A 72089-nucleotide genomic window follows, 5' to 3' on the forward strand; every position below is an offset into this window, starting at 1 on the left:
ACTGGGGAAGATCCCGGAGTTCAGGACAATGTTAAAGAGCTTTAATGTGGCTAGTTGGAATTTGGGATCTGTGGATTTGATCGTTTCATTTAGGATGTTGTTGCCACCACAGGCCTTCTTGGTTTCACTGGATTTGAGTTTGTCCTTTGGTTCTTTTAGGGTCATGGGTTCATCTAGTGGGTTCTGGTCAGTTCTTTTCGGGTCATGGCGTCATCTAGTGGGTTCTGGTCAGTTCTTTTAGGGTCAATGGTTCATTTAGTCTAGTGAGTTCTGGTCAGTTCTTTTAGGGTCAATGGTTCATCTAGTCTTGTAAGTTCTGGTCAGTTCTTTCAGGGTCATGGGTTCATCTAGTGGGTTCTGGTCATCTTTGATGTCTGACTCTCAGCTCTGTAGTTTGTTCTCTTTGTTTTCCTCTACTGGACCAAATGACTTGGTGAAGTGGTTTAACCCACACAGCTCCATTTTCCACGGGCAGATCTTCATGTTTTTGTTTATTTTGGCTGTTCCAGTTTTCCTGGAATTTATTTGTTTTTATGGACTCTTCCATAGTGTGTAGCTGGTTTCTGACATGTTGCTCTCGTACTGTGTTTTTATCCTGTTTTAATGTTTTCCTGTAGTGAAGCCGTGTGTTGTGGTTTTCTGATCTCTGTGTTTTTGCTTTGATATCTTTCTTAACGTCTTTCTGAAATTTTCACATTCCTCATCAAACCATCTGTCCTGGTTTTGGTTGTTTTTGGTCTTTTTGTTTGGGGTTTACAGGTTTGCTTGTGATGCTGAAAGGTTAATATATATTCTTGAGGTTTTCTACTGCCTTGTTTCCACCTTCACCGTTATGTTCAGATATTTTTTTTTTTCCAGAAACTGGTCTATAAGCAGTTGGATGTGTTTTGGTTTGTTTCTTTGTTCTTTCCATTTGTAGTGTGTTTTGATGGTGTGTAGTTTGGTTTGTTTCTATGTTCTTTCCATTTGTAGTGTGTTTTGATGGTGTGTAGTTTGGTTTGTTTCTATGTTCTTTCCATTTGTAGTGTGTTTTGATGGTGTGTAGTTTGGTTTGTTTCTATGTTCTTTCCATTTGTAGTGTGTTTTGATGGTGTGTAGTTTGGTTTGGTGATTTGTTGTTGATCTGATGGGGCTGTTTGTGGGCTGACTGTGGACGCTGTGAGAGACACCAGGCTGAACATGAACATGTCTTCATTAAAATAAGGGGGTTCGCTTGGAGGAATGTAGGCGGCACATAGGAGGAGATTTTTCTCAGTTTGTGCAAGTTTCTTATTTATTTCTAACCAAATGTAAAAAGTTCCTTTTTGATTAGCTTAATGTCAGTTCTCATTTGAACAACATTAGCAAACCCCCTGAGTCTCTTCCTCCTTTGATCACTGTTAGTTCTCTATAGTTTACAGAGCAGCCAGATGGACCATCTCCTCTGTGCTGTGTCTCCAGTAGGATAACAATGTCTGTGTTTGCAGTTTCTTTGGTGAAGTCTGTGTTCCTGCTCTTTAGACCAAAAGCAGTCGACCTCAGACTTCGTATGTTCCAGGATGAAATAGTCAGTGATTTATGTTCCATATTTCAATGTGTTGTTTTCCCAGAGGGTTCAGGCCTGGACCAGGGCTGTGTAGAGCTCGCTCAGCATCTGGTGTATGCTCAGGTCAAAGGATGGGGCTCTGTCAGGTGGGGCTTACTCCACTTACAGCCTGCGCATATGTGTGGTGTGGGGTTGGTAGGAGAGGGGTGGGCCGAGCTTGGGGTGCGATGAGATGTCCTCTGACTGCTGCAGGGTGTCCTCTATGTGGGGCAGGACCTCTGGGTGCCGCGGGGTGTCCTCTATGTGGGGCAGGTCCTCTAGTTGTTGGCCTGGGTGGGGAGCTCCTCTGTTGGTTGATTCTGTGGGATGTGTTTAGTCTGTGTTTGAATGCGATGTCCTTCAGGGTCTTTGTAAAGATTTGGACTCCTGCCTTGAGGGTATGAACTTCATCATATACACTGTGCAGGTCTAGGATGGGGTGGGGTGCCATATAAACAATTGCCTTCAATTTATTTTTCTTTATTTATTTTAATTTAACCAGGTTAGTTGCACTGTGATCAAGATCTGTTTTACAAGGCAGACCTGAACAATTATAAAGTTTCCAACTGACTTAACTTGCATGCCTTTAGATGTGGGAGGAAACCGGAGCACCTGGAGGAAACCCATGTAAACACTGGGAGAACATACAAACTCCACACAGAATGGCCACAGGTGGGAATCAAGCCCATGACCTTCTTGCTATGAGGCAACAGTGTTAATCACTAAGCCACCGTGCTGCCCAATGCACACACTCTGGAGATTTGTGAGTTTATCCTTTGGATGTTTGGGAATGTGGAAGTGGCTTTTTCTATCACTCTCTTGATTGATGGCGCCACCTCTTCTCCCTGCCTGCTCAGGTTATTTGTGCCGGTGTGTATAATAATATGGCTGGGGGAACCCAGGTGGTCCATCAGTAGATCCATAGGGTGTCTTGTATTACGGCACTTGAGTTTTTTCAACTCTGTGGTTAGGGAAGGTTTTTCCTTTTCCACATATCTCCCATTTGAGTCCATGAGAAGAACAACTTGTGGGTTTTGTGTTGTGCTTGTTTCTATAGGTGTGATCGCAGTGTTTGTTGGAGGAGGGGTCTCTTGTGTTTGTGCTTCTTGGCTTAGCACCTCAGCTGATTGGCTGATTGTGGTCCGGTTCCTGTTGTTCTTCAGTCTCCTGGGGGGGCTCTTGTGGGTTGTTTTTGTCTCTCCGTTCTCACCTCATTTTGCAGCTTTCACACCTCTTCTTCAAGCTGCATCTCCTGCCTTAAAACCTCCTCGTTATCCCTGAACCTTTTCACCTCGGCCCAGAGCTGGCTCGTCTCCTGCTTTGATATCTCCTGGCTGTCTTGAAGTGTTTCCACCTCAGCCCAGAGAGCAGATAGGTCTCTCTCCCCCTTGTTGTCACCGAGTCTGGGTGGGAGGGTTGCTTTTGTCTTTTGTTGTTGTCTGAACCAATTGAAGCGTGATGAGTTTATGTTCCATCTCCACTTGTCTGATCTCTAACTGAGTGAATGTGTTTCTCAACTCAGTCAGTGAGAGGGCCTCTGTGGTGGGAACTTGGTTTTGTAGTTCTTCTGTCATGTCAGCAGAAGACTGGATGTGTCTTTGGTCACAGTGGGTTTTCTTATCTTGTGCCTTCTTTTTGATTTTGGAGAAGTCTTCTTCAATCAGCATTTGCATGGATCATCACTGTTCCCTTCTTGTAGAAATGGATGTGGCATGTTCATTGTCTGGGTTTACTTTCAGTGTCCACCCTCTACTGAAACCACAATTCTGAACCGGTTTCTGAACAGAGGAGAAGTGATCTTTTGTTGCAGTGTGTCATGGCTGGGGATCATCGCTGTGGAAGATGAGCTTTGAAATGTTTCCATTTTTTGTACAGTCTGAAAATAGAGTCTCGGGGCTGTTCTTCAGAAGGTCTTCCTTCCTTATTATTGTATTTTATTTTCTCTTTCTTTCTCTTTTGTTGTTTTTGCTATATACATTATTTTCTATGAATTTTATTTTGTGCTAAATAAATCAAATCAATTAAAAAAAATCAAATCAAATCTCTCTGTGAGCAGAGTTGACTTTATTTAAAACAATCGTGAGAGAATTTGAGGTGAGTGCAGGAGCTGCCTGCAGCCGCAGGCTGGAACGAGCATTTTTTTTCTTTGAATTGTTCACACGTGCTGCTTGACGGTATAGTTTTACTGCATTGATGTAAAACGTTCAACAATACTGTGCGATTTATAGCTTGGCAACAATGGAGCACAGCAGGATCCAGTCACGTTAAGTACCGTTACATTGCCTCAACTAGTGAGAAAACAACTTCCTTTCTGCGTCCTGTGCTCGACGCAGAAAAAATGAAACATGTTTAATTTTTGGCATTGGTTTCACTTTGCCCTTTGCGTCCCTCACGGTGTTGTGGCGTTGAGCTGCATCAACTTGGCACTAGGTTGCATCAACGTGGCGTTGTCATGACGCCGCAAGCAGGCCCGGTTTGAAAGGGGCTTTAGACTCTGTGTGGGGGTCTGTGGGAGGAAGGTCTGTGCCATTTGCATATGTATACAGAAGGCTGAGGTGCTCTGCATCATTCATTGTTCAGGTTTTCACACCTCCCTTCTTTGCAAATCAGGATTACCAGAGGTCACAGTTGAACTGATAAAACCAACTTCATTTATCCCAAAGGAAATTATTTTGCCAGAGTTCCAAAACAGTGAACAGTGAATGTTTGTTTGTTTGTTTTAAATAAGTACAGCAAATGTATATGAAATGACTAGAAGACATTTTCACAAGATGTTTGATAATGTCTGGATGTGAGTTTTGTCTGGTTTTATTTTCATGTTTTGTTTGGGTTTTTTTGGTTGCTTTCCTGTGTGTCTCTTGTTGGGTTCTCCCTGTTTGGGTCTCTGTGCCTCTTTTGTCTGTCTCTCCTGACTCTTGGTGGTGGGCGTCTCCCTCTCTCTGGTCACTCCCTCATTCTGGTGCACACCTGCTTTCTATCACCTGGGTGTATATATAGCTCTCTAGATTCCTCTGTCCTTCACCAGATTGATGCGCCTAGTACCTGCTCTCCAGCTCTGTTTTTGTTTTCTCGACCTGCCAGCCTCTCATGTGTTTTGACCACCTGCTTGTTTCCTCGATCACGCCTTAGCCTGATGCTCCTTGCTCGTTTTGGACAGCCGTCCTGTGTACCGGACCCCATTTACTATCTCATTAAACAGTTTTTACCTACAGAGCTTTGTGTCTGAGTCGTGCATTTGCATCCTACCACACCCGTCAACCAGACCTGATAGATAATAGTGCACATACGAGGTCTGTCCGAAAAGTAATGGACCTTTTTATTTTTTTCAAAAACTATATGGATTTGAATCACATGTGATTGCATCAGCCAAGCTTGAACCTTCGTGCGCATGCGTGAGTTTTTTCACGCCTGTCGGTTGTGTCATTCGCCTGTGGGCAGGCTTTGAGTGAGCACTGGTCCAGCCCCTTGTCGGATTTTCATTGTCAGGGAAATGGCTGAGAGACTTTGCTCCATGAAAATCTTTTCAGAAACTGTGACAGACAGCCAGGTGGAAACCATTCGGAAAATTCAGATGGCTTTCGGTGAAGATTCTATCGGTGTCACACAGATTAAGGAGCATTACAACCGGATTAAAGACGGCCCACAGCGGCAGAGGGCGCGCCGCGCTCCGAGCAGCCATCGACAGGCTGAAACGACCAGATCATTTCCAAAGTGAAGCCTGTGTTGATCCAGGACATCATCTGACTACCAGAGAAATTGCTGAAGAGTTGGACATCAGCACTTTTGCGGCACATTCCACTGTTACAGGACATTTTGTAATGAAAGACATGCGGAGGAATTTGTGCGTCGGGATGGAGCCGCTCATGGCATGGAACAAACTTCCTCCGTGTTGGAAGTCTCACAGGACATGTTGTGACATGCCCAGCTGTTACTCAATTTCTCGGATACTCACTTGACTGAAAAGCCACCGAAAGCCGTCTGAATCTTCCGAATGGTTTCCAATACGGAGAAGTAACTCTGAGTAACTGAATAACTCTGAATAAATCTGTTCATTAATTATTCATCCTGTGGGGGGGAGTTATAGAGTCTTATTGCCACAGGGAGGAAGGCCCTCCTCTGGTGTTCTGTGTTGCACCTCGGTGGCCTAAGTCTTTTGTTGAAGGCGCTCTGACAGGACCTCTGTTCCATTGATGGTAACTGGGTTCGGACAGGTTTTCTGTCTTCTGAAGTCCAACACCAGCTCCATCTTAGATACATTGATCTGCAGGTGGTTGAGTCTCACAAACCTATCCACCACACTCCTGTACTCAGCCTCCTGGTCCCTTCCATTGCAGCCCAGTTCATCAAAAACGTCTGCAGGTGGCAGGCCTCTGACAAGAACCTGAAGTCTGAGGTGTAGTGTGAACAGGAAGGGAGACAGGACTGTCCCCTGTGGTGCCCCCATGCTGCTTCTGAATCTGTCGGATGTAATGTCCCAAAGCCTCACATACTGTGGGCGGCCTGTGAGGTAGTTGGAATGATTGAAAGTGGAATAAAGAGGGAGTGCCAAGATGGTGCTGTTGTGTCTGGCTGCTCATCTGCTGTTCTCCAGTCTGTTTGTTACTTTATTATTTTTAACTTATGCTGTTTTTGAATTGGAGTCACTGCAGGTGTATGATTGCCAAATGCTGCTGGATCTCCATCCTCTGGTCCAGGGTGCAGTGCGGTTATCAGCGGGTGGACAGAAGTTTCCGCCCCCATTTTTATTGGAGGTTCCGGCTTTTCTGTGCCGTGCTCCTGTGCTACCTTTCATCCGAATGCGCAGTCATGGCAGCGGGAGACAAAGTGGCCGGCTGGTGAAGCTGAAGCTTTGTTTGGCCTGCTGTTTGGCGTCTGGACGAGCTGTGCACAGAATTCTGGTGGGATCTGTGCTGCCCTGGCGCCTTGTGGATCTGGTTAAAGCCTGCATGGTGCCTGGTCGGCTCTGAGGACTGTCGGCCCGGCCATCCACATCTTTGCCGGATTGATTTGCGCCAGTGGCGCTCTCGGAACCTGGGCTTGCTTTGCCGGGTTCTGAACAGTCAGACTGTCATCCCCACCGAGGTCCTTAGTCTGGGTCTCCTGAACATCAGATCACTGTCCTTGAAATCATTGTTGATTAATGATTTAATCATGGATCATCATTTAGATATGATTGGCTTGTGTGAAATCTGGCTCAAACCCACAACCCTCCTTCCTCTGAATGAGGCCTGTCCACCAGCGTACACATTTAGTCACGTGTCTCATGATGTGAAGCAACGCGGGGGTGTTGCTTTTATTTATAAATCTAGGTTTTCTTTATTAGCTGTTGGGGGTCACAAATATAATTTGTTTGAGCATCTGACTCTCCGTTATGCCCGTGATGCTAAGTACTGTCAAAACTGGAGGTCAGCTATGTTATTTTGTCAGTGTTTATAGGCCCCCTGGCCCATATTCTTTCAGTCAGGTTTTAGAATTCATCATAGTACAGAAACAGCATTAGTGAAGGTTACAAATTATCTTCTTATGGCCTCGGACAGTGGACTCATCTCTGTGCTTGTTCTGTTAGACCTCAGTGCTGCTTTTGATACTGTTGACCATAAAATTTTATTACAGAGATTAGAGCATGCCATAGGTATTAAAGGCACTGCGCTGCGGTGGTTTGAATCATATTTATCTAATAGATTACAATTTGTTCATGTAAATGGGGAGTCTTCTTCACAGACTAAGGTTAATTATGGAGTTCCACAAGGTTCTGTGCTAGGACCAATTTTATTCACTTTATACATGCTTCCCTTAGGCGGTATTATTAGAAAGCATTGCTTAAATTTTCATTGTCAATGTCAATTTTATTTATATAGCACATTTACAACAACAGCAGCTGCCCAAAGTGCTTCACAGTAAAAACAATATCAAAAAAACCATACCACCAAAACAGAGCATTAAAATTCCAAAATATACGAAAACACATAAAACCAGACACACACAGCTTAAATTGTATTAAAAGCCAAAGCATAAAAATGAGTCTTAAGAACAGATTTAAAAGACTCTAGAGATGGAGCAGCTCTGATATGCAAAGGCAAACTGTTCCAGAGTTTAGGTGCAGCCACCGAAAAAGCCCGATCACCTCGAGTTTTTAATCAAGATCTGGGCACATTTAATAAAAGCTGGCTTTCTGACCTCACTGATCTGACTGGAACATAAGGAGTCAAAAGCTCAGAGAGGTAATTGGGAGCCAAACCATTTAAACACTTGAACACAAGCAGCAGGATCTTAAAATCAATCCTGAATGTGACTGGGAGCCAATGGAGCGAGGCCAACACAGGGGTGATGTGCTCTCGTTTCCTCATCCCCGTGAGCAGTCGTGCAGCAGCATTCTGAGTTACAATAATCTAAACGAGATGTTATAAACAAATGAATAACTCGCTCAAAATCACACGCTGGGAGGTAAGCCTTCACTTTTCTCAAAATTCTAAGTTGGTAGAAACTGGCCTTTACCACAGAATTAATTTGCTTGTCCATTTTAAAGGAGCTGTCAAAAATGACCCCCAAATTTCTGACAGAATCACACAGGAAGACAAAGGACCAAGCACATCACATGAACCAGATGACCACGCAGGGCCAAAACTAACTATTTCAGTTTTATTCTCATTGAGAATTAGAAAGTTTTGAGCCAACCAAGTTTTCACTTCCTGCAGACAATTTACCAAAATAGTCAGAGAATTTGATGGGAGCTTAAGTGGCAGTTAAATTTGCAGGTCATCAGCATAAAAATGAAAGGCCAAGTTGTATTTTCTGAATATGGTGCCAAGTGGCAGCATATACAGTGAAAAAAGAGCAGGACCCAAAACAGAGCCTTGTGGAACACCATAATTTAAGGGTGCTGAGCTGGACTGGTGTGGCACAAGGTGCACAGAGAAACTACGGTCTCTAAGATAAGATCTAAACCACTCCAGTGCTGTGCCTTTAAAACCTGCATAATACTCCAGATGGGACAGTAAAATACAGTGATCAACCGTGTCAAAGGCTGCAGTCAAATCCAGCAAAACTAAAATCCCAGAGCAACCAGAGTCAACAATTAAAAGGAGATCATTAAAAACCTTCAACAGTGCTGTTTCAGTACTACGAAGTGATTTGAAGCCAGACTGGAATTTTTCAAAAATGCCATTAGAATCCAAATGAGACTGAAACTGATCATAGACAATTTTCTCAAGGATTTTAGCTAAAAATGGCAACTTTGAAACAAGCCTATAATTGGCAAGAATATTAGGATCCAAGGTGGGCTTTTTGAGGACAGGCTGAACTACAGCATGTTTTAGCATTGTTATGCAGATGATACCCAGCTTTATCTATCCATGAAGCCAGAGGACACACACCAATTAGTTAAACTGCAGGATTGTCTTACAGACATAAAGACATGGATGATCTCTAATTTCCTGCTTTTAAACTCAGATAAAACTGAAGTTATTGTACTTGGCCCCACAAATCTTAGAAACATGGTGTCTAACCAGATCCTTACTCTGGATGGCATTACCCTGACCTCTAGTAATACTGTGAGAAATCTTGGAGTCATTTTTGATCAGGATATGTCCTTCAATGCGCATATTAAACAAATATGTAGGACTGCTTTTTTGTATTTGCGCAATATCTCTAAAATCAAATCAAATCAAATCAATTTTATTTATATAGCGCCAAATCACAACAAACAGTTGGCGCTTATATTGTAAGGCAAGGCCATACAATAATTACGTAAAAACCCCAACCGTCAAAACGACCCCCTGTGAGCAAGCACTTGGCGACAGTGGGAAGAAAAAACTTCCTTTTAACAGGAAGAAACCTCCAGCAGAACCAGGCTCAGGGAGGGGCAGTCTTCTGCTGGGACTGGTTGGGGCTGAGGGAGAGAACCAGGAAAAAGACATGCTGTGGAGGGGAGCAGAGATCGATCACTAATGATTAAATGCAGAGTGGTGCATACAGAGCAAAAAGAGAAAGAAACACTCAGTGCATCATGGGAACCCCCCAGCAGTCTAAGACTATAGCAGCATAACTAAGGGATGGTTCAGGGTCACCTGATCCAGCCCTAACTATAAGCTTTAGTAAAAAGGAAAGTTTTAAGCCTAATCGAAAGGTCTTGTCTCAGAGTGATGCTGAAAAACTAATTCATGCATTTATTTCCTCTAGGCTGCACTATTGTAATTCATTATTATCAGGTTGTCCTAAAAGTTCCCTGAAAAGCCTTCAGTTAATTCAAAATGCTGCAGCTAGAGTACTAACGGGGACTAGAAGGAGAGAGCATATCTCACCCATATTGGCCTCTCTTCATTGGCTTCCTGTTAATTCTAGAATAGAATTTAAAATTCTTCTTCTTACTTATAAGGTTTTGAATAATCAGGTCCCATCTTATCTTAGGGACCTCATAGTACCATATCACCCCAATAGAGCACTTCGCTCTCAGACTGCAGGCTTACTTGTAGTTCCTAGGGTTTGTAAGAGTAGAATGGGAGGCAGAGCCTTCAGCTTTCAGGCTCCTCTCCTGTGGAACCAGCTCCCAATTCAGATCAGGGAGACAGACACCCTCTCTACTTTTAAGATTAGGCTTAAAACTTTCCTTTTTGCTAAAGCTTATAGTTAGGGCTGGATCAGGTGACCCTGAACCATCCCTTAGTTATGCTGCTATAGACGTAGACTGCTGGGGGGTTCCCATGATGCACTGTTTCTTTCTCTTTTTGCTCTGTATGCACCACTCTGCTCTGATCTCTGCTCCCCTCCACAGCATGTCTTTTTCCTGGTTCTCTCCCTCAGCCCCAACCAGTCCCAGCAGAAGACTGCCCCTCCCTGAGCCTGGTTCTGCTGGAGGTTTCTTCCTGTTAAAAGGGAGTTTTTCCTTCCCACTTGCTCACAGGGGGTCATTTTGATCGTTGGGGTTTTTCTGTAATTATTGTATGGCCTTGCCTTACAATATAAAGCGCCTTTGGGCAACTGTTTGTTGTGATTTGGCGCTATATAAAAAAAATTGATTTGACTTGATTTGATATTCTGATTTCTTAGATGAATTTGGTGAGTTCATCTCTAGTTTGTCAACTGGTGCAGATAACATCTTGATTACACTATGTAACACAATTTTTGTTCCTGGCTTCTAAGTGTTATATTTCATCTGCTTATGTCTAAAGTCTATGGAAAAATGACTACATTCAGCACAAACTTTGATTTAAATTTTTTTTTTTAACGTTCTAGAAAGTTCTAAAAGTTTCTTGAAATTTCTAGATAATTCTGGAAACTTCTAGAAAATTCTGGACAGTTCTAGCAGTTAAAGATTATTCTAGAGGACTACTCAGTAGTAGTGAAGGCGAATCAAGAATATTCTTGAAAACAAATTTCAAAATATTGTCCTGATCACAGAAGCAAAGTTTCTGTGGAATAACAGCTATTTTCTATTTATTTAAGGCATAACAGGTTAAGAAAACACACTGTGTACCCAGGAACAAAACAAAAATAAAAATTTGTTACATAGTGTTATTGGTGACCACCCGGAAGCGAACATTTGCAAACATCAATCAAACGTTCATAGAATGTATGCTTAATGTTCAGTGTGTTTACGAACATTCACATAATTTTCATGTTGTATGTGTAAAGCTTGCCTCTAAATATACTCAACAAAAATATAAACGCAACACTTTTGGTTTTGCTCCCATTTTGTATGAGATGAACTCAAAGATCTAAAACTTTTTCCACATACACAATATCACCATTTCCCTCAAATATTGTTCACAAACCAGTCTAAATCTGTGATAGTGAGCACTTCTCCTTTGCTGAGATAATCCATCCCACCTCACAGGTGTGCCATACCAAGATGCTGATTAGACACCATGATTAGTGCACAGGTGTGCCTTAGACTGCCCACAATAAAAGGCCACTCTGAAAGGTGCAGTTTTGTTTTATTGAGGGGGGATACCAGTCAGTATCTGGTGTGACCACCATTTGCCTCATGCAGTGCAACACATCTCCTTCGCATCATCCGTGAAGAGAACACCTCTCCAACGTACCAAACGCCAGCGAATGTGAGCATTTGCCCACTCAAGTCGGTTACGATGACAAACTGGAGTCAGGTCGAGACCCCGATGAGGACGACGAGCATGCAGATGAGCTTCCCTGAGATGGTTTCTGACAGTTTGTGCAGAAATTCTTTGGTTATGAAAACCGATTGTTTCAGCAGCTGTCAGAGTGGCTGGTCTCAGACGATCTTGGAGGTGAACATGCTGGATGTGGAGGTCCTGGGCTGGTGTGGTTACACGTGGTCTGCGGTTGTGAGGCTGGTTGGATGTACTGCCAAATTCTCTGAAACGACTTTGGAGACGGCTTATGGTAGAGACATGAACATTCAATACACGAGCAACAGTTCTGGTTGACATTCCTGCTGTCAGCATGCCAATTGCACGCTCCCTCAAATCTTGCGACATCTGTGGCATTGTGCTGTGTGATAAAACTGCACCTTTCAGAGTGGCCTTTTATTGTGGGCAGTCTAAGGCACACCTGTGCACTAATCATGGTGTCTAATCAGCATCTTGATATGGCACACCTGTGAGGTGGGATGGATTATCTCAGCAAAGGAGAAGTGCTCACTATCACAGATTTAGACTGGTTTGTGAACAATATTTGAGGGAAATGGTGATATTGTGTATGTGGAAAAAGTTTTAGATCTTTGAGTTCATCTCATACAAAATGGGAGCAAAACCAAAAGTGTTGCATTTATATTTTTGTTGAGTATATTCAAAAACCTTTTTTTTTCCCCTTTCAAGATGGCGCCGCTGTGTTTGGTTCGCCGTCCTCGTCTGCTGGACTTACTTTTGATTCTGGGTTTTGTTTTGCTTGTCCTACACAATATATCATGTCTGATTGTGTATGATCGCCTGACACTGCTGAAAATACGTGATACCTTGAACTGTTTGCCTGGCTGTACTAAAAACGGACAATCGAAGTTACCTCCACCACCACTCCTAGCTTCTGTACCTCTCTACCTGAGGTGTCCTGCTTGTATGTTGCCTCGCAGGCCTCGCAGCAAGAAGCGTAGACGTAGAAGGAGAGGGGGATTACATGTCAGGATTAAAACCTACCTGGCCTTCTCTGTAGGGAAACATCTTGACTGCCAAACAGTGATGTCCACGGAGCGCGGCGGTTTTGGTCTATGCCGCTCCAGATGCTGCTGGCGATGGCTCCGGATGGTCATTCTCAGCAGTCGTAAATCCTACAGATAAAAATTTAAATAATGCAACCACGTCAACTTGTGAAGACTTTCTTCAATTCTTCGTGGACAAAGTGGCATCTGTCAGACAAAGTATAAAACCAAACCACCATATCCCTACTTTGTCAAGCTCACCTCCCTCTGTTGTCTCCAGTTCCAGTGTCCTCAAAGAGTTTGTGCCAGTGTCTCTCTCTCAGTTCTCAGAGGTTGTTCAGAAGTTGAGACCTACCACCTGTCCCCTGGACATAATTCCACCAAAGATGCTGAAACAAATTTTTGACACAGTAGGACCAAGGCTTCTTTTATTTTTCAACAACTGCCTAAGATCTGGGACGGTTCCGGCTGTTTTCAAACAGGCTGTGGTCAGACCGCTGCTTAAAAAAACCAAACCTTGATCCAGTAGTGTCAAACTTCAGACCAGTGTCCCACTTGGCTTTTCTCTCCAAAATTCTAGAGAAGCTTGTTTTTAATCAGTTGCTGTCTTTTCTGGCGCAGAATCAGATTTTTGATCAATTTCAGTCAGGTTTTCGTACACGCCACAGTACTGAGTCTGCACTGTTGAGAGTCCAAAATGACATCCTGTTGTCCCTGGACTCAAAGAGACCTGTACTGTTGGTAATGCTTGATCTCACTGCAGCATTCGATACAGTGGACCACTCCATCCTCCTGAACGTCTAGCCCAGCAGGTGGGCTTTCAGGGTCCCGTGCTGCAGTGGTTCAAGTCCTATTTAACGGACAGGCACTTCTCTGTTTTCATCAATGGCCACTCCTCTTCTACAGCCCGACTGTCTTCTGGTGTCCCGCAAGGCTCCATTTTGGGCCCAGTTCTGTTCTCTCTTTACATGCTGCCTCTGGGTTCAATCATCTCTAGCCATAATGTGTCTTTTCATATGTACGCCGATGATCTTCAAATCTATCTACCAGTCTCACCAGATGCTCCAGATGCATTTCAGACCATCAACACCTGTATGGGTGACATCAAGCACTGGCTCACACAGAATTTCCTGAGTCTAAATGAATCCAAAACGGAATTCTGTCTATTTGGCACCACAAGCCCACTTGCCGCTGTCTCAAACGGTCACTCACTTCCTCACCATAACACCGTAATCAGAAACTTGGGAGTTCACTTGGACACTGGCCTAAATCTCCATAAACAAATTGACTCTGTTGTTAAGACAAGCTTCTTTCAGCTCCGCATTCTCACAAAAGTGAAACCCTTCCTCAGTTGTTGTGACCTGGAGAAAGCAATCCACACATTGATCAGCTCACGCTTGGACTACTGCAATGCTCTGTACATTGGACTCAGTCAAACATCTTTACACAGATTACAACTGGTACAGAATGCTGCTGCCCGGCTCCTCACAAATTCTCGTAAACATCACCATATCACACCTGTTCTGTGCTCTCTTCACTGGCTGCCAGTGAAATACAGGATCCAATACAAACTTCTCCTGTTTGTTTTCTGCTCCATCCACAGCTTCGCATCTGCGTATCTATGTGAGATTCTGACTCTTCACCAGCCCACCAAGAATTTGTTGATTTATGATTTATTCAGGCCTACTGAATATATAATTTCAAGATTACTGTGATAAACTGACAGAGCTAACTCAGAAACATGTCTTGGGGCAACTTGCATAAAGATGCACTCTGTTAATTGGAATATTAATTTTTGCAAAATAATTTAAGTCACTACAGACTGTGATTGTCAGCTACCAAAATATGTTTTTTATGGAAACAGATTGCAATGGCGTTTTATTATCCAGACGTCCCACAGACCTGAGTTACATACATTTTGCCAAATTTTATAAAAGCATAATATCTTTAACATTTTTGTAAATAGGGGAAAAATACATTAAAGGTATTGAAAACTGACTCACAACATAATGTTTTCAACATGCATGAGCAGGAAGCATTGACATTTAAATAAAACAGCTCACAGACAAATAATATTTTTTACTGGTCACTTCACAACTTGCAGTTCAAACGTTTTTAAACAAACATGTTGAAGATGAGAATATAACAGTCACACACGTTACAGTGGCAGAAATCAACTCGATTTCACATTTCCAGAATGAACATTTGTCCAGGGTTTAGTGTTTCACTCAGGCCTCATTTGAGGATGACTTCATGTCACAGTTGAACAGTGTTTGGTGGGAATTGTTACCATAACAACATATTTCTTGCTTTCTGATTCCTTTCATTTCAGCTGCTTAATTCATGTTTGCAGTGAGGCATGATATTATAATTATCCAGGGTAAAACTGTTTGAACATTTGATTTATCTCTTCTAGATTGGACTACTGCAATGTTCTATTTTCTGGTTTACCGCAGTCCAGCATTAGGGGTCTCCAATTGGTTCAAAATGCTGCTGCCAGACTTTTGACACGAAGCAGAAAGTTTGACCACATTACACCCATTTTGGCGTCTCTTCACTGGCTTCCTGTCTCAGTGAGATCAGATTTTAAGATTCTGCTACTAGTCTATAAAATTGTTCACAGACTGGTACCTCCCTACCCAGCTGACCTAATTAAACCTTACGTACCTTCCCAGGCTCTGCGTTCTCAGGGTGCAGGACTACTTTGTGTCCCTAAGGTGAATAAGAAGTCTGTGGGTCACAGAGCTTTCTCTTATCGTGCCCCTGTTCTGTGGAATGATCTCCCTGCATCAATAAAACAGTCAGATTCTGTGGAGACTTTCAAGTCCAGACTTAAGATGCACTTATTTTCGTTTGGCTCGCATACTGGCATATAGTATAGTTCTGCGCTTTTTACTTTTTAATTCATTTTATTAGTAAACAGAGTGTACCGCGGCCTCAACTTTACCTAAATTCTGGGTCTTTTAGTGAAGCTTAGGGCTAGTGGCCGGCGATCACCTTAGTATTTCCTGTTTTTCTTGTTTAATGCTGACAAATTATACTGTATTTCTTGTCTTTTTGCTGCCTGATTGTTTTTTCTCTGTTTAAGGTGCAGCTCCATCCAGAGATGGGTGTGGTATCTGTTTCTGTAACCCTCCTGTCCTGTGCACCAACAGCATTTCCTGTATATTCATTTTGTGAATTGTTCTGTAATTTATGTCTGTATCATGGCCCAAGCAGAGGGTCACCCCTTTGAGTCTGGTCTGCTTGAGGTTTCTTCCTCAGAGGGAGTTTTTTTTCTTACCACTGTTGCTCTTGGGGTTAGTAAGGTTAGACCTTATTTGTGTGAAGCACCTTGAGGCAACTCTGTTGTGATTTGGTGCTATATAAATGAATATAAATTGAAAAAGTATCCTTTTTTTAACTGTAATACTTCACATACCTGTTTGCTGCCTGCTGAAGACTCCCACCGTGTGTACATGTGCGGGCTTGTTGTTGGGAATAATGTTATCATCACATGCATGATGGACATTAGAACATATGTGCTTGATGTTACATGGAGCTAAATTCTGGTGCAGAATCAGTAAATATTTTATTTATGTTGGCTATCATTTACACAGTTTTGTGAAACAGCGCCCCCACCTGCACAGTGAGGACAGTGTTGGACCTTGTTTGAGCTCCATGCTGCAGTTTATTAGTATCATTATTATTAATATTCTTGCTATTTGATAATAGAGACGTAATGTGAGATGTGAACTCGTGTCGGAGCTTCAGAGCTGAACGCAGTGCCGTTAACGGTGAACATGGAGCAGCTGCAGAAGCACTTGCTGGGTTTTGGGGGAGGAGCTTTAAAAAGTGACTGCAGCACTTTGCTGAAGCTAGATGCTGCAATGGACATAAATAAGCACTGCACCATTCTCTCTCTCTCTCTCTCTCATTCAGGAATGGCACGTTTCAAAATGGATGAGGAAAAGATTCCGGGCTCTTTCTTCATGCAGATTTTGTGCAGTGGGATCCCCAGTTTTAAAGGAGCAGCAGCAGTTGGGCAGCTGCAGGTTGTCTGTTCTTGTCTCAGGACCTCCATCTGGAATGTGCTCATAAAACTCATTTATAAGAACATGAGATGCACAAATATGAAGCAACTAAAAAACATAAAACACACACACACACACTTCAGTGTCAGCGTGCTGTCACCACTGGAATTATGCACCTTGTTCAAAGGCACTTTATTGATTTTCATGATGTCAGGTCAGTATTGAACCTATAACTCTGTGGTTAGGCCACTTTGTTTGGTTCTGATTGTCTGTGATTACAGTCCTGCAGGAATCTAGGAATCCAAACATCAAAATCTCAATTTTACTTTGATGGAGGTTTAGAAAAATTAAGTCCATCCATGATTTCATGTCCTTTAAACAAAGACTGCAAACATTTCAATATTTTGATTAGGGACGTCCCGATCCAATCACGTCATTGGAAATCGGGCGTGATCACGTGGTTTCAGACTTGATCAAAATCGGACGTTGCATCCCGATCAGGAATCCGATATAGATTTTATCCTCATTATTTTGATCAGCGCTATTTCAAGCTTATTATTGCAGATTAATGGGCTTTTTATGCGTCGGAAGCGTCAGAGGTGTCAAGAATCAGTCTAAAAAGTATTATTTTCAAAGAGATGCGTTGCTTTTTTGAGGCGTCAGAAGCGTTGCGTCAAAAGCTGAGCTAAAGCGACGCTTCTGACGGGAGCGCGCATTGCCGCTGGTCGGCAGGCTGACGCGGTCAAAGTTCAACCCAATCTTTTTTTTACTGAACAAAAGAAAAACATAAGTTCAACCCAATCCAACTTTCGACGCTCTGAGCTGTGACATAGCTTTGCGCTGTCCAATAGGAACGACACGTTGGACTAAAACATGGAAGACTAGTGGCAGAAACCACTGATCTGTACAAAACAGATCGGTGCAGAAACCACTGATCTGTACAAAACACAAACTTGTGACAGAACTGCTCATTTATAGAGCAGTTTTCTGAAGAAAAATCCTTGGAAATGTTTTTTTGTTGTTTGTTACCTCAGAATTTCTGATTACTGTTTAAAAACGTTTATAACACTTGTAATTAAATTAGCTAAATCAATAAATGGTTCTTTAGAAACCTTTTATCTGTAAATTAAAACCACCTGTTATTTCAGATTAGATAATTTCTTGTTTAACATAAGGAACCTTGTACATTTATTTTTTGACAAATAACATGGAAATTTTTTTTAAGTCTGGTAGATTATTACTTGATTGTTCAAGCTACCTCAAGGAGAAGTACACTGTTTAAGTGATAAATAATAAAATAAGGTGATTAAAATGAAAACATTATATATTTAGCATTTGTTCATTGTTCATTCAATTTTTTAAAGTATCGGATTGGGACTCGGTATCGGCAGATACTCAAAATCAGATGACTCGGAATCGGATCGGGGTCAAAAAACCTGATTGGGACATCCCTAGTTTCGACTTTAGTAGCAAATAAATTTGCGCTGTCAAGCAAAATAAGGATAGTGTTATATTTTTGAAAAAAGTAACCATACAGATGCAAAGATAATGAAAGTGTTGTGAAAGTGTAGTGACACGGACCCACAACAGGGGGCGCAAATGAACGGTCAATAGATGAGCCAAAAAGTAACAATTTAATGTTGTGAAATGTGCACAACGAAATACAGACAATCTCAGAATATAATTACAGTCAAATCACAAAGGTGACGTGTGGGCAGGCTCGAGGATAGAAGACGTCTGTCCTGAGAAGAGCCGGAACCATACGATTTCCGCCACCACCGAACCTGGTGAATACTGGAGCCGCCAAGTCCCGAATTCCCAGGTGATCACCGTCCCCGACTGTCGGATCTGGTACTGCTGGCGAGAACAAAGACAGTCAAGTGTAGGTGTGTGCACACCCAGTAACAATAACGGTGGGAATGCCACCTCCAACTCTCACTCTATAACTTGCAGAGTACTGTAGTGATTCCTCAGGGGAAAAGAGTGCCTTCCAGCGCTCTCTCAGCTTCCACCGACAGAGGTACCGGTACTCCTGCAAACACTCACAATATACAAATAATATAGTAACACGAACGGCTGAGGATATTACCTCCAATGAAGTATGATATCTCGGCGATGAGGTGTAGATGAAGTCAGGATTTTATGGAGTGAGATGATGAAGAATGAGTGACAGCTGTCAGGAAGTAATGAGTAACAGTTGTCACTCCCGGCTGTGTCCGTGGCGGCAGCGCCCTCTCGTGCCTGAAGCCCGCACTTCAGGCAGGGCGCCCTCTGGTGGTGGGCCAGCAGTACCTCCTCTTCTGGCGGCCCACACAACAGAAAGGAGAATGGGACCAAGAACAGGCCCTTGGTGGACCTCAGAGGAGAGAGAACATCAGTAGGATGTAACCTCAGAAAGAAAAAGTATCTTCAAGTAAAATGTGCTTGAAGCCACTTCAGAGTGGACCCAACACACAATGCTAACAGAAGGGTAAAGTCTAGGACTGTACGTATCTGCTACTCTATGAAATCACCCAGGAGCATGTTTGGCTACCGCCCTGCAGGCCTGCATCCATCGCTTTCTCCGTAAAGTAGCCATCTGTCTGTTGCAAGAACTGATATGTCCATATGTCCTTATACTTTTCTGGTTGCTGGAGTCCTCAGCGCTGAAGACTGGATCAGGCTCAGAGCAGTGCACCACATGGCCATAGCCTACATGCTGGCATTGCTTTACAATGCAAGTAGTGCTTGTCATGCAAGTAGTGTAGTTCACTTGACATAAAGTTATTCCAGCAGTACCCTAGGATTCTCCAAAGTGAACTGATACCAAAGACATCCAGATTAGAGTTCAGGTTTCATTATCATACAGTAAGAACAGAAGCATCATGACCCAAAAAGACTGGAACCATCATTCTCCTGCAAAGATACTGGCATTGCCAAACACCTGCACTCAGCAACCTCATAACTCCACAAGCTCTTCCCAGGCATTTTGTTGTGAAAGTGTAGTGACACGGACCCACAACAGGGGGCGTAAATAAAGGACAATGAATGAGCCGAAAATAGAACACTTTACTGTTGTGAATGTGCATAATGAAATACAGACGGTTACAGAATTTGTATGTAGTCAATCTACAGAGGTGACATGTGGGCAGGCTCAAGGATAGAAGACGTCTGTCCAGAGAAGAACCGGATCCCACACGATTTCCACTGCCACCGAACCCAGAGGATACTGGAGCCGCCAAGTCCCGAGTCCCCAGGTGGCCACCGTCTCCGGCTTCGGATCTGGTACTGCTGGCAGGAAGTAGAAACAGTTAGGTGTGGGTGTGTGTACACCCAGTAACACAGTCAGCAAGCAGGTGGGAATTGCACCTCCACCTCCACAATACTGAACACAGTCAGTCCACTAACCCGACCAGTTACTTGTCTTACAAGTCGTGAAGGGTGAGCTCCGTCACCCTGCCATCAACGACTGGTTCAGCCTCCAGCTGACACAAGCACTTAGGTCCTTCTGAAATGGATAACAAACTGTTACGTGCGATACGGCACAGAAAAATGGCTGAGAGAATTACCTCCAATGGTAGGCGATATCTCGGCAGTGGGGTGGAGATGTCGTCCGGCTTTTATGGAGTGGTTGATGAAGTGGAGATTGGTGACAGCTGTCATAAGTCGATGAGTGACAGCTGTCACTCCCGGCTGTTCCGGTGAGGCGGCAGCGCCCTCTCGTGCCTGATGCCCGCACTTCAGGCAGGGCGCCCTCTGGTGGTGGGCCAGCAGTACCTCCTCTTCTGGCGGCCCACACAACAGGACTCCCCCCTCAACGGGCGCCTCCTGGTGCCCGACCAGGCTTGTCGGGGTGTCTGGTGTAGAAGTCGGCCAGGAGGGCCGGATCCAGGATGAAGGAGCGTTCTTCGGATCCATACCCCTCCCAGTCCACCAAATACTGGAACCCCCGGCCCATACGACGGACGTCCAGGAGCCGGCGTACTGTCCATGCGGGCTCCCCGTCGATGATCCGGGCAGGAGGCGGCGCCGGTCTGGGTGCACAGAGGGGTGAGGTGTGGTGTGGCTTGATCCTGGAAATGTGAAAAACAACTCCCAGCTTCACTGCGGCCGGATTGAGGACTTTGAGGATCGTGAATGGGCCAATGTATCTGTCCTTCAATTTCGGAGAGTCCACCTGGAGGGGGATGTCCTTTGTTGACAGCCACACTCCTGCCCAGGCTGGTATGCAGGGGCCGGGGAATGCCGGCGGTCTGCATGGGCCTTAGCCCTCATGCCTTCAACAAGGCAGAACGGGCGGTGCGCCACACCCGACGGCATCTTCGCAGGTGGGCCTGGACTGAGGGCACACCGACCTCTCCCTCCACCACGGGAAACAATGGGGGCTGGTACCCCAGACACACCTCAAACGGGGAGAGGCCGGTGGCAGAGGACACCTGGCTATTATGTGCGTACTCGATCCAAGCCAGATGGTCACTCCAGGCCGCTGGGTGCACAGAGGTCATGCAGCGGAGGGCCTGCTCAAGTTCCTGGTTGGCCCGCTCTGCCTGTCCATTCATCTGTGGGTGATATCCGGACGAGAGGCTCACGGTGGCCCCCAGTTCTCTGCAGAAAAATGTCAGTTGGTATCCCATGCAGACGCACGACATGGTGGACCAGGAGGTCTGCTGTCTCCTGGGCCGTTGGGAGCTTCGGGAGGGCCACGAAGTGGGCCACTTTGGAGAACCGGTCCACTATCATGAAGATGGTGGTCATGCCCTGGGACGGCGGGAGGCCCCTGACAAAGTCCAGGCCAATGTGGGACCAGGGGCGACAAGGCACCGGGAGGGGTTGCAGAAGTCCTTGTGTCCTTAAGTGGTCTGCCTTGCCCCTGGCACAGGTGGTACAGGCCTGAACATATTCCCGGACGTCGGCTTCCATGGACGCCCACCAGAAGCGCTGCCGGACCACTGCCACAGTCCTTCGCAACCCTGGGTGACAGGAGAGCTTGGAACCGTGACAGAAGTCCAGGACTGCAGCTCTGGCTTCTGGTGGGACGTAGAGGCGGTTCTTCGGGCCCATGCCTGGGTCCGGGCTCCGTGCCAGGGCCTCCCGGATGGTCTTCTCCACGTCCCAGGTGAGGGTGGCCACGATAGTGGACTCAGGTATGATGGATTCCAGCGGATCCGACAGCTCTGTTTTGACTTCATCTTCGTGTACCCGGGACAAGGCATCCGACCTCTGGTTCTTGGTCCCGGGGCGATAGGTGATCCGGAAGTCAAAACGCCCGAAGAACAATGACCAGCGGGCTTGCCTGGGGTTCAGCCGCTTGGCGGTCCTGATATACTCCAGGTTCCGATGGTCTGTAAAAACCGTGAATGGCTCCGAAGCTCCCTCCAACAGGTGTCTCCACTCCTCAAGACCCTCCTTCACCGCAAGAAGTTCCCAATTGCCCACGTCATAGTTCCGCTCTGCCGGAGTCAACCTGCGAGAAAAGTAGGCACAAGGGTGAAGAACCTTGTTGGACTCCCCGCTCTGGGATAACACAGCTCCTATCCCTGAGTCAGAGGCGTCCACTTCAACCACAAACTGGCGGCAAGGATCGGGCTGCACCAGAACGGGTGCAGTCGAAAACCGACGTTTCAACTCCCTAAACGCGGCTTCGCACCGATCCGAACAGGTGAAGGGGACTTTTGGGGAGGTCAGGGCTGTCAGGGGGCTAACTACCTGACTGTAGCCCTTAATGCACCTCCTGTAGAAATTTGCAAAGCCGAGGAACTGTTGCAGCTTCCTACGGCTTGTAGGTTGGGGCCAATCTCTCACCGCCGCAACCTTGGCCGGATCAGGGGCGACAGAGTTGGAGGAAATGATAAACCCCAGGAAGGACAAAGAAGTGCGGTGGAACTCGCACTTCTCGCCCTTCACAAACAGCCGGTTCTCCAACAACCGCTGCAGGACCTGACGTACATGCTGGACATGAGTCTCAGGGTCCGGGGAGAAGATGAGGATATCGTCCAGATATATGAAGACGAATCGGTGCAGGAAGTCCCGCAAGATGTCATTAACCAAAGCTTGGAATGTCGCGGGGGCGTTAGTGAGACCGAACGGCATGACCAGGTACTCAAAGTGACCTAATGGGGTGTTAAATGCCATCTTCCACTCACCTCCTTTCCGGTTCCGAACCAGGTGATACGCATTCCTAAGATCCAGTTTTGTGAAAATTTGGGCTCCATGCAAGGGTGTGAACACTGAATCTAACGGGAAAAGGGTATCGACTGCGAACCGTGATCTCATTCAGCCCTCTGTAGTCAATGCATGGATGGAGTCCGCCATCTTTCTTGCCCACAAAAAAAGAAACCTGCACCCATCGGGGAGGTGGAGTTCCGGATCAGCCCGGCAGCTAATGAGTCCCGGATGTAGGTCTCCATTGATTCGCGCTCAGGAAGTGAGAGGTTGTACAGCCTGCTGGACGGGTACTCAACGCCCGGGATCAAATCAATGGCACAATCGTATGGACGATGCGGGGGAAGGGCGAGTGCCAGATCTTTGCTGAAGACGTCAGTAAGCTTGTGGTACTCAACCGGCACCGCCGTCAGATTGGGGGGGACTTTAGCCTCCTCATTAGCTATTAAACCGGGGGGAACCGAGGATCGTAAACACTCCCGGTGGCAGGTTTCGCTCCACTGAGCCACCACCCCAGACAGCCAATCAATCCGGGGATTGTGTTTTACCATCCACGGGAAGCCCAAAATCACGCGGGAGGTGGAAGGAGTAACAAAAATCTCAATCTCCTCCCGATGATTCCCAGACACCACCAGAACTACTGGGTGTGTCTTGTGTGTGATTAAAGGGAGAAGGATGCCATCTAGTGCCCGTACCTTCAGAGGCGAAGGAAGCACCACCAGAGGGAGCCCTACCTCCCTTGCCCATCTGCTGTCCAGCAGATTCCCTTCTGACCCCGTGTCCACCAGTGCTGGGGTTTGAAGGGTTAAATCCCGCTCAGGATTGTAACTGGGAGACGTGTGGAAATATGGGTATGTCCCACGTGAATGTCTTGGCCCACCCTTAACCCAGTTTCTAAGGGCGGGCATTCATGTTTAACCGCTTGGGGCAGTCTCTCTGCTGATGCTCACTTGAGCCGCAGATAAAGCACTCCCCGCGGGCCAGTCTCCTCTGTCTGTTAGTTGATCTGAATTTGGCCCTGCTCATGTCCATGGCATCGTCAGCAGGGGGAGCTGTTACCACACGGAGCACCGAGGCTGTGGATCGTGGGGAGGACGGAACCTTTTCGGACCCGGAAGGGAGAGGGACGGCGCGTGCCCGGCCACGTCCTTCGCGCGGTTCCTCCTTGGCCACCAGGTGCTCCTTCAGGACCGGTGACAGTCCGTTTATGAAGGCGGCGCGGAGCGCAGTCGTATTCCAGCCAGACCTCGCAGCCATGATGCGGAAGTCGAGTACATATTCAGCTGTGCTCCGACGCCCCTGTCTCATAGACAGCAGCATGGTTGACGCGGTCTCGCCTCTGTTAGGATGATCAAAAACCGTTCTGAACTCCCTCACAAACCCAGTATAAGAGGTAAGGAGCCGTGAATTCTGCTCCCAAAGCGCTGTAGCCGAAGCGCGTGCCTCACCTCGAAGCAAATTAATTACATAATCCACCCTACTGGCGTCTGACGCGTACATCACGGGACGCTGTGCAAAGACAAGCGAACACTGCATTAAAAAGTCAGCGCACGTCTCCACACAACCCCCGTACGGCTCTGGGGGACTTATGTATGCTTCAGGGGATGGTGGGGGGGGGTCGTTGAATGATCATTGGAATGTCTATATTCGGCACCGGGTCAGCAGGAGGAGAAGCTGCAGCAGCGAAAAATCCTTGGAAATGTTTTTTTGTTGTTTGTTACCTCAGAATTTCTGATTACTGTTTAAAAAAGTTTATAACACTTGGAATTAAATTAGCTAAATCAATAAATGGTTCTAATCTGAAATAACAGGTGGTTTTAATTTACAGATGAAAGGTTTCTAGTTTAACATAAGGAACCTCGTACATTTATTTTTAGACAAATAAAATAACATGGAAACTTGTACATTTTTTTTAAGTCTGGTAGATTATTACTTGATTGTTCAAGCTACCTCAAGGAGAAGTGCACTGTTTAAGTGATAAATAATAAAATAAGGTGATTAAAATGAAAAAATTATATATTTAGCATTTGTTCATTGTTCATTCAGTTTTTTAAAGTATGGGCAGATACTCAAAATTAGATGACTCGGAATCGGATCAGGGTCAAAAAACCTGATTGGGACATCCCTAGTTTCGACTTTAGTAGCAAATAAATTTGTGCTGTCAAGCAAAATAAGTGTAGCAGGATGGATGACCTTAATGATGTTCAGCTGGTGGATGTGGAAGGAGGTCCTGCTGCTTTGCTCTGGTGCTCTGCTGAAAGATTTTGTCCCGTGGGACCAGTGGATGTGCCCTGTTTGCTGCGGCGGCTTTGCGCTGAGTGTGGACATTTGGAAAACTCTGCCAGCTGCGTGTGCTGCCGGGCTGCGTGATGCAAGGGCGCCCTCATGTGGTCATAATTGGTGGTGTTTTAAATGAGTTTTTTATAAAATTGTCTTTTTAAGTAGAACTTCAATTGTTAATAAATTATTTGTTTGTATTTGGGAACCACGTCTCTGTCTCAATTACAACGAACCTGTGTCTTAGGTTGAAGTTATTCAATTGTCGAATTCCCTGGGTGAAATTCCCAGGGTGGTGTCAGAAGTCCGACATACCATGTTCGTTCATGATTTCTAATTGCCTTGACAATTGAGGAGTAAATTGTCCACTTTGCCACATTTTGATGTCAAGAAGTGGAATGTAAATTGAGACTAGAGAGGTGTGTTCTGTTTTTTTTTTTGGTGAAGTAAATTTTGTTTGTGTGTGTGTGTGTGTTTAATCTGTTTTTTTTTTTCTTGTTTTCCAGAGCAAAGCAGCAGGTGGCCTTGGTGCAAGTAATTTCCCCTATTTTGGTTGCATCCTCATTGTGGGAAAGTCTCAAGGGGTATGATGGCAGAGGAAACGCAGGAGCTGAGAGAGTTAGTCACTCAGCTTAGGATGGAGAATGAGAGGTTGAAGCAGGAACAGGCTGAGGCAGCACCTGGCCTGAGTATAGAGCCCTCATCTAAAGTGTCCTCTAGTGGTAATGCTCCAGTAATGGAGAAGTTTATTTTTTCACCCCGAGATAGAAAATGTCCCATGTTTAATGGTAAGATAGGTATCGGGTTGGCTGAATGGTTGGAGGAGATGCAGGCTTGTGTGAGAGCCTGTCATGTCTCTAAAGCTGACCAGGTATTTTTTTATTTTGATCATCTGGAGGGGGAAGCACGTGAGGAAATAAAGCATCGTTCCAGTGAAGAGCGTTCAGACCCATTAAAGATCATTGGGGTGTTGCAGGAGCTGTATGGGGATACAGAATCTTATGTGGCACTTCAAGAGGCCTTTTTCTCCCGCAGGCAGCGTGAGGGAGAGACTCTGTTAGGGTTTTCATTGGTATTAATGAGTCTGATGACATCTGTTAAGCAGCGCGCACCTAATGGTGTCCCAAATGCAGAGGTTTTGTTACGTGATCAGTTTGTTGAGTGTGTGTTTGATGGGTCACTTCGGCGCGAGTTGAAGCAGTTTGTGCGCCGGTAGCCTACTGCTACCTTGTTGGAGGTTAGGGGTGAGGCAATTAGATGGGAACGAGAGGGTTCACCTGGAGGTACGAAGGGTAGTGATTTTTCCATCCAGTCTGTTGCGGGCACTCAGTGCGGGGTTCAGGGCAGTGGCCAGGTGGAGGCTGGTTCTTTTCAGGCCTCAGAACTACAGGAAGTAAGGGAGATGCTCCAGCGGCAACAGGAGCAGTTGAATCGGCTGACTCAGAGTATTTCCCATTTGCAGCATTCTGGGCAGTTTCGTCAATCAGTTCCCCGGGGGTCTATAATTTGTAGGTGCTGCCAGAAACCAGGTCACTTTGCCAGGGAGTGTGATGGAGTTTGGGTGGTGGCCCGCAGTCGATCCTTTTTGTCGGCCTCTTCATTGAACAAACCGTCTTCTGCCGCTCAGGGGTCGGGAAACTAGTGCCCGCCAAGCTGTGGAGCCACAGCTCGGGGGGGCAAGTTACTGGCTCAGGTTTGCGTAGGACGTGTGACAAGGTAGTGTCCAAACTTGTGTCGCAGTGTCCTCATTTAATGGTGAGCATGGGGGGAGTTGGGATCCCTTGTTTGATAGATACAGGATCTATGGTGTCAACTATTGCAGAGTCTCTTTTTCATCAGCAGTTTGAGCCAGGGGGTTTGGGGTGGCTGAAATCATGTAATTGGCTACAGCTTAAAGCAGCTAATGGCTTAGCCATCCCTTACCTGGGCTATTTGGAGTTGGATGTGGAGCTTTGTGGTAAACTGATGCCAGGATGTGGCATTTTGGTGGTTAAAGATGTGCCTGGTGTGTCTCCGCAGGCTTCTGGGGTCCTGGGGATGAATGTCATCCGCAGGTGTTATGGGGAACTTTTTGGGCAGTATGGGGTTTCCCTGTTTGATTTGCCCGCAGTGGCGGAGGCTCCGGAGTATGTCACGCAGGCTAGTGGTATTGTGGATCAAGGAGCAGGGAAGGTTAAGGTTCATGGGGGAGAGGCTTGTCAGATTTCGGGCGGTGTAATGAAGTTTGTTAGGGCAACATGCTCGGAGCGGTATTCTGGTGGGGCGGCTCTGTTTGAGCCTGTGGAGTCTGGCTTGCCTGCTGGACTGTTGGCATCTCCTGCATTGGTGCAAGTGGAGCAGGGTATAGCCTACATTCCGGTGATGAATGTGGGATCGGTGGATGTGTGGTTACGTCCCCGGGCTATGATTGGCACGTTAGAGGAAGTTCGGGTTGTGAGTCTGTCTGCGGGGGTTGCTGAGGTGCCCCCGGTGGAGGCAGTAGTGGCCTCGCAGTCCATTTCTCCATCAGTGCAGGATCAGATTGCAGCCCAGGAATTGGGTCACTTGCCTCCTGAAGTACAAGGTAAGGTGAGAGCATTGTTGGGTCAGTTTAGTTCTGTCTTTTCAGCCCAAGATGGGGATCTGGGTTGTACTGACCTAATATCACATGAGATTCCGCTTCTGGATGATATTCCAGTGCGACAGCGGTATCGCAGAATTCCGCCTTCTGAGTATGAGGTTGTCAAAGATCACATCAATCAGCTGCTTGGAACACAGTTATTAGGGAGAGTAGCAGTCCTTATGCCTCTCCTATTGTGCTGGTTAAGAAAAAGGATGGCAGTTTGCGCATGTGTGTTGATTACAGGCTCTTGAATGGAAAAACTAGGAAGGACGCCTTCCCTTTGCCTCGGATTGATGAGTCCTTGGATGCCCTCACTGGGGCTCGTTGGTTTTCTACCATGGATCTGGCGAGTGGGAATAATCAGGCTCCTGTGGCGGAGGCTGATCGTCATAAGACGGCCTTTTGCGCGCCTTTTGGTTTGTTTGAGTGGAACCGGATGCCCTTTGGGCTTTGCAACGCTCCTGGTACTTTTCAGAGATTGATGCAGAGGATTTTAGGTGATCAGCAGTGTCTCTCCTTATTGTTGTATTTGGATGACATTGTGGTTTTTTCCTCTACTGTTGACCAACATCTGGATATGTTGAGGGTGGTGCTGGAGAGTTTGCAGCATGAGGGGTTAAAGGTGAAACTCAAAAAGTGTGCATTTTTTCAGCAGGAAGTGCGTTACCTGGGGCATGTCATCTCTGATAAGGGGGTGGCTACTGACCCTAGCAAGGTGGAGGTGGTTGCTCATTGGCCAGATCCGGTCACACACTCGGAACTGCGCTCTTTTCTGGGCTTTGCCAGCTACTACCGCCGGTTTGTAGGTGGTTTTGCAAGGTTGGCAGCGCCCCTACACAAGTTGGTAGCAGAGTTGGCTGGGGTGAAGCCCAGTCGGGTAGATCAGCCAGTTTCGGGTTATTGGACAGAGGAATGTGGCCGTAGCTTTGAGACTTTAAAAGCTAAGCTTACCTCTGCACCTGTGCTGGCATATGCCGATTTTAGTCTTCCATTTATTTTGGAGGTGGATGCTAGCTATGGGGGGCTGGGAGCAGTGTTGTCTCAGGAACAGGATGGTAAAGTTAGGCCGATTGCTTACACAAGCCGTGGGTTACTCCCTACTGAGTGTAATATGGTGAACTACAGCTCTATGAAGTTGGAATTTTTGGCACTCAAGTGGGCAATGACCGAGAAGTTTAGGGAGTACTTGCTGGGTCATAAGTGCATTGTGTACACAGACAACAATCCTTTGAGTCATTTGTCATCTGCAAAACTTGGTGCTACTGAGCAACGTTGGGCAGCGCAGTTGGCCTCATTTCATTTTGAGATTAAGTATCGTTCGGGTTGTAGTAATAAGAACGTGGATGCCCTTTCTCGGTTGCATTCTCCTGGGATGCAGGACTTCCAGGTAATGGTTAGTGGTGCCCAGCTTCCGGAGCCGCTGCAACAGGTTTGTCAGGGGAGTAGGGTAGATGTAAGGCAGGCTGTGGTTGCAGCCTTGCCCCACTGTCTTCCATCTGACCTGGCTGCACTGCAGCGGGTTGATCCAGTGATTCAAGAGGTTTGGGTGTTTTGGGACCGTAAAAGGGGTCCTGATAAGGAAGAGCGCAATCAGGTGTCGCAGTCAGCCCGGGTGTTGCTTCGGCAGTGGGACCGGTTGGTGGAGAGGGATGGTGTCTGTACCATCAGGTGTTTAAGTCCAATGGAGCTGGGGCTGTGTTGCAGTTGGTGTTGCCTGCAGCTTTAAAAGCTGATGTGTTGACTGAGGTTCATCAAGGGCATGCTCATCAAGGGGTTGAGAGGACCCTAGAGCTTTTACGTCAGCGGTGTTATTGGCCAGGGATGTCTGCGGAAGTGGCAGATTGGTGCCAGGCATGTGAGAGGTGTCAGGTAGCAAAGGTGAACCAACCAGTGGCTCGTGGCCCCATGGGACACCTGTTGGCATCTCGGCCTAATGAGAATCTTGCCATTGATTTTACTGTTCTACAGCCTAGTCATGGTGGAGTGGAAGATGTTTTGGTAATGACTGACATCTTTAGTAAGTACACGTGGGCAGTTACTACCCGTGACCAGCGAGCTCCTACAGTAGCTCAAGTTCTGGTTACGGAGTGGTTTTCGAGGTTTGGGGTTCCAGCTCGGATACATTCTGATCAGGGACGGAGTTTTGAGAGTGTATTGATCCAGCGGTTGTGTGGCTTTTATGGCATAGAGAAATCTCGTACTACACCATACCATCCATCTGGGAATGGGCAGTGTGAGCGTTTTAATAGAACGCTTCATGATCTGTTGTGCACGCTGCCCGTGTCTCGAAAGCATCATTGGGGTTCTTGTCTGGCCCAGGTTTTGTATGCTTATAATACAACACCGCATCAGGCAACTGTTGAGTCTCCTTTTTTGTTGATGTTTGGTCAGGAGCCAAGGCTTCTGGTTGATTTTCTTTTCGGTCGAGTTCGGGAGCCTGTGGGTGGTTTTGTTCATGAGTGGGTCCGGGAGCACCAGACCCGCTTGCAGATGGCTTTTGATGGAGCCCGGGATCGGCTGAAGGCCGCTGCAGAGCGGCGTAAGAAGGAATATGATCAGCGTATCTGTGATGTTCCCCTGAAGGAGGGCCAGTTGGTCTGGTTGCGAGATTTTGGGGTACGGGGCCGTCATAAGATCCAGGACCAGTGGTCCTCTGTGATGTATCATGTCCTGAGGGCACCACAAGGAGAAGGGACTGTTTATACAATTGCCCCTAAGGATGATTTAACCAGAGCCAAGCAGGTTCATCGCTCATTGTTGAAGGTAGTGGTAGGGCTTGGGTCCCCTGATGAGGTTGTGGCCCATTCTCTGCCCCCTGTGGAGTTTTCTCCACCTGTGGTGGAGCAATTACTGGACAGGTGGTGGAGTAATGGCGGGTGGTTGGTGTCAGGATCCGAGGACCCTGCGTCTACTTCAGTTGTGCGGGAAGTGGTGACTCCGCCTGCTCCTCAGGTGGAGGGGGTGGGAGAGGTGACCCAGGTTGCCCCTCAGGTGGAGAGTGCAGAGGTTATGAGTTTACCTGCTTCCCCGCAGTTGAGTCCACCAGTAGATCCAGTGGTTGCTGTGCCACCTCTGCCAGTGGAGTCTAGTATGTCTTCCCTCCGCCCAGTGAAGAGGTTGTACTTCGGCGGATGACTAGGGTTACTGCGGGTCATCATTCTAATATTCATCATCTTCCACGGTCTGCAGTGCAAGTGGGTCCTTCTGGCCCTATGTAATATAGGTGGTATGAATAAGGTTAAGGAATGGGGTCTATTCCATCGTTGGGGCGACGATATAATTTGTGGGGGTGGATTGTAGCAGGATGGATGACCTTAATGATGTTCAGCTGGTGGATTGAGTGCAGCTGGTTGTGGCAGAGGAGTGTTTGCATAAAAGAGGGAGTGTGTGTGCTCTTCTTTGTCTTTCTGGAGACTGACTGCAGGTGTTTGGACGTGTTCACTTCCATGTTCCCGTGAAGACAGAGACCTCTGTGTGGGCTGTCATTGGTGGTGCGCTGCTGAGTTTGTGGTGCTCTTGATGCTCTGGGGTGGTGTCGAGTTACAGCTGATTGCTGTGACGGACGGTTCGGATTTTGGACCAAGCTGTGGAAGGAGGCCCTGCTGCTTTGCTCTGGTGCTCTGCTGAAAGATTTCGTCCCGTGGGACCAGTGGATGTGCCCTGTTTGCTGCGGCGGCTTTGCGCTGAGTGTGGACATTTGGAAAACTCTGCCAGCTGCGTGTGCTGCCGGGCTGCGTGATGCAAGGGCACCCTCATGTGGTCATAATTGGTGGTGTTTTAAATGAGTTTTTTATAAAATTGTCTTTTAACTAGAACTGCAATTGTTAATAAATTATTTGTTTGTATTTGGGAACCACGTCTCTGTCTCAATTACAACGAACCTGTGTGTCTTAGATTGAAGTTATTCAATTGTCGAATTCCCTGGGTGAAATTCCCAGGGTGGTGTCAGAAGTCCGACATACCATGTTCATTCATGATTTCTAATTGCCTTGACGATTGAGGAGTAAATTGTCCGCTTTGCCACATAAGGATAGTGTTATATTTTTGAAAAAAGTAACCATACAGATGCAAAGATAATGAAAGGAGAATGGGACCAAGAACAGGCCCTTGGTGGACCTCAGAGGAGAGAGAACATCAGTAGGATGTAACCTCAGAAAGAAAAAGTATCTTTAAGTAAAATGTGCTTGAAGCCACTTCAGAGTGGACCCAACACACAATGCTAACAGAAGGGTAAAGTCTAGGACTGTACGTATCTGCTACCCTATGGAATCACCCAGGAGCATGTTTGGCTACCGCCCTTCAGGCCTGCGTCCATCGCTTTCTCCTTAAAGTAGCCATCTGTCTGTTGCAAGAACTGATATGTCCGTATGTCCTTATACTTTGTCTGGTTGCTGGAGTCCTCAGCGCTGAAGACTGGATCAGGCTCAGAGCAGTGCACCACATGGCCATAGCCTACAAGCTGGCATTGCCTTACAATGCAAGTAGTGCTTGTCATGCAAGTAGTGTAGTTCACTTGACATAAAGTTATTCCAGCAGTACCCTAGGATTCTCCAAAGTGAACTGATACCAAAGACATCCAGATTAGAGTCCAGGTTTCATTATCATACAGTAAGAACAGAAGCATCATGACCCAAAAAGACTGGAACCATCATTATCCTGCAAAGATACTGGCATTGCCAAACACCTGCACTCAGCAACCTCATAACTCCACAAGCTCTTCCCAGGCATTTTGTTGTGAAAGTGTAGTGACACGGACCCACAACAGGGGGCATAAATGAAGGGACAATGAATGAGCCGAAAATAGAACACTTTACTGTTGTGAATGTGCACAACGAAATACAGACGGTTACAGAATTTGTATGTAGTCAATCTACAGAGGTGACGTGTGGGCAGGCTCGAGGATAGAAGACGTCTGTCCAGAGAAGAACCAGATCCCACACGATTTCCACTGCCAGCGAACCCGGAGGATACTGGAGCCGCCAAGTCCCGAGTCCCCAGGTGGCCACTGTCTCCGGCTGTCGGATCTGGTACTGCTGGCAGGAAGTAGAAACAGTTAGGTGTGGGTGTGTGTACACCCAGTAACACAGTCAGCAAGCAGGTGGGAATTGCACCTCCACCTCCGCAATACTGAACACAGTCAGTCCACTAACCCGACCAGTTACTTGTCTTTTCTTGGCATTAAACATCAAGGTCTTAGAGACATGAATGTCACTGCTGTCATAAGGAAAACTCTGAGTCCAGGAAGTTACTAAATACTTAGATGCCCAGTTTAACAAAGACAAATGGGAACGGTCTTCAAATACTTCAAAATGCTGCTGCTAGAGTTCTAAGCATGATGCAGCATTATGGTGTTCGAATGGTTTAAAGGAAGTCAGCAGGTCACAGTCCTTTTTTCTTATTGCACACCTGTTCTGTGGAACAATCTGATTCCAATGATTCATTCAAATACAGATTAAAGACTCATCTGTTCTCTCTGTTGTGTGACTAATATAGACTTGGTTGTTTTGCGTTACCTTTCCCCTCAACCTTAAATTAATGTTAGTGCTCGTGAGGCTGGTCTCAGTCTTACCATATCTAAACTCTGAGAATGTTTGTGAAAAGTAGGACTATGTTGCTGGCGATTACGTTTGTATCGATCCATCCATCCACCCATTTTCTTCCGCTTTATCCAGAGTCGGGTCGCGGGGGCAGCAGCTCAAGCAAAGCCGCCCAAACCTCCCGAACCACACACACCTCGTCCAGCTCCTCCGGGGGAACCCCAAGGCATTCCCAAGCCAGCCGAGAGACATGGTCCCTCCAGCGTGTTCTGGGTCTTCCCCGGGGCCTCCTCCCGATGGGACATGCCCGGAACACCTCTCCAGCGGTCGAGAACCATGGCCTCGGATTTGGAGGTGCTGATTTTCATCCCAGATGGTTCACACTCGGCTGCAAACCGCCCCAGTGCATGCTGAAGGTCCTGATTTGACAAAGCCAACAGAACTACATCGTCTGCAAACAGCAGAGATGAGATTCTGTGGTTCCCAAACCAGACCCCCTCTACACCCTGGCTGTGCCTAGAAATTCTGTCCATAAAGATAATGAACAGAACCGGTGACAAAAAGCAGCCCTGGCGGAGGCCAAAGTGCACTGGAAACAGGTTTGACTTACTACCGGCAATGCGAACCAAGCTCCTGCTGCGGTCGTACAGGGACCGGATAGCCCTTAGCAAAGGAGCTCGGACCCCATACTCCCGGAGCAACCCCGACAGGGTGCCCCGAAGGACACGGTCAAACACCTTCTCCAGATCCACAAAGCACATGTGGACTGGTTGGGCGAACTCCCATGAACCCTCGAGCACCCGATGGAGCGTGTAGAGCTGGTCCAGTGTGCCGCGACCAGGACGAAAACCACACTGCTCCTCCTGAATCCGAGGTTCGACTATCGGTCGAATTCTCCTCTCCAGTACTCTGGAATAGACCTTACCGGGGAGGCTGAGGAGTGTGATCCCCCTGTAGTTGGAACACACCCTCCAGTCCCCCTTCTTAAACAGAGGGACCGCCACCCCGGTCTGCCAATCCAGAGGCAATGTCCCCAACCGCCACGTGATGTTGCAGAGCCGTGTCAGCCAAGACAGTCCCACAACATCCAGAGATTTAAGGTACTAAGGACGGATTTCATCCACCCCAGAAGCCTTGCCACCGAGAAGCTTTCTAACCACCTCGGTGACTTCGGTCTGGGTAATGGATGAGAATGATGTCTCTGAGTCCCCAGTCTCTGCTTCCTCTTCGGAAGACGTGACGATGGGATTGAGGAGATCCTCAAAGCAGTGGTGGGCACAGATAACCAAAAAATTAACTTTGATAACAGATAATCAGATAACTGAAAAGTTATCTTTGATGAAGATAAACCGATAAACCACCCAAAAATGTATTGGAAGATACAGATAACCGATAAATTCCAGTATTGTTTCTAGTATATTTGCAACTACTAATAAACTGAATTTGAGTTTAAACACTACAATCGCTTCTGGAAACATCAAAGCGACAGCAGATGCAAACAATGAGCCCACACTTCTATGTTTGAACATCCTGCCTCCTGCTGGAAGTTCTTATTTATTACATGGCTTACAGTTCAGAGACAAGCTGAGAGCCGTCACCAAGCCCAACTCTCTACCAATCACAACACTCCGGTCAGGCGGAGGTCTTGGAAAATAAAGTCATACTGACTTATGGTTTGGTGTATAAATAAAATTAATACTGATAGAATAACTCCATTAATGTCAATTCTGTCATTTGTACAAAGTTAAAATATAGCATATATCTTTTAATGTTGAATAATGCACTAATTCTGAGGTTTTCTAACAAACACAGACAGATCACAAAGGATTCTGGGTAAAATGTACCTCTGCTAAACACTGATTGGTTTAGTGATTCACTATGTAAACCAACACGTTAATGTGACGTGTGTCATGTGTTGGTGTTTACAGATAAATGTGCTTTTGTAAAATAGTCCATTTTTTATTTGTAAAAACAGGCATTTTTACGGAGCCCTGGAAGTGTCATCACAACATGTTTTGCATGTGGAGAGAATGTGAGAATGTTCAGATGATTTTTTATTCATGTGAGAATTTTTTAGACCGAGTTTCAGGTTAATCGTGCGTCCTGCATCGTGTGTACATGGAGTAACAAGCTGCGTTTAACATCTTACGACCACCTCCTGATTGCTGATCGTATGGTCGAATGAAAATCAAACCTGTTTGATATTATTCTGGTCGGCCGTCGTGAGGGTTTCCTGCTGCTGAGTGAGGGGCAACAAGCATCCTACCGCTCGCACTGTGCATGTGCAAACACCGCAGACCTGTCTTGTAATGTTTTTTTTTGTTTTTTTTTTTGTCGTTCCATTTTAAACTTTGATGTCTCCAATCGAGAGTTTTTGTAAATTAAGTTTGAAAAAACTTAACTTGTGATTAAAAATATACAGTGTCTGCTCAGCTTCAGGACGAATACTGCCATGAACTGCCATCAATATCAATATCAATTTTTTTTTATATAGCGCCAAATCACAACAAACAGTTGCCCCAAGGCGCTTTATATTGTAAGGCAAAGCCATACAATAATTACGTAAAAACCCCAACGGTCAAAACGACCCCCTGTGAGCAAGCACTTGGCTACAGTGGGAAGGAAAAACTCCCTTTTAACAGGAAGAAACCTCCAGCAGAACCAGGCTCAGGGAGGGGCAGTCTTCTGCTGGGACTGGTTGGGGCTGAGGGAGAGAACCAGGAAAAAGACATGCTGTGGAGGGGAGCAGAGATCGATCACTAATGATTAAATGCAGAGTGGTGCATACAGAGCAAAAAGAGAAAGAAACACTCAGTGCATCATGGGAACCCCCCAGCAGTCTACGTCTATAGCAGCATAACTAAGGGATGGTTCAGGGTCACCTGATCCAGCCCTAACTATAAGCTTTAGCAAAAAGGAAAGTTTTAAGCCTAATCTCAAAAGTAGAGAGGGTGTCTGTCTCCCTGATCTGAATTGGGAGCTGGTTCCACAGGAGAGGAGCCTGAAAGCTGAAGGCTCTGCCTCCCATTCTACTCTTACAAACCCTAGGAACTACAAGTAAGCCTGCAGTCTGAGAGCGAAGCGCTCTATTGGGGTGATATGGTACTACGAGGTCCCTAAGATAAGATGGGACCTGATTATTCAAAACCTTATAAGTAAGAAGAAGAATTTTAAATTCTATTCTAGAATTAACAGGAAGCCAATGAAGAGAGGCCAATATGGGTGAGATATGCTCTCTCCTTCTAGTCCCCGTTAGTACTCTAGCTGCAGCATTTTGAATTAACTGAAGGCTTTTTAGGGAACTTTTAGGACAACCTGATAATAATGAATTACAATAGTCCAGCCTAGAGGAAATAAATGCATGAATTAGTTTTTCAGCATCACTCTGAGACAAGACCTTTCTAATTTTAGAGATATTGCGTAAATGCAAAAAAGCAGTCTTACATATTTGTTTAATATGCGCTTTGAATGACATATCCTGATCAAAAATGACTCCAAGATTTCTCACAGTATTACTAGAGGTCAGGGTAATGCCATCCAGAGTAAGGATCTGGTTAGACACCATGTTTCTAAGATTTGTGGGGCCAAGTAAAATAACTTCAGTTTTATCTGAGTTTAAAAGCAGGAAATTAGAGGTCATCCATGTCTTTATGTCTGTAAGACAATCCTGCAGTTTAGCTAATTGGTGTGTGTCCTCTGGCTTCATGGATAGATAAAGCTGGGTATCATCTGCGTAACAATGAAAATTTAAGCAAAACCGTCTAATAATACTGCCTAAGGGAAGCATGTATAAAGTGAATAAAATTGGTCCTAGCACAGAACCTTGTGGAACTCCATAATTAACCTTAGTCTGTGAAGAAGATTCCCCATTTACATGAACAAATTGTAATCTATTAGATAAATATGATTCAAACCACGGTTGGAGATTGGCCTATAATTAGCTAAGATAGCTGGGTCAAGTGATGGCTTTTTAAGTAATGGTTTAATTACTGCCACCTTAAAAGCCTGTGGTACATAGCCAACTAACAAAGATAGATTGATCATATTTAAGATCGAAGCATTAAATAATGGTAGGGCTTCCTTGAGCAGCCTGGTAGGAATGGGGTCTAATAAACATGTTGATGGTTTGGATGAAGTAACTAATGAAAATAACTCAGACAGAACAATCGGAGAGAAAGAGTCTAACCAAATACCGGCATCACTGAAAGCAGCCAAAGATAACGATACGTCTTTGGGATGGTTATGAGTAATTTTTTCTCTAGTAGTTAAAATTTTGTTAGCAAAGAAAGTCATGAAGTCATTACTAGTTAAAGTTAATGGAATACTCAGCTCAATAGAGCTCTGACTCTTTGTCAGCCTGGCTACAGTGCTGAAAAGAAACCTGGGGATGTTCTTATTTTCTTCAATTAGTGATGAGTAGAAAGATGTCCTAGCTTTACGGAGGGCTTTTTTATAGAGCAACAGACTCTTTTTCCAGGCTAAGTGAAGATCTTCTAAATTAGGGAGACGCCATTTCCTCTCCAACGTATGGGTTATCTGCTTTAAGCTACGAGTTTGTGAGTTATACCACGGAGTCAGGCACTTCTGATTTAAAGCTCTCTTTTTCAGAGGAGCTACAGCATCCAAAGTTGTCTTCAATGAGGATGTAAAACTATTGACGAGATACTCTATCTCACTTACAGAGTTTGGGTAGCTACTCTGCACTGTGTTGGTATATGGCATTAGAGAACATAAAGAAGGAATCATATCCTTAAACCTAGTTACAGCGCTTTCTGAAAGACTTCTAGTGTAATGAAACTTATTCCCCACTGCTGGGTAGTCCATCAGAGTAAATGTAAATGTTATTAAGAAATGATCAGACAGAAGGGAGTTTTCAGGGAATACTGTTAAGTCTTCTATTTCCATACCATAAGTCAGAACAAGATCTAAGATATGATTAAAGTGGTGGGTGGACTCATTTACATTTTGAGCAAAGCCAAGAGTCTAATAACAGATTAAATGCACTGTTGAGGCTGTCATTCTCAGCATCAGTGTGGATGTTAAAATCGCCCACTATAATTATCTTATCTGAGCTAAGCACTAAGTCAGACAAAAGGTCTGAAAATTCACAGAGAAACTCACAGTAACGACCAGGTGGACGATAGATAATAACAAATAAAACTGGTTTTTGGGACTTCCAATTTGGATGGACAAGACTAAGAGTCAAGCTTTCAAATGAATTAAAGCTCTGTCTGGGTTTTTGATTAATTAATAAGCTGGAATGGAAGATTGCTGCTAATCCTCCTCCTCGGCCCGTGCTACGAGCATTCTGACAGTTAGTGTGACTCGGGGGTGTTGACTCATTTAAACTAACATATTCATCCTGCTGTAACCAGGTTTCTGTAAGGCAGAATAAATCAATATGTTGATCAATTATTATATCATTTACCAACAGGGACTTAGAAGAGAGAGACCTAATGTTTAATAGACCACATTTAACTGTTTTAGTCTGTGGTGCAGTTGAAGGTGCTATATTATTTTTTCTTTTTGAATTTTTATGCTTAAATAGATTTTTACTGGTTATTGGTGGTCTGGGAGCAGACACCGTCTCTACGGGGATGGGGTAATGAGGGGATGGCAGGGGGAGAGAAGCTGCAGAGAGGTGTGTAAGACTACAACTCTGCTTCCTGGTCCCAACCCTGGATAGTCACGGTTTGGAGGATTTAAGAAAATTGGCCAGATTTCTAGAAATGAGAGCTGCTCCATCCAAAGTGGGATGGATGCCGTCTCTCCTAACAAGACCAGGTTTTCCCCAGAAGCTTTGCCAATTATCTATGAAGCCCACCTCATTTTTTGGACACCACTCAGACAGCCAGCAATTCAACGAGAACATGCGGCTAAACATGTCACTCCCGGTCCGATTGGGGAGGGGCCCAGAGAAAACTACAGAGTCCGACATTGTTTTTGCAAAGTTACACACCGATTTAATGTTAATTTTAGTGACCTCCGATTGGCGTAACCGGGTGTCATTACTGCCGACGTGAATTACAATCTTACCAAATTTACGCTTAGCCTTAGCCAGCAGTTTCAAATTTCCTTCAATGTCGCCTGCTCTGGCCCCCGGAAGACAATTGACTATGGTTGCTGGTGTCACTAACTTCACATTTCTCAAAACAGAGTCGCCAATAACCAGAGTTTGTTCCTCGGCGGGTGTGTCGTCGAGTGGGGAAAAACGGTTAGAAATGTGAACGGGTTGGCGGTGTACACGGGGCTTCTGTTTAGAACTACGCTTCCTCCTCACAGTCACCCAGTCGGCCTGCTTTCCCGGCTGCTCGGGATCTGCCAGAGGGGAACTAACGGCGGCTAAGCTACCTTGGTCCACACCGACTACAGGGGCCTCGCTAGCTGTAGAATTTTCCACGGTGCGGAGCCGAGTCTCCAATTCGCCCAGCCTGGCCTCCAAAGCTATGAATAAGCTACACTTATTACAAGTACCGTTATTGCTAAAGGAGGCCGAGGAATAACTAAACATTTCACACCCAGAGCAGAAAAGTGCGGGAGAGACAGAAGAAGCCGCCATGCTAAATCGGCTAAGAACTAGTAGCTGCGCTAAGCTAGCGGATTCCTAAAAACACACAAAGTGAATAATGTGTAAATAATTTAGAGGTGATTCAGCAGAAGGAGTGCTTTAGTTAAGGCACGTGAAGATTACACTGGGAAACAAATCGTAATCTAGATAACTAGATCAATCTAACTGCGCAGATTAAACAGCTAACAGATACAGAAAAACACTGCTGTGCTCCGGAACAGGAAGTGATACAATACCGCAGTGAGAGCCAACCACCAGTAGAACACTACTGGCCAGTAGATGGCAGTAGAGGACTTGAAATCTTTCCAAAACAAAATTCCAGATAATCCATGTCTGCTGCGACATTTAAGATGCGTGGAATTTAACAAATGCAAATACAATAACGTCTATAAACCCAGAGAATATATTCACGAGAGTTTTAGGCACGAGAGTTTAATGCTGTTGTCCGTGGAGCCTGAACCAAGTGTCTGAAATGCATTTGTCCTGTCGTGAATGTACTAATCCTACCCATAATGCACTGCTCGGCACAGCATGTCCACACTAAAACCTTAAAAATTAGCACATTACTTTAAAACTAAAACATATATCGGTTATTTTCACTTTATAAAACTTCAGACATGACAGTAATTTTAAATAACTTGTCCAAAATTAGTTTGGTTAAAATTTGAACCATAAGTTAAAAATGTATGCCTCTGGATCAATCAATCAATCAATCAATTTTTTTTATATAGCGCCAAATCACAACAAACAGTTGCCCCAAGGCGCTTTATATTGTAAGGCAAGGCCATACAATAATTATGTAAAACCCCAACGGTCAAAACGACCCCCTGTGAGCAAGCACTTGGCTACAGTGGGAAGGAAAAACTCCCTTTTAACAGGAAGAAACCTCCAGCAGAACCAGGCTCAGGGAGGGGCAGTCTTCTGCTGGGACTGGTTGGGGCTGGATGACTTGGGTGATATTGCCAGTATATCAGTATAGTGTTAAAGGAAATGTTTTTTTTTTCTTTCTTAAAAAACAGTTTTTCTTTTGCCTGCAGAGGATAGTGTTTTTCATAGAAGTAGCTGTCTTCTGTTTGCAGAGGGTGGAACCATACATCTGTTATGAAACTTTTATCAGATAGGTGCTCAACTGATTTTCAATTTTAGAAATGTTTGCTGCTGTTTAGCTTTGTTTACTACGTTATCGGTCTAAAAGTTATCGGACAAAAATTCATCGGAAGATAATTAGTCTGATAATGTTTTTTTAAAGTTATCTAAAAAGATAATCCGATAATGAAAACGTTATCTTCGATAATTATCTGTTATCGGATTATCGGAACTGTGCCCACCACTGCCTCAAAGTATTCCTTCCACCGCCCGACAACATCCCCAGTCAGGGTCAACAGCTCCCCAACCGCACCGTAGTCAGTGCTGGTGGAGAGCTGCTTCCACCTCCTGAGGCGTTGGACGGTTTGCCAGAATTTCTTGGAGGCCGACCGATAGTCCTCCTCCATGGCCTCCCTGAACCCCTCCCAGACCCGAGTTTTTGCCTCTGCGACCGCACGGGCTGCGGCACGCTTGGCCTGCTGGTACCTGTCAGCTGCCTCCGGGGTCCCACCTACCAACAAAGACAAGTAGGACTCCTTCTTCAGCTTGACATTATCCCTTACTTCTGGCATCCACCAACAGGTTCGGGGATTGCCGCCTCGACAGGCACCAGAGACCTTGAGACCACAGCTACGAGTGGCCGCATCGACAATGGAGGTGGAGAACATGGTCCACTCGGACTCCATGTCTCCAACCTCCCCCGGGATCTGAGAGAAGCTCTCCCGGAGGTGGGAGTTGAAGACCTCGCTAACAGAGGGTTCTGCCAGTCGTTCCCAGCAGACCCTCATGATACATTTGGGCCTGCCAGGTCTGACCGGCTTCCTTCCCTCCCAGAGGATCCAACTCACCACCAGGTGGTGATCGGTCGATTGTTGGTGGGGCTTCACCAGGAAGAGAACTGTCTGTTGACTGTGGTTGTCCCATTTAAATGTTGGACAGATGGTTAATATGACCATAGGACTTCGTAAGATCCTGGGCCCAGTTTCATAAAGTGGTCAAATCGTTTAGTTTACTAAACTTACTGAGTCGACTGTGGTTAGTCACCAAAGATTAGCCTCCGTTTCATGTTGACGGCTAAACTTGTAGATTAGCCGTCTAACGTTGGTCAATAATTTTCACAGGCATAGCGGCCTCATGAGTGCCGTGGCCAAGAAACACCTTTAATGCGTGAGAGTTTTGTTTACTTCTGACATGGTCATCTGCTACAACCGTGGCCGGAACCAGGCCCTGAGGAGAAGCGCTTCCAGCCTCAGCATCCCTAAACATCTCCAATGGATTATTCCAGCCCCAGAACACGCGCTCCCGCCTCAAGGCTCTCCTTCCTTCCTGCTCCTTCAAGTGTTGGTAATTTCAATTTATTTCATTTATACAGCGCCAAATCAATCAATCAATTTTATTTATATAGCGCCAAATCACAACAAACAGCTGCCCCAAGGCGCTTTATATTGTAAGGCAAGGCCATACAATAATTACGTAAAAACCCCAACGGTCAAAACGACCCCCTGTGAGCAACACTGGGAAGGAAAAACTCCCTTTTAACAGGAAGAAACCTCCAGCAGAACCAGGCTCAGGGAGGGGCAGTCTTCTGCTGGGACTGGTTGGGGCTGAGGGAGAGAACCAGGAAAAAGACATGCTGTGGAGGGGAGCAGAGATCGATCAGAAGAAACTTTTCCAATTATCTATGAAGCCCACCTTAAATCACAACAAAGTTTCTTCAAGGTGCTTCACACAAGTAAGGTCTAACCTTACCAACCCCTAGAGCAAGAAAGCAGGCGACAGTGGTAAGAAAAAAACTCCCTCTGATGATTTGAGGAACAAACCTCAAGCAGACCAGATTCAAAGGGGCAACCCTCTGCTTGGGCCATGATACAGACACAATTTACAAAACAAAAATACAGGAAATTTTAGGAGTCTATGCTGGTGCACAGGACAGGAGGCCTGCAGAAGACACCCACTCCCATCCCTGGATGGAGCTGCACCTCAAACAGAGAAAAAACAGAATCAGGCATCAGAAAGAAAACAAATACAGTGTAATTTGTCAGGATTAAAGAACAAGAAAAAAAAAGAAATACTAAGGTGATCGCCGGCCACTAGCCCTAAACTTCACTGAAAGACCCAGAATTTAGATAAAGTTGAGGCCACGGCCCGCTCCGTTTACTAATAGAATGAACTTAAGAAGGTAGGTAGCAGCAAGCAAGTACTGTCATGCTCGGCCTCCGCTCAGAGTTTAGGTCGTAGTTCGCGGCTTTATTTCCTCTGTGGTTTCTTGGTTTTAGTCTTCATATGTTTATACTTTATCATGTTAGTCTCAGTTTGGTTCTGTTTGTTGCTTTGCCACTTTGTTTGTTACTTTTTATTCTTGAGCCATGGTTCTGTTCCGTCTGGAATTTTTGCCATTTTGAAGGAGCCTTTAACAGTGGAATATCCGGATAAAATGCTGAAACTGACTTCTTCTGAAACTTCTCTGTTCTCTCACGACGTCCTGGATCAATAGAGCCTGAAATGTGGAGGTTTTCAGCTTGAAACAGGCTGACGACGGAGCCTGGGAGCGCTGCGCGACGTCCCACTGCGTGGGAAGTCCTTAAAGCGACAGTATCACCTCAAAATCTCTCATCAGCCATTAAAATTTTCACCGAAAACCAGCTTAATTTTTCGAACCGTGTCCACTTCGATGTGCCTCACAGGTTTAGAAAAAATTTTGATCAAACAAAGCGCCAGTCTCTCAGCAACTTCTCAGACAAAGGAATTCCGACGAGGGGCTGGACGACTCCTCCTACAAGGAGTGCTCACAGGCGAATGACGTCACTGACAGGCTTGGAAAAACTCACGCATGCGCACGAGGGTTCAAGCATGTCTGATGTAAAAACGTATGAATGAAATCTATATAGTTTTTGAAAAAAATAAAAAGGACCTATACTTTATTGACAGACCTCGTACATCAGCTTCCTCAGTGTCTGAGTAGTAATCAGGTTGCTGAGCGGGTTGCTAGGGTTCCGGAGCAAACTTCAAATCTTCAGGTTGCTATCTTTAGGCCTTGGTCTTGACTTTCTATCGTCGGGACAATGATATAAAGGTGGGGGGTAGATGTGGCAGTATGGAGGGTACATGCCCTCCCCTACCTGTTTCTGGAAGCTCTTGTCTGCGTGCACCTGGTTTGATTGTGTTTCTGCACGCACCTTGGTTCTGATTGCGTCTGATTGGGGATATAAATTCAGAGCTATTTTGTGGCTCCGATCTCTTTTTCTTCCTGGTCTCTTCCATGAGGCAGCGTTGGTGTGGCTTTACATGCTGTGATGACTGCGTGCATTCATCATTTTTTTTCCTCTCTGGAGCTTTGTGTGGCTCTTTATTAGTGGCTTGGACTGCTGCTTTACTCCAAGCGCCACTCCCCCTAATAGACGCCGCTGTTCGCGGGCGTGTTTGGGCCACCAGCATCTGATTTGGGGTAAGCGGCAGGCTTCGCCTTTTTGGCCCATTTAATTTTGCCGTTTTTTCTTTATAGTGTGGTGCTTTGTGCGCTTTTACGCAGGCTTGGAGTGCGCCTCCACTGGGGCCTTGAGTAGACCGGTGCGTCTTCTTACTGGTGAGTTGCTGGTTTCTGTCTTTTATAAACAATTACAAATTATTTTGGTCTGCTAATGTGGTGTCTACATCACAGTGGGATCAGGCTGCACCTCCCACGGTGGCTTCTGGGGACAGCTGCATCGGACAACACCATCACTGGCTTGTTGGTGCCCCAACTGGAGAAGCTGGAGGACTGCTCTGTCGCCATGTCGTGATGGTTTGTAGCTGGCACACTTGCTCTCCATGCATTGCTCATAAAGCGGCTCTAGGGTGTTCATCCCAATCAGGACTTGACTGTGGAATCCTGGTTTGATGTCTGGGACTACCAGGGCCAGGGTACATATGTCCCAGTCTGCACCCTGGACCTGTTGTTTCGCCAAGTTTCGAAAGTCACTGTCATTTCAATGTATTCCAAAAATGGGAGTTCTTGACCGGCGGCTCCTTCTACTTTCAACAACTCACATATCGGCTTCACAGGTTGATGTGAGAAATGCTGATTGTAGACTGATATTGGGATAGTTGTTACTTGTGATCCAGTGTCCAGCAAGCACTGAAAATCTTGGCCAGCAATAGTAACTTGGCCTGTACATCTGAATCCAATTAAGCCTTTAGGCAGACGAGTGGCATTGGTTGAAGAGGAATGTGACTTGCTGCTACATTGTGTCTGGAAACTGCTTCTTTTTCATGGCCACTAGTGTTGGATTTGGTTCATTATCACAATTTGGTTGTATGTGCCCATCTTCACCACAGTTGTAGCAGTAACCCGGCTTAGGTCCTGAAGGTGGTCTATTGGTTGAGTGTGCCTGTTTGCTGGTCTTTGTGCTTTCACAGAGTTTGCTGGCATGAGTGGACTTGGATGGAGTAAACTGCTTGTGACCAGACTGGGCTGCAGTGAGGGACACCAGCTGCTTTTGTATATCAGCTAGCTGCTGAGCAAGTTGTGTAATGGTAGTCAGGGCATTGACCCTTTGAGTCTTCTGGCGAGGCATAGGCATATTGGGCGTGTGCCCCAGCTCTGGCTTTTGAGCCGAGGTGCTGCTTCATACGCTGACCCTTAGCAGCCTCTCTGTCTTCCTCAGTTCGCTGTAACAGCAAGAACTCAGCAAAAGATGTTGGGTGGGACTTGCGCTGTTTTAACTGTAACTCGGAGATGAGTGTGTTGTCCCAGCAGCCGCGACAGAATTGATTTAAAAGATGTCGATCTAAATCGTTAGCCAAAACTCCACCCCTCTTCAAAGCCAAATTAAGCGCTACTTGCAAGCATTACAAATAAGCAGATGGCTTCTCACCAGCATCTTGAAACATTTCCATAAACTTTGCATATACTGTAGTTCATCTCCATCTTGAACGGTTCCATAAGCAAAATCAAGGATCTGAAGGTAAGTCTTTGGTGAGGTTTCAGGCTTAAGATGTTTCACCATTTCTGCAGCTGGTGGAAGAAGACTTTCAACAAGCTTTCTTGTTCGTTGCTAATCAGAAACAGCAGGGTCTTGGAGTAGTAGATTGACACCAGAGTGCCATGTTTCGAAGTCTGTTTCATGTTGGGGTCTCGGGAACTGGGCAAAGAATGATCGAAGTTTCTGCAAAGACAGGCACGCTGCATCCTCATCAATTTGATGATGTGCTCGATTACGCATCGCTGAACCCCCGGTGGATTCCAGTCCGACACACACATGGCAGGGAGAGATGGCCTCGGATCAGATTGGTGCTGTGCAGACACATCAGGATTGATCTGTGGGTGTGGCTGCTCCTCTTTCATGTCTGGTCCAGCTGCTTCAGTACACTGTAGACTGAAAGGGCCAGCTTCACTCAGTAATGCAGTAGGTGTGGCATCAGGCAATAATGACATCAGATCATCGCTGTTGCTCCTATCCTCATTGCTGAGCTCGGAGATGGATTGGCCCAGCAGAGACATGACACCTTTGAGAACCTCCGCATAGTTTTGTCCTGTAAGTTTGGCAAAATTTTTCAAATCACTAAGGTAAGTTTTTTATTTAGCTTAACTTCAAATTCAGAACACATAGTTGTGAGTTCACAAATGTCATATTTGACTTTTTCATTAGGACAACCATAAGTGTATGGAAAATCTTCCTTAAAGCAGACAACACTTCATCTGACACGAACTCACCAATAATCATATCATAAAAAATGCAATCTGATTCAGTAAAATTTTTTGCCATAATTTACCATAATTACTCAAGAACTCCACAACTTTATCATCTGTTTCCGCCTTCACCATGTATTTAATTGCAACAGAGTTAGTAATCTTTATGCCATGTTTCACCAAAGTGTCCATGTTTGCAATCAAAATGTCAATTTACTATTTTTCAGATTCAGCTCCTTCCGTACAACCTCTCCTGGCTGGCTCGCCACTAAACTGTGTAGCAACTATGTCACAAAATAGGCTAAGAGGCTAAAGTGTATTATGCTGTCCCAATGAGACGCAAGATAAAATTGTAAGATAATAAATGCATAATAGGCTAGTTATCAGAAGACCAGAATATACTCAAGGAGGGAAGTGGCAGGAGACTGAAATTGATTTTGATTGGTACCATATATTATAAAAAATAGAAAATGACAAACAAACATATAACAAAAAAAAAAAAACAGTTCGTGTGAATGGCCATTCAAAATTAGAAATATTACACTCCATAAGTGTTTAGAAAATTTCACACACAATGAACAATTGTAGTGCAATATATCAAGAGTCCAGCAACTGTAAATTGCACTATATCAAAAGTCCAGCAAAAAGGCAACTCCAGAAAACATCAACAAAGCCACACACACACACAGTTCAAAGCCCTGCCTGGATTTGACCGGGTTCCAGAGGCAGGTAAGTGCATATGAGAGTCCATGAGGTGTGTGTGGATGGCAGAGCCAATGGGTGATGTGGGTGTGTTGGGAGAGTTTTGGTGGGCTGCAAAGAGCCCCCTACCAGCGTGGCAGGAGAGGTGCTCTCTGTTCAGGTAGGCTCAATAATTTAATAATTTAATAATTTAACAGTATGAAAATAAATACAACAGTTCAATACACATACATTTCATTGCACACGAATACTGCAAGGTTAGCTGTAGTATCCCACAAATAATCTTAAGTACAAAATACATTCAGGTCAAAAGTACTAAATGCTAGTAATGAGAACCGTCAAAGACTAGCAATGATTAACAAAGGCAGGTATATATACCCAAAACAATTAATGTACCAAATATAACATCATACATTATATGCTTTGGATACGTGGCTAAAACATCATGTGATTTATAGTGTTCACATTTGACAGAAACTGGCACAAAGAAAGCAAACAATCATGCTAATGATGTCCATGTAAATGAATGGGCGCCACTAAGCTAATGTTAGCATAACAATTAAACGCTCACCAAATTCCACAGACTACGCCTTACACACAAGCCCTTTTTGACTCGGATTGGGGTCACGATAGGAGGCTCCTACAATGTGCAATATATACACTCAATGTCACACAGCATAAGGTAGTAAAAAGAGAGAAAATAAGTTTAGACCGACCTGCAGCGCAACTCTCATCCGGCTACCAACAGCACCTAGCCAAAACAAAATCATTGCGGCATAATAAAGGAACATAACTGGTTGCGTTGCGCCGTGTGACCATATGGTGTCACGGGGGGAAAGCACCAGCAATTGGCTACACAGACCCACGTGACCTTGTGGCATGAAATCCCACATGAACAGCTCATATTACTGTGAGATTTAGGGACTTAGAAAATACAGGCTGAAGTGCCAGATAGGGGAAAAAAATAGACACAGACATATAACACAGAATCACCTGGGTTACACCAGCATACTGGCATAGTATTGTACTATGCTTCCTATCGTTTTAAATTCATTTTATTAGTAATGGAAAAGGTCTCTGCCTCAACTTTATCTAAATTCTGGGTCTGTTAGTGAAGCTTAGGGCTAGTGGTCACCTTAATATTTTATCTGTTTTCCTGTCAGTTTTATCAGGCTTGGTGGCAAAAGACGTCTGGACGCAAATGCGAAACTCAGACTCACAGCTCTGTGGTTCAAAAAGGTTTAGTTGAGATTCAGGCAGAGGGTGATACATGTAAAGGCAAGCCAAAACCAACAGCAATACAAAAAACATCAGGCAGAGGGGGAGTGGGGTACACAGGTAGGTGGTCAAAAGAAAAAAAAACGATGAGACAAAACAGGACTAGGAATACACACGGAGAAGAGCTGGAAAGAAGGCACAAGGCACATCGATCTGGCAAGTAACAAGTGAGACCCAGGTGATGAGCTACAAATTGGTAACAGGTGTGTGTGGAAAGCACCAGAACACCCACCACAAAGCACCAAGGAAAAGACAAAAGAAAAAGGGACAGAAAAAATCCAAGCAGAAGAAAAATCCAGCAAGATAACAAACAACCTAGAAAAATGAACAAACAGCATAACCAAACAAAGCACATAATACAAACAAGGGCAAACAAAGGGCTAGAATGGACGGGCTTCACAGGACTGACGTGGAAACTGGGATGAATGCGAAGAGACCTGGGAAGATGGAGACGGAGAGACACAGGATTAATCACCTTAGAAACTGGAAAGGAACCGACAAACCTGGGAGCAAATTTCTTGGGCATACCGCATAATGGCAGATGGCATTTGAAAAGCCACACCTTTTGACCGATGGCATAAGATGGTGCTGGAGAACATTTCTGATCAGCCGCGGCTTTGTAGGTTGCTGAAGAGTGGATAATTGACCTCTGGGCCCGCTCCCAGGTTCGCCGGCACTGCATGATAAGACCTAGGGCAGCGGGTACAGAAGTGCGTGAAACAGCAGAAGAGAATAAAGACGGTCAGTGACCATAAACCACATGGAACAGAGAGAAGCCAGTGGAGGAGGTGGGCAACCTATTGTGTGCCAATTCAATCCATGACGGCTGTGAAGCCCAGGAAGCAGGTTGCTGTGATGCCAGGATCCGGAGACCCTTTTCCAATTCCTGGTTCAATTGTTCAGTTTGACCATTAGCTTGTGGATGGTAACCGGAGGTAAGACTGGACGTGGCCCCAAAGAGGATTTGTGCATAGCACAGGTCTGACATACTTTAACATACTCAGAGACATCAAGAGATAGGCGTGGTCACCAAAAGCATTGCTGCAGAATGGAAATGGTCTTCTTGATTCCTGGGTGACATGCGAATTTGCTATCATGACCCCATGTAATGACGTCTCCCCTCAGGGGTGCTGGCACAAACAATTTACCCTGGGGGCACTCGGGCAGATTCGGTTCTCGACCCAGGGCGGATCGAACTCGTGACTCAGTTTCCCAGATAATTGTGGACATGAAGCAAGATTGGCAAAATAGTGCCTGGGTTGGAGGGCATATCATCAGGATCACCCTGTTGAGACAATGCATGTGGTTTACTGTTCTTCGACCCAGGGCGATATGATAGCACAAAATCAAAACGGCTAAAAAGATAGCCCATCTAGTTTACCTAGCATTTAAGGATTTTACGGATTGCAAGTAAGACAGATTTGTATGGTAAGTGTAAACCAAAAATGGCATTTGTGCCCCCTCCAGCCAGTGGTGCCACTCCTCCAAGGCCACCTTAATGGCTAGCAGTTCACGGTCTCCAATGCAGTAATTACGTTCTGCTGCGGTCAGTTTTCTGGACAAAAACGCAGAAGGATGTAGCCGTTTATCCGAGGGATTCATTTGAGAGAGGACTGCTCCAACCTCCACATCAGAAGCATCGACTTTGACCACGAACTGCCGGGCCGGGTCAGGGAGGAGCAACACGGGGGCCATGGTCAAATGATGTTTTAGAACCTGAAAGGCTTTATCACACTCCAGCATCCACTTGATATTCCAGTCCATTCATATGGACTGACTGTGTTCAGTGGGTTAACTGACCTAACTCCACTGCTCGCACCACCAGAGGGTGCAGGAGTTGAAACAACTTAAGTTGAAGAGTTTTGGCAAGAGAGGACAATAACAAATTAGTGTCAGAGCCTGAGTCAACAAATGCAGGTACAGAGCAGGAAGAATGGTCAGACATTAATTTAACTGAAATCGAATTAAAAGCCAGAGAGGGAGAAACAGAATTTAGACTCACCCGCAAACTGGTACTGGACCACTTTGAGGCACCCCTGATGGGACAACCGGAGATCATATGACCCATTTGTCCACAGTAATAACATAAGCCCTCCACACGGCGTTGCTGTCGCTCCTCTGTGGACAGGCGAGTCCTGCCCAGCTGCATCGGCTCCTCCATGTTGTGTGGGGCAGCGAGAGAGACAGAGCGGCTGGTGGCTGCAGAGCGGCTCAGGGGTGAGGAAAAATGGTGAGCTGGGTGACGTGCTTCATGGCGTGGATGCTCCGTCAGAGGACGGTCAATCTGGATGGCAAGAGCAGTAAGCTGATAGAGATCTTCAGGGAGTTCCACTGCGATGAGTTGATCCCAGATTTTGTCAGCGAGCCCCTGGAAGAACACATCAAGGAGGGCTGCAGGATTCCACTCACTCTTTGCCGCTAGAATGGGGAAGTCTATAGCGTAGTCAGAAACGCGGCAGCTGCCCTGTTTAAGCCACATCAATGAGCACCCAGCTTTGCACCCTGGGGAGGTGTGCTGGAACCCTGTGGCAGAGCTGTCATGAAGGCACTCAGGGACGTGCAGGAAGCTGACTGACGACTCCACTCCGCCGTGGCCCAGGCCGCTGCTCTACCGGTAATATGTGATATCATATAAGCTATCTTCGTTCTTTCGGACGGGAACATAGATGACATCAGTTCAAAGTGTAATTTGCACTTAGTTATAAAGGGTCTGATGTCACCCGTTTCTCCGGAGAATCCCTCAGGTTGAGACAACTGATTGCAAAATTCAGGTGCAGGTACGGGAGCCAGCATGGGTGCTGATGAACCCATAAGGGGGGGGCGCTGGTAGATGTCGCTGGTCCAGCCTGATGGCTAAGTGTAGAGAAAAGCTGCTGCATCTGTGCGCTTAGAGAGGGCATAAACGAGTCCTGGCATTTGGCCAGCTCGTTAATACCAGCATTAAGCATGGTCAGCTGATCCTCTTGCTGCACAAGCTGCTTACTGTGGTGGCGTACCGCTCACTGAAATGCCTCTGAGTCTGCTGCGTCCATTGCTGGCCAGATCAATCTATCAGGCTTCGTGGCAAAAGATGTCTGGACGCAAATGTGGTTCAAAAAAGTTTAGTTGAGATTCAGGCAGAGGGCGGTACACGTAAAGGTAGTCCAAAACCAGCAGCAGTACAAAGAACATCAGGCAGAGACGGAGTCGGGTACAGAGGCAGGCGGTCAAAAAACGATGAGGCAAAACAGGACTAGGAATACAGATGGAGAAGAGCTGGAAAGAAGGCACAAGGTGCATCGATCTGGCGAGAGACAAGTGAGACCATTCATTCATCTTCTACCATTTAGTCCAATTAAGGGTCGTGGGGGGCTGGAGCCTATCCCAGCAGTCATAGGGCGTGAGGCGGGGTACACCCAGGACAGGATGCCAGACTGTCGCCGGGCCACAAACAGACAAACAAACACAGACACACCCATACACACACCTAAGGACAATTTAAAGATTCCAATCCACCTAACCCGCATGTCTTTGGATGTGGGAGGAAACCGGAGCACCCGGAGGAAACCCACGCAAACACGGGGGGAACATGCAAACTCCACACAGAAAGGCCACGGGAATTGAACCCACAACCTTCTTGCTGTGAGGCAACAGTGCTAACCACTAAGCCACCGTGCCACCCACAAGTGAGACCAGTGAACCTTAAATACACCCAGATTATGAGCTACAAATTGGGAACAGGTGTGTGTGGAAAGCACCAGAACAGGGGTGTGGCCAGACAGCGTGGAACGCCCACCACCAAGCACCAAGGAAAAGACAAGAGAAAACCCAAGCAGAAAAAGACCAGCAAGATAACAAACAACCTAGAAAAACTAACAAACAGCATAACCAAACGGAGCACATAATACAAACAAGACATGAAAAATCCAAAACCTGACAAATTTACTGCTGATGAATTTTACCTTAGGTGTAGTTTTTCCAGCTGGCTGATTCTGCTCTTTCTCGCTCTCTGTCAGAGGTACGGAGGGAAATGCGCTGGAGTGGCGTCTGTGGACAACTGGATGCTGGACTGAACACGAAATGCCATGCCTGAAGCTGATGTAGCAGATGTTTTTGACTTCCTGTTTTCTGTTTCTTCAGCTTTGTACAACTTTGTAAAAACCTTGTAACTGTTAGAATGCCCCAAGCAGAAGGTTGCCTCTTTGAGTCTGGTCTGCTTGAGGTTTCTTCCTCAAATCATCAGAGGGAGTTTTTCCTTCCACTGTCTGCCGTGTTCTTGCTCTGGGGGTTAGTAAGGTTACACCTTACTTGTGTGAAGCACCTTGAGGCAACTTTGTTGTGATTTGGTGCTATATAAATGAAAATAAATTGAAACTGAAATTGAAAAACGTGTTTGTTATGACACGAAAATAGGGTTTTTTATAAGATGTTATAAAGTTTTGACTAAAGTGTTCCATTTTGCAAATGATCTGAGGTGTTGTCAGTCGGATCAGAACACCGAGCGGCTCAGACATTTTCATGGAGTCCAGATTTGTTTGTACGTTGTGTTTTTTTCCATCATTAGTTTATTTCTCTTCCTCAGCAGCTGCTGTTGAAGTCTGCAAACACAGTAAAAGTGAGAAAAATGAGGAAGTGCTGCGGGTTCATGGCTGCTGTGCGACCTTTGTTGACCTTTGATGAGGATGAGTGTGGATGGGTGATGATGCGGGGATCGATAACGCCCACTAGTGCGGATGAGCTCCAGGCCAAGTCGAAATCATCTCTCAAACACCACTTCGTCAAAGTGATTTTTTTTTTCCTTTTAGTGGCTCTACATAACTACTTGCACACATATTAACCAGCTGAGAGTCAGAGAGCGCCTCCTGTAGGCTGCGGTGTTCACTAACACAGCCAGAAGCACCTTCACACCCATCTATGACGCTGTCTGTTATCGGCTGTAATGTTTCAGCTGATAGAAGTGATAAAGTGGACATTCCATCCTTCTCGACTTTAATGGCTCCGATCAACCAAAGGAGGCGTGCGGACATGACATCATCATCATGTACGTCTATTTGTTCAGATGGAAAAAGTGATGAAATATTGTGAAGAGAATGTCCTTGGATGAAGAAAAAAGTTAAAATTTTTGGTGGTGATCCAAATCTTATATCCAACTCTAACATTACCACCTTATGACATCACAAAGATCTGATGATCATGAAAGAGTTCTGATGCACTTTGTTGGCTGCATTAAGTATCAAAGGCTGTAACAGTGTAAACATATGTAACTTCTTCTTTGTCTTTCGGCTGTTCCCGTTAGGGGTCGCCACAGCAGATCAATCGTTTCCATCTCACCCTGTCCTCTGTATCTTCCTCTGTCACACCAACCACCTGCATGTCCTCTCTCAGCACATCCATAAACCTCCTCTTTGTCCTCCCTCTTCTCCTCCTGCCTGGTGGCTCCATCCTCAGCATCCTTCTCCCTATATACCCTGGGTCCCTCCTCTGCACGTCCAAACCATCTCAATCTCGCCTCTCTGACTTTGTCTCCAAACCGTCCCACCTGAGCTGTCCCTCTGATATGTTCATTCCTAATCTTGTCCATTCTTGTCACTCCCAAAGAGAATCTCAACATCTTCAGCTCTGCCAACTCCAGCTCTGCCTATGCAACACCACTCAGGAAAAAACCCCACAAACGAAGGTGGCCAGGCCAGAATCTGTATTAAAAACACTCTGACGGAGCCCCGCCCTCAACATAGCTTTGTTTGTTTGTTTTTCGACTGTTTTTGATGTTTAATTCGTGTACTTTGAAGACATTATTTATTTTATGCATCAAACTGTTATTTTATGTTTGTAGCCTGGCACTATATGTAAATTGGCTTGTTGTGAGAGAGGTTAACGATAGCTTGGCAACCTGTCATTACACCGCTATTAGCCCACAGGACGCTATGACATCAGCTAGCCATGATAACGCTCTATAATTAGAATAGCATCAATGCAAAAACAAACCACATTCATTTACGGTCATATTCACTTAATGAGTTTGTTCATGACAACGTAGTCACGTTATATTATATTCATGAGATGATCTAATATTTAATGTTTCATGATGAGTTTCAAATAATGAAGTGTTATTTCACAAAAGATGCCATAAAACTATGTTAGCATTGTAAAGCTAAGAGATGCTAAACTAAATTCATGCTATCATTTTGGCATCATGTTACATGAATATGTGGAATTATATGAATCTTTACTAATGGCATGATGCAGTTGAAACATTAACCCATGTTTAACTGTGGCTAGCACAAAGCTAATGGATTATTTTCTGTTTATGACTCTTGAGACTGTGACGATGATTCAGTCAGTCAAGGTAGCTTAGCCGCCGTTAGTTCCCCTCTGGCAGATCCCGAGCAGCCGGGAAAGCAGGCCGACTGGGTGACTGTGAGGAGGAAGCGTAGTTCTAAACAGAAGCCCCATGTACACCACCAACCCGTTCACATTTCTAACCGTTTTTCCCCACTCGACGACACACCCGCCGAGGATCAAACTCTAGTTATTGGCGACTCTGTTTTGAGAAATGTGAAGTTAGCGACACCAGCAACCATAGTCAATTGTCTTCCGGGGGCCAGAGCAGGCAACATTGAAGGAAATTTGAAACTGCTGGCTAAGGCTAAGCGTAAATTTGGTAAGATTGTAATTCACGTCGGCAGTAATGACACCCGGTTACGCCAATCGGAGGTCACTAAAATTAACATTAAATCGGTGTGTAACTTTGCAAAAACAATGTCGGACTCTGTAGTTTTCTCTGGGCCCCTCCCCAATCGGACCAGGAGTGACATGTTTAGCCGCATGTTCTCCTTGAATTGCTGGCTGTCTGAGTGGTGTCCAAAAAATGAGGTGGGCTTCATAGATAATTGGCAAAGCTTCTGGGGAAAACCTGGTCTTGTTAGGAGAGACGGCATCCATCCCACTATGGATGGAGCAGCTCTCATTTCTAGAAATCTGGCCAATTTTCTTAAATCCTCCAAACCGTGACTATCCAGGGTTGGGACCAGGAAGCAGAGTTGTAGTCTTACACACCTCTCTGCACCTTCTCTCCCCCTGCCATCCCCGTAGAGACGGTGCCTGCTCCCAGACCACCAATAACCAGCAAAAATCTATTTAAGCATAAAAATTCAAAAAGAAAAAATAATATAGCACCTTCAACTGCACCACAGACTAAAACAGTTAAATGTGGTCTATTAAACATTAGGTCTATCTCTTCTAAGTCCCTGTTGGTAAATGATATAATAATTGATCAACATATTGATTTATTCTGCCTTACAGAAACCTGGTTACAGCAGGATGAATACGTTAGTTTAAATGAGTCAACACCCCCGAGTCACACTAACTGTCAGAATGCTCATAGCACGGGCCGAGGCGGAGGATTAGCAGCAATCTTCCATTCCAGCTTATTAATTAATCAAAAACCCAGACAGAGCTTTAATTCATTTGAAAGCTTGACTCTTAGTCTTGTCCATCCAAATTGGAAGTCCCAAAAACCAGTTTTATTTGTTATTATCTATCGTCCACCTGGTCGTTACTGTGAGTTTCTCTGTGAATTTTCAGAACTTTTGTCTGACTTAGTGCTTAGCTCAGATAAGATAATTATAGTGGGCGATTTTAACATCCACACAGATGCTGAGAATGACAGCCTCAACACTGCATTTAATCTATTATTAGACTCTATTGGCTTTGCTCAAAATGTAAATGAGTCCACCAACCACTTTAATCATATCTTAGATCTTGTTCTGACTTATGGTATGGAAATAGAAGACTTAACAGTATTCCCTGAAAACTCCCTTCTGTCTGATCATTTCTTAATAACATTTACATTTACTCTGATGGACTACCCAGCAGTGGGGAATAAGTTTCATTACACTAGAAGTCTTTCAGAAAGCGCTGTAACTAGGTTTAAGGATATGATTCCTTCTTTATGTTCTCTAATGCCATATACCAACACAGTGCAGAGTAGCTACCTAAACTCTGTAAGTGAGATAGAGTATCTCATCAATAGTTTTACATCCTCATTGAAGACAACTTTGGATGCTGTAGCTCCTCTGAAGAAGATCTTCACTTAGCCTGGAAAAAGAGTCTGTTGCTCTATAAAAAAGCCCTCCGTAAAGCTAGGACATCTTTCTACTCATCACTAATTGAAGAAAATAAGAACAACCCCAGGTTTCTTTTCAGCACTGTAGCCAGGCTGACAAAGAGTCAGAGCTCTATTGAGCTGAGTATTCCATTAACTTTAACTAGTAATGACTTCATGACTTTCTTTGCTAACAAAATTTTAACTATTAGAGAAAAAATTACTCATAACCATCCCAAAGACGTATCGTTATCTTTGGCTGCTTCAGTGATGCCGTATTTGGTTAGACTCTTTCTCTCCGATTGTTCTGTCTGAGGTTATTTTCATTAGTTACTTCATCCAAACCATCAACATGTTTATTAGACCCCATTCCTACCAGGCTGCTCAAGGAAGCCCTACCAGTATTTAATGCTTCGATCTTAAATATGATCAATCTATCTTTGTTAGTTGGCTATGTACCACAGGCTTTTAAGGTGGCAGTAATTAAACCATTACTTAAAAAGCCATCACTTGACCCAGCTATCTTAGCTAATTATAGGCAATCTCCAACCTTCCTTTTCTCTCAAAAATTCTTGAAAGGGTAGTTGTAAAACAGCTAACTGATCATCTGCAGAGGAATGGTCTATTTGAAGAGTTTCAGGTCAGGTTTTAGAATTCATCATAGTACAGAAACGCATTAGTGAAGGTTACAAATGATCTTCTTATGGCCGTCGGACAGTGGACTCATCTCTGTGCTTGTTCTGTTAGACCTCAGTGCTGCTTTTGATACTGTTGACCATAAAATTTTATTACAGAGATTAGAGCATGCCATAGGTATTAAAGGCACTGCGCTGCGGTGGTTTGAATCATATTTGTCTAATAGATTACATTTGTTCATGTAAATGGGGAATCTTCTTCACAGATTAAGGTTAATTATGGAGTTCCACAAGGTTCTGGCTAGGACCAATTTATTCACTTTATACATGCTTCCCTTAGGCAGTATTATTAGACGGCATTGCTTAAATTTTCATTGCTACGCAGATGATACCCAGCTTATCTATCCATGAAGCCAGAGGACACACACTAATTAGCTAAACTGCAGGATTGTCTTACAGACATAAAGACATGGATGACCTCTAATTTCCTGCTTTTAAACTCAGATAAACTGAAGTTATTGTACTTGGCCCCACAAATCTTAGAAACATGGTGTCTAACCAGATCCTTACTCTGGATGGCATTACCCTGACCTCTAGTAATACTGTGAGAAATCTTGGAGTCATTTTTGATCAGGATATGTCATCAAAGCGCATATTAACAAATATGTAGGACTGCTTTTTTGCATTTACGCAATATCTCTAAATTAGAAAGGTCTTGTCTCAGAGTGATGCTGAAAAACTAATTCATGCATTTATTTCCTCTAGGCTGGACTATTGTAATTCATTATTATCAGGTTGTCCTAAAAGTTCCCTAAAAAGCCTTCAGTTAATTCAAAATGCTGCAGCTAGAGTGCTGACGGGGACTAGAAGGAGAGAGCATATCTCACCCATATTGGCCTCTCTTCATTGGCTTCCTGTTAACTCTAGAATAGAATTAAAATTCTTCTTCTTACTTATAAGGTTTTGAATAATCAGGTCCCTCTTATCTTAGGGACCTCGTAGTACCATATCACCCCAATAGAGCGCTTCGCTCTCAGACTGCAGGCTTACTTGTAGTTCCTAGGGTTTGTAAGAGTAGAATGGGAGGCAGAGCCTTCAGCTTTCAGGCTCCTCTCCTGTGGAACCAGCTCCCAATTCAGATCAGGGAGACAGACACCCTCTCTACTTTTAAGATTAGGCTTAAAACTTTCCTTTTTGCTAAAGCTTATAGTTAGGGCTGGATCAGGTGACCCTGAACCATCCCATAGTTATGCTGCTATAGACGTAGACTGCTGGGGGGTTCCCATGATGCACTGTTTCTTTCTCTTTTTGCTCTGTATGCACCACTCTGCATTTAATCATTAGTGATTGATCTCTGCTCCCCTCCACAGCAAGTCTTTTTCCTGGTTCTCTCCCTCAGCCCCAACCAGTCCCAGCAGAAGACTGCCCCTCCCTGAGCCTGGTTCTGCTGGAGGTTTCTTCCTGTTAAAAGGGAGTTTTTCCTTCCCACTGTAGCCAAGTGCTTGCTCACAGGGGGTCGTTTTGACCGTTGGGGTTTTACATAATTATTGTATGGCCTTGCCTTACAATATAAAGCGCCTTGGGGCAACTGTTTGTTGTGATTTGGCGCTATATAAAAAAAAATTGATTGATTGATTGATTCATTCTTTTACATTCCGTATCCGGGATCATAACATCACTGGAATGAGTGACACGTGTTTAACTTGCCAAGTACTACAAATATATTCACTTCACAAGTGTCGCAGCTGCCTCATCATAACGGAGCTAACCAGCTAATGCTATCAGACAACTGATGCTAGCATATGGCTAGTTACAAAACAAGCTTGTTTCTGATCAATATTAATGTCTGTTCATCAGCTAGCATATGGCTGCTACTTGGTTAAAGATTAATGATGTAATTTGACATTAGCAGCATTAGCTAAATAATTAGCTAACAGCTCCATGTTAATGTTGCAATAACTGGTGCACATTGCACAATGTGCAGCTTTGGCCTGTTGCCTGGAACCATTTGCATCCACCCATTTTCTAAACCCACTTACTAGGTTAAGGTCACCGGGGAGCTGGACCCTGCCTGTCCCACTGGTAATTGGGTGAGAGAACACACCCCCACTCCATATTGCTGTGCTTCAGTTCGTTCAGTCACTTGGAAGTTCCAAACTATTCATCACGTTTTTCATTCACTTCAGGTGCATGTGGACGATTTTCATTTCTTATCACCGCTGGTGTAAAATGACACAGCAGTCAGGAAAACTAAGTGGGACCGAGGCTGTGTTCCAGTTCAGGGTCCGCATCCTTCTAAGGTCTGGCTCAGTCCAGAAAAGCCTATGTCTCTTCAGCAAAAAGTAGCATTATGTAGATTTTTTTTTTCTCAAGAGGTCCTTCAAACAAATATTTGATGCTTCTGGAGGACTTCCAAAAAACAGATTTTTTTTGCATCTGCCCATAGGCCTTCCATCAAAATAAATAAATGTCTCAGAGAGATCCACCTGAATCCTGAGAAATAATAAATGTCTGCAGTGCGATGTTCTGCTTTCACAGGATGGAGGAGGTCGGACCGGCGCCAAGTAAAAAAAAAAAAACCTGTGTTCACTCACTCTGTAGCCGTTCATATGCAAATGTTCTTATCCAAGTCCGTGGAAATCCCAGAAGCCAGACAAAGCAGCAGCGCTTTGATAACATCTCCTCCGACAGCAGTGATCTTCTGCATTTCTGCTGCTTGCGGGAAGGAAGACGCTGCATCCAGACGGCCTCCGACTCCTGAGACGGCTGCATAGACTGCTGGGTAAAAACGCTGTAAACAAGAGGTGTGGCATCACAGCCATCAAAGAAGCTGATAATGGCACGAATAAGATGGTCAAAACTCGTAAAAGATAAAGGAGGTTTAACCTTGGAAAAAAGCCTAAGCTGGTAAAAACTGGTTTTAAGAACAGGATTTATGTGCTTTTCTCATGGGGTAACAGATAAAGAATTTAGAGAACGGGATAAAGTGACCTTGAGGTATATTTGTCCAAGGGCCAGATAGAGAACTCTGAAGTTACCCCCCCTCCCCCCAAAAAAGGGTATTAGTGCCTCCTTATTTGAAGAGTTAGTACCTCGTAATAAAGGATTATTTACCAAGTGTGAGGTCTGTACGGGGAGATATCAGACCGACGTGTTGTCAGCGCGGACTGAGTGTAGCGAGGTCTGATATTTCCCCGTACAGACCGAGCAAGTAAGGCTTTTTATTTATTATATGGCTATTATACATATAAACATGCAAACTTACAGTATCGCCCAAATATGCTGCTGATGGTGTTGAGCTCGTTCGCTTTCTTCACCTCCATGAAGACCTTGCTAACAGATTTTTTTTTTATGTTGTTGAGATATTTATGGAATATGTTCATGCCCAACTTGCTTTTTCTAATCGGGTTTTTAGCTTCTTGGTTTGTAAACACAACACACGTTGCTGACCAATTATCGTGGAAACCGGTCTGATATGGGAAAATATCACCTAAAGGGGAAGACTAATGTCACATAATGTATGGAATTTATACCAAATGGATCGGACAAAAGGTTTAAAAGTGGAGAAAGGAGACCTACAACCATCTGGAGCAAATTTGTCTTAACCCTCTGGAGTCGAATGGCGTGCCTGCGCGTAAAAAGCAACATGACCTAATTAAGCAGATATAACAATCTGCTGCACTCTGAGGCTCCCTTTGAATGCATGTTGAACGTGGAGACTTCAACCTTCATAGCACTTCTTAAATTTTGTTAATAGGCCTAGTATAACTTGATTTATGAGTATTTTTTTACGCCATGCGTTTTCATGAATATTATTGTCATTTTTCGCTGTGCGTTTATGTACACACACGCAGCCAAAAGGATCATTTTCTTCTCTACTGCAGCAGTGACAGCGGTGGGAAGAAATATGACTCCTTCTTAATCAGTGGTTGGCTGGCTCATGAATTTCCACCAATCAGAAGTCACTAACCCCATGCGTATTCACTAACCCCACGTGTGTTTGACCACAGCCCACCCACCCCACATGGGTCTGATTGTGTGGTCACTTTCTCTTTATTACCGGTGGAAAGTGTGTGTGGTTAGTGTTTTGTTGTTTTTTGGGTGTTTTTTGTAAAAATGAGTCCTTTAATGAATGTGGAGAAAGTGCTTCAGTTATTTTTTGAACTGGAGGAAGTCGGAACGCACAGCGCATTGTCAGGGTCTGAAACAGTGAGGATTCTGATGCTGAAAAAGATGATCCCTCTTCTGTTCTGGACGAGCATCCAAAGCAGGTGGATCCACTAACGTGCGCACGGAGATCTGAACAGAGGGTCGGAGTGCAGATCTCAGGTGTAAACGTCTGTAGAAATCCTAGTTGGTTAACCCTATGGAGTCCAGGGTATAATTGGCCGTTTTTGACTATTTTTGTTTTTACCTTTATAATTTACCTTTAAAAAGGGTTTATCTGGCCTTGTTTGGTGTCATTGTTTCAGCACAACCTCACCTGTGTGACTTTACAGTTTCTCATTCATTCTGACCAACTGTATTAATACAGTAAACCTAAAATCACACAAAAACATAAAAGCCAACAAGTAGAAAAAAGTTTGGGGTTTTTTTGGCTGTGAAAACCACACACTTGTTTAACAAACCATTTTTGGGTGATTCTTTAACTACGGGCACTATTGGCCTTGTAAATGTAATTTCCACCACACCAGTGCCTTACAATATAAAGCGCCTTGGGGCAACTGTTTGTTGTGATTTGGCACTATATACATGTGCTCTGATGTCACTGTTTATCTCCATAGAAACTACCCAAACAATCTTTCATACAAACTGTTTAGGGACATTACAGTGTTGTGGTGGAAATTACAGCAGTAGTGTGGGACAACTACATTTTGTTTAAAAAAAAATCACAACAGTTGTATGACATTGAATACCCCACTTATGTTTTGATTATTTTACTGATATTTTATTCAGAAATATTTTAAGACATTAAAAAAAATGTTTCTTTACCATTCATTTTTATCATTGAAGATCAAAAGTCTGGGTGTGGGACAAGCACAAAACGGCAATATTTGCATATAATGATGCTGAAAAAAGGTGAAAAAGTCATCATAGACTACTAGAACAAATTTCTTAACACACTTTTATTGTAAAGATAACTATAAAAGTGTGAAATTTCCCCTTTTTTCTGTTTTTTTATACAATATGATTGTTGTGTGGGCCGCCAGAAGAGGAGGTACTGCTGGCCCACCACCAGAGGGCGCCCTGCCTGAAGTACGGGCTTCAGGCACGAGAGGGCGCTGCCGCCACAGACACAGCCGGGAGTGACAGCTGTCACTCATTAACTCCTGACAGCTGTCACTCATTCTTCATCATCGCACTCCATAAAACCCAGACGTCATCTCCACCTCATCGCCGAGATATCGTACTTCATTGGAGGTAATATCCTCAGCCTTTGTGGTATTTTCTGAATCTGTCTATTGTGAGTGTTTGCAGGAGTACCGGTCCTTAGTTTGTGGAGGCTGTGCAGGACGGCACTCTTTTTCCTCTGAGGGACCGCTGCAACACATATTGAGTGAGAGGTGGAGGTGGCATTCCCACCGTTGTTGTTACTGGGTGTGCACACACCTACACTTGACTGTCTTTGTTCTCGCCAGCAGTACCAGATCCGACAGTCGGGGACGGTGATCACCTTGGAATTCGGGACTTGGCGGCTCCAGTATTCACCAGGTTCAGTGGCGGCGGAAATCGTGTGGTTCCGGCTCTTCTCAGGACAGACATCTTCTATCCTCGAGCCTGCCCACACGTCACCTTTGTGGATTGACTGTAATTATATTCTGAGATTGTCTGTATTTCGTTGTGCACATTTCACAACATTAAATTGTTACTTTTTGGCTCATCTATTGGCCGTTCATTTGCGCCCCCTGTTGTGGGTCCGTGTCACTACACTTTCACAACAATGATCAAAGGACATAATAAGTGCCCGTAGTCTAAGAATCACCCTTTCATAACTTAAAGTGTAAATATAAATTGTAACTTTCAAAAACATATGTACAAATGTAGCAAAGTTAAATACAACTATTTAGATAAATGCAGGAAATGCTTCAGGTGTTTTTTTTACAATTATTTACAATTCAGATATCGCAGTAAGATTTAGAATGTAAATACAAATTGTACATTTCAAAAACATATAGTGCAGGAAATGCTAATGCTAAACTATTTACAAAACAATCAGATGTCAAAATAAGATGCAACACAAATTATTTGTACCACTCAAAAAAAACAAAACCAATTGGAATCGCAGGCCTGACACTCCTCTTGTTGCCCACCTGAAGGCACCATTGGCACCTCAATCTGCCTTCTGTGGCTTTTTGGCGAGGATCTGTACCTGTCACAATTGGCACAGGAATGTGGTTCTGGCTCCTGTTCTGTGGGACACCTGTCTTGTCTGTGCCACACACGGACCCAGCGCCACAAGGGGGCGTTTGGGGGCGATGCCCCCTCACGTCATCAACCTTGCCCCCTCAGATGTTAGATTTATCAAAAAATAAAAATAAAAAAGAAAGAAAAAGAAATACTGGAAAATATAGTAAAACATTAGTTATTCAATAATATCACATATTTAACAAATAAACCAAATTAATTAACTAAAGTAATTAATTTTAAAACAAACGGATATGGCGTGTGTCTGTGTTCAAGTGATTTGATAGGTTGAGGGTTGCGCTTGTCAGTGGGGCAGAGGGCAAGCTTCAATTTATTCAAGCAGTGTCAAGGGCCTTTCACACTGCAGGCTTCAGCGCGACGCTTTAACGCTTCCCAACACGTGGTAACGCCAGGCCGGTGTGAACGTCGTGACGTCAGACACGTCGTTTCAGAAGCGGCAAGGGGACAGAGATTGCGGCCACGTCACTCTGGCTGTTTCCACAATCTGAAAAAAGTTCAGCGATCACCATCTTGAATTTGCGTCGCCTGAACCACAAAAAACCTTTAAAAAACAGCAGTAGAATGATTCTCCCATCACCCTGCTGGGAGAAGCTTTTTTCAGCTACTTTTCGGAGTGACGCTGACTGAGGGAGGACTGACGACTTGGTGGGATATCGATCGAACTGAGACAGCGGGCCGACCCGCACGGAGAAGCCGGCCTTCAGGCATCATAACTGGGCAGACCGAGGCACGGGGTGATGGAGCAAACCCACTCAGTCTGAAATCTCCCACTTTTTGGATATACGCAAAGTCCCAGTTTGACCAACGGAGTTTAGTTCTGCAGCTTTATCGAGGTGACAATAAAATAAAAGTAAAACGTGACGTTTCTCCACTGCTCTGAAGGTTTATTGATCGGCTAACATTAGCGTAGCTTTTTAGCACAGTTGATCTGAGTAAACGCTTTAATTTCTAAATGGTTCAGTCTTTTTTATTTTTACCAAATAAAGCTACAGCTTTTTTCAGACACCACAAAAGCTCAACCTTAAATAACTTATTTTTTCGGTGTTTTTTTTTTCCATCGTTTTTTTTTTCCTTTTTTATATATAAACTGTTTAGTGTTTCTTTATATTTAAAGAAATATTTGTATTTGTTCCAATCAGGAACATTTGCTGTGCAGACAACCAAACTTCCATTGATGAGCTGAACACCACGAAGTCCAGTTGAAAGAAAACGTCTCTGCTCTTCAAAATAGGACAAAAGTGTCTTCAGCAACACCACCAGAGGTCAAAACTGCAGAAGAGACCTTCATCTGGTTCAGAGAATCCAGCAGCACATCACCTGCTTCTAAATAAAAGGCTCTTTCAACAGCAACTATTTTATTATTTTTTAAAAAGCTGTTTCATTTTATATTTTAACAATAAATGAACGGATCATTAAAAATGTCCACAAATCAAAGTCCAAAGACATTTGCAAAGGTAGAAGCTCTCCACTTATTGTGCTCAAATTCATATTTTAGAAATGACTCTGTCCTATAAAAAAATTCATCATGAGGTTTATGTCACAGAAATCCTACTTTACAATCACACTGCAGTCATTGTTAAATTATTTCCTGTTGCATTTATAATAAACATTTGTATTTATTTAGTGTTTGTTTTTCTGGTTGAAATGAGATATAAATAATCTACCAGACTTAAAAAATATACAAGTTTCCATGTTATTTTATTTGTGTAAAAATAAATGTCTGAGGTTCCTTATGTTAAACAAGAAATTATCTAATCTGAAATAACAGGTGGTTTTAATTTACAGATGAAAATGTTTCTAAAGAACCATTTATTGATTTGTTCATGTAAATGGGGAATCTTCTTCACAGACTAAGGTTAATTATGGAGTTCCACAAGGTTCTGTGCTAGGACCAATTTTATTAACTTTATACATGCTTCCCTTAGGCAGTATTATTAGATGGCATTGCTTAAATTTTCATTGTTACGCAGATGATACCCAGCTTTATCTATCCATGAAGCCAGAGGACACACACCAATTAGTTAAACTGCAGGATTGTCTTACAGACATAAAGACATGGATGACCTTTAATTTCCTGCTTTTAAACTCAGATAAAACTGAAGTTATTGTACTTGGCCCCACAAATCTTAGAAGCCTGCCAGGCTGCTCAAGGAAGTCCTACCATTATTTAATGCTTCAATCTTAAATATGATCAATCTATCTTTGTTAGTTGGTTATGTACCACAGGCCTTTAAGGTGGCAGTAATTAAACCATTACTTAAAAAGCCATCACTTGACCCAGCTATCTTAGCTAATTATAGGCCAATCTCCAACCTTCCTTTTCTCTCAAAGATTCTTGAGAGGGTAGTTGTAAAACAGCTAACTGATCACCTGCAGAGGAATGGTCTATTTGAAGAGTTTCAGTCAGGTTTTAGAATTCATCATAGTACAGAAACAGCATTAGTGAAGGTTACAAATGATCTTCTTATGGCTTCGGACAGTGGACTTATCTCTGTGCTTGTTCTGTTGGACCTCAGTGCTGCTTTTGATACTGTTGACCATAAAATTTTATTACAGAGATTAGAGCATGTCATAGGTATTAAAGGCATTGCGCTGCGGTGGTTTGAATCATATTTGTCTAATAGATTACAGTTTGTTCATGTAAATGGGGAATCTTCTTCACAGACTAAAGTTAATTATGGAGTTCCACAAGGTTCTGTGCTAGGACCAATTTTATTCACTTTATACATGCTTCCCTTGGGCAGTATTATTAGACGGTATTGCTTAAATTTTCATTGTTACGCAGATGATACCCAGCTTTATCTATCCATGAAGCCAGAGGATACACACCAATTAGCTAAACTGCAGGATTGTCTTACAGACATAAAGACATGGATGACCTCTAATTTCCTGCTTTTAAACTCAGATAAAACTGAAGTTATTGTACTTGGCCCCACAAATCTTAGAAGCATGGTGTCTAACCAGATCGTTACTCTGGATGGCATTTCCCTGATCTCTAGTAATACTGTGAGAAATCTTGGAGTTATTTTTGATCAGGATATGTCATTCAAAGCGCATATTAAACAAATATGTAGGACTGCCTTTTTGCATTTACGCAATATCTCTAAAATCAGAAAGGTCTTGTCTCAGAGTGATGCTGAAAAACTAATTCATGCATTTATTTCCTCTAGGCTGGACTATTGTAATTCATTATTATCAGGTTGTCCTAAAAGTTCCCTAAAAAGCCTTCAGTTGGTTCAGAATGCTGCAGCTAGAGTACTGACGGGGACTAGCAGGAGAGAGCATATCTCACCCGTGTTGGCCTCTCTTCATTGGCTTCCTGTTAATTCTAGAATAGAATTTAAAATTCTTCTTCTTACTTATAAGGTTTTGAATAATCAGGTCCCATCTTATCTTAGGGACCTCGTAGTACCATATTACCCCATTAGAGCGCTTCGCTCTCAGACTGCGGGCTTACTTGTGGTTCCTAGGGTTTGTAGGAGTAGAATGGGAGGCAGAGCCTTCAGCTTTCAGGCTCCTCTCCTGTGGAACCAGCTCCCAATTCAGATCAGGGAGACAGATACCCTCTCTACTTTTAAGATTAGGCTTAAAACTTTCCTTTTCGCTAAGGCTTATAGTTAGGGCTGGATCGGGTGACCCTGGACCATCCCTTGGTTATGTTGCTTTAGACGTAGACTGTGGGGGGTTCCCATGATGCACTGTTTCTTTCTTTTTTTGCTCCGTATGCATCACTCTGCATTTAATCATTAGTGATCGATCTTTGCCCCCCTTCTCGGCATGTCTTTTTCCTGGTTCTTTCCCTCAGCCCCAACCAGTCTCAGCAGAAGACTGCCCCTCCCTGAGCCTGGTTCTGCTGGAGGTTTCTTCCTGTTAAAAGGGAGTTTTTCCTTCCCACTGTGGCCAAGTGCTTGCTCATAGGGGGTCGTTTTGACCGTTGGGGTTTTTCATGGTTATTGTATGGCCTTGCCTTGCAATATGGAGCGCCTTGGGGCAACTGTTTGTTGTGATTTGGCGCTATATAAGAAAAAAGTTGATTGAGTTGATTAACCAGATCCTTACTCTGGATGGCATTACCCTGACCTCTAGTAATACTGTGAGAAATCTTGGAGTCATTTTTGATCAGGATATGTCATTCAATGTGCATATTAAACAAATATGTAGGACTGCTTTTTTGCATTTACGCAATATCTCTAAAATCAGAAAGGTCTTGTCTCAGAGTGATGCTGAAAAACTAATTCATGCATTTATTTCCTCTAGGCTGGACTATTGTAACTCATTATTATCAGGTTGTCCTAAAAGTTCCATGAAAAGCCTTCAGTTAATTCAAAATGCTGCAGCTAGAGTACTGACGGGGACTAGAAGGAGAGAGCATATCTCACCCATATTGGCCTCTCTTCATTGGCTTCCTGTTAATTCTAGAATAGAATTTAAAATTCTTCTTTTTACTTATAAGGTTTTGAATAATCAGGTCCCATCTTATCTTAGGGACCTCATAGTACCATATCACCCCAATAGAGCGCTTCGCTCTCAGACTGCAGGCTTACTTGTAGTTCCTAGGGTTTGTAAGAGTAGAATGGGAGGCAGAGCCTTCAGCTTTCAGGCTCCTCTCCTGTGGAACCAGCTCCCAATTCAGATCAGGGAGACAGACACCCTCTCTACTTTTAAGATTAGGCTTAAAACTTTCCTTTTTGCTAAAGCTTATAGTTAGGGCTGGATCAGGTGACCCTGAACCATCCCTTAGTTATGCTGCTATAGACTTAGACTGCTGGGGGGTTCCCATGATGCACTGAGTGTTTCTTTCTCTTTTTGCTCTGTATGCACCACTCTGCATTTAATCATTAGTGATTGTTCTCTCCCTCAGCCCCAACCAGTCCCAGCAGAAGACTGCCCCTCCCTGAGCCTGGTTCTGCTGGAGGTTTCTTCCTGTTAAAAGGGAGTTTTTCCTTCCCACTGTTGCCAAGTGCTTGCTCACAGGGGGTCGTTTTGGTCGTTGGGGTTTTTCTGTAATTATTGTATGGCCTTGCCTTACAATATAAAGCGCCTTGGGGCAACTGTTTGTTGTGATTTGGCGCTATATAAATAAAATTGATTTCATTTGATTTGATTTGATTTATTGAGCTATTTTAATTACAATTACAAGTGTTCAACAACAACAAAAAATTTCCAATGATTTTTCTTCAGAAAACTGCTCTATGAATGAGCAGTCCTGTCACATGTTAATGTTTTGACGCACCTCATCTCGACAGAACACCGGCTCTGTGTGGTATGCAGGAGATCACTTGACCGAGGGTCTGTACGTTCAAATAATAATTAAAAAAATACTGTCATCACTCTTTACTCTTACTCAGTCAGTCTCATACAACTGTGTAGCCTAAATACACGAGCTTTCCAGGAGCGCACCCAATTCATTACGCATGCTCAGAGGCACATCCCCTCTGGTGCGCACTTTTTTGGGGGGGTGACCCCGCACCCTGTGATAAACTCATCACCCCTTTAATATTTTTTTTTCTGGTGCCGGGTCTGGCCACACAGTTGACACACCAGCTCCACCATAAAGTCCTTGTGTGTCTGGGCTGCACTTGCTTGACGCTGCTGATCTCACGATGCAAGATGAATGCATTTGTGGTAGCAATGTCAAGGAAGTGCAGCAAACTGTCCTGTACCAGCGTGCAGTTTTCCGATGGGTGGAGTGGTACTGGATGAGCTGGTCAGATAGGTCGACTCAACCCATGTCTGCCACGGAGCCCAGTCAGGCACAGCCTGAAAAGGCAACATGGACCTTCTATGTCCACCCTGTGGGCTCACCACCCACAGGGGGAACTGCTGGGAGGTGCGCAATCCCATGGGTGGTAGTGAAAGTCAAGGGCCTCAACGGACCATTGCTGTGGGGGAAGCAGACGGAGCTTGTGCGGGAGGTGGAGCGATACCAGTTAGATCTGGTGGGCTATGCCTCCACGCACAGCCTCGGCTCCGGAACCACTCTCCTTGATAGGGGTTGGACCTTATTCTTCTCTGGAGTTACCCAGGGTGTGAGGCACCGGGTGGGTGTGGGGATACTCACAAGTCCCCGGCTGAGCCCCGCTACATTGGAGTTTACCCCGGTAGGTGAGAGGGTCACCTCACAGTGCCTTCGGGTTGGGGGAAAGCTCTTGACTGTTGTTTGTGTGTATACACCGAACAGCAGTTTGGAGTATTCAGCCTTCTTGGAGACCCTGAAAGGAGTGCCATATGGGGCTCCAGTGGGGGACTCCATCGTTCTGCTGGAGGACTTCAACGCACACGTGGGCAATGATAGAGACACCTGGAGAGGCGTGATTGGGAGGAACGCCCCCCCCCCCCCCCCAAATCTAAACCCAAATGGTCATTTGTTGTTGGACCTCTGTGCTAGTCACAGACTGTCCATAACAAACACTGTGTTCAAACATAAGGATGCGCATAAGTGTACATGGTACCAGAGCACCCTAGACCGAAGATTGATGATCAATTTTGTGATCATATAATCTGATCTGAGGCTGCATGTTCTGGACACTCGGGTGAAGAGAGGGGCAGAGCTGTCAACTGATCACCATCTGGTGGTGAGCTGGATAAAAAGGGTGTGGGAGGACTTTGGACAGACCTTATAAGCCAAAATGGATAGTGCCGGTGAACTGGGAACGTCTAGAGGAGCCCACTGTCTGACAGATCTTCAACTGACAGCTCCGGCGGAGCTTTTCTATCATCCATGTGGAGGTTGGGGGCATTGAACCAGAATGGGACATGTTCAAAGCTTCCATTGCTGAAGCTGCAGCGGGGAGCTGTGGCCTAAAGGTCTTAGGTGCCTCAATGGGCGGCAACCCTCGAACACCGTGGTGGACACTGGTGGTCAGGGAAGCCGTCTGACTGAAGAAGGAGTCCACCAGATCTGGATCCGGAATAAATGGTACTTTTGACTGGATCTGGTCTACAGGACAATGGGTTAAAGTATCCAGAACAGAACAGACTGTGTGTGTGTGTGTGTGTTTTGAGGTGATGCTTTTAATCTGCTATGAAAATCTGAGTGACAGGCTGGAAAACAGCTGTGTTCTAAAAATAGACACAAATTTAGTTGATTGACACAGTGGAACTGAGCCAAAAAACCTAAACCTGATCGTGCCAGAGCAGTGATCAATAGCTGTTATTAATCACTGGTCAGGGAGGAGTTTCAGAGCTGAGAGATCAGCTTCTGACTTTAATCATGTTTTAGTCTCTGATCATCAACACAGGTGTGTTCACTTGGCCAAGTGAAATGTAGGTGTGTCCTTGAACAAGTGAAATATAGGTGTGCCCTTACCCAAGTGCAATATATGGGCGTCCTTGATCAAGTGAAATATAGGTGTGCCCTTACCCAAGTGCAATATATGGGCGTCCTTGATCAAGTGAAATATAGGTGTACCCTTACCCAAGTGCAATATATGGGCGTCCTTGATCAAGTGAAATATAGGTGTGCCCTTACCCAAGTGCAATATATGGGCGTCCTTGATCAAGTGAAATTTAGGTGTGCCCTTACCCAAGTGAAATATAGGCGTGTCTTTGACCAAGTGAAATGTAGGTGTGTCCTTACCCAAGTGAAATATAGGCATGTCCTTGACCAACTGAAATATAGGTGTGTCCTTGACCAAGTGAAATGTAGGTGTGTCCTTACCCAAGTGAAATATAGGTGTGTCCTTGGCCAAGTGAAATATAGGCGTGCCCTTACCCAAGTGAAATATAGGCGTGTCCTTGACCAAATGAAATGTAGGTGTGTCCTTACCCAAGTGAAATATAGGTGTGTCCTTGACCAAGTGAAATGTAGGTGTGTCCTTACCCAACTGAAATATAGGTGTGTCCTTACCCAACTGAAATATAGGTGTGTCCTTGACCAAGTGAAATGTAGGTGTGTCCTTACCCAAATGAAATACAGGCGTGTCCTTGACCAAGTGAAATGTAGGTGTGTCCTTACCCAAGTGAAATATAGGTGTGTCCTTACCCAAGTGAAATATAGGTGTGTCCTTGACCAAGTGAAATATAGGCATGTCCTTATCCAAGTGAAATATAGGTGTGTCCTTGACCAAGTGAAATATAGGTGTGTCCTTGACCAAGTGAAATACAGGCGTGTCCTTGACCAAGTGAAATATAGGCGTGTCCTTGACCAAGTGAAATATAGGTCTGTCCTTGGTCAAGTTAAATGTAGGTGTGTCCTTGACCAAGTGAAATGTAGGCGTGTCCTTGGCCAAGTTAAATGTAGGTGTGTCCTTACTCAAGTGAAATATAGGTGTGTCCTTGACCAAGTGAAATATAGGCGTGTCCTTATCCAAGTGAAATATAGGTGTGTCCTTGACCAAGTGAAATATAGGCGTGTCCTTGACCAAGTGAAATATAGGCATGTCCTTGACCAAGTGAAA

The sequence above is a fragment of the Thalassophryne amazonica genome, chromosome 3, assembly GCF_902500255.1.
Source record: "Thalassophryne amazonica chromosome 3, fThaAma1.1, whole genome shotgun sequence".
NCBI lineage: Eukaryota > Metazoa > Chordata > Actinopteri > Batrachoidiformes > Batrachoididae > Thalassophryne > Thalassophryne amazonica.